The sequence below is a fragment of the Cydia fagiglandana genome, chromosome 7, assembly GCF_963556715.1.
Source record: "Cydia fagiglandana chromosome 7, ilCydFagi1.1, whole genome shotgun sequence".
NCBI classification, from domain to species: domain Eukaryota; kingdom Metazoa; phylum Arthropoda; class Insecta; order Lepidoptera; family Tortricidae; genus Cydia; species Cydia fagiglandana.
Genome location: NC_085938.1, coordinates 700,771 through 772,859, shown reverse-complemented (window position 1 = coordinate 772,859; position 72,089 = coordinate 700,771). Strand labels below are relative to the sequence as shown.

General features: G+C 36.9%; 2 long non-coding RNA genes across 2 annotated transcripts; one reads left to right on the top strand and one right to left on the bottom strand.

The window, feature by feature from the left end:
- The first annotated feature begins 39,184 nt into the window (after positions 1 to 39,184).
- Positions 39,185 to 41,385, top strand: LOC134666267 (uncharacterized). Its single transcript, XR_010098466.1, has 3 exons — positions 39,185 to 39,678; positions 40,176 to 40,304; positions 41,187 to 41,385. It is a non-coding gene; the product is annotated as an uncharacterized LOC134666267 (long non-coding RNA).
- On the bottom strand, positions 41,069 to 42,939 carry LOC134666266 (uncharacterized). The gene is made up of 3 exons (XR_010098465.1): positions 42,588 to 42,939; positions 42,258 to 42,490; positions 41,069 to 41,338 (listed from the first exon to the last, which is right to left on the bottom strand). It is a non-coding gene; the product is annotated as an uncharacterized LOC134666266 (long non-coding RNA).
- Positions 42,940 to 72,089: the final 29,150 nt, after the last annotated feature.

The window sequence follows — 72,089 nt, the reverse complement described above, 5'->3', positions numbered from 1 at the left end:
CCCCAACAGCATCCTGAGGGCGTTATTGTACTGGACTCTTAGACTATTGATGGTTTTTCGAGTGTAGTTGGTCCATAGGCTGCAGGTGTAAAAGGTCTGGCAATACGCTTTAAACAATGTGATTTTTACGTCACGTGAGCACCTAGCAAACCTACGAACCAACATATTAGCTCTCATCGCCATAGCCCTTCGTTCACGTTCGATGTCCGCGTCATCGGAGAGGCTCTCGGTAACCCAGTGACCAAGGTACATGAACTCGGTGACCTTTTTCAAGGGGACTCCAAGCAGTTTTACTGGTGGCACTGCTCTCAGTTTTCTAGTTCCAGCCTTGAAAACGAGAAGTTCACTTTTCTTAACATTGTACCTTAGCCCATGGGCCGCCGCGTACCCCTCACAGATATCCACTAACATCTGAAGAGCCCTTACCGAGGGACACAGCAGCAACTAGCCATATCGTCGGCGTAACTGATATTATTAACGAACTTTCCATCTATAGAACAGCCTACGCCGGCACTGCTGAGCTCCTCGAGAAGGTCGTTTACATATAGGTTGAAAAGTCGAGGAGAGGACAGCCCCCCCTGTCTCACCCCGCATTCCAGCCCATACTCCTCAGAAAAAGAACCAGCCCACCTAACCATATTCGTTTGATTTGTGTACCAAAAGCGAAATAATTTTATAATTTCTTTAGGTATGCTGGTTCTACTATTCATCTTTGCCCACAGTACATCATACGACACGAGGTCGAATGCCTTCGACAGGTCCAAAAAACACAATAATGTTTTCTTCTACGTATAATCTATGTAAATTGTCTATACAAGAATCTATCACTTTCTTTGCCGTGCTAATGTTTTTTTTTATAATGCTTGCAGAAACGAGCTTAGACAGACTATGATTTTTAACAGAGCTACATGAGATGAGTACTGGGCTAGATGTATATCTGCAACGTTGATGTTTGCTTGTTTTCTTCCAGTTTATAATCTATGTAAATTGTGTAAACAATAATGTCTCACTTTCTTTCCATGCTAGTGCTCTTTATGACGACTCCATGGATTCCAGCTATAGGAAGAAAATGTTAGCAGAAACGGATTTGTGTGTGGGCTTAGTAATGTTGGTTGTTGAACTACTGGGTCTTTTCTATATCGGCGTTTCAATGTTTTCTTTTAGGATTATTTATAAGCAATTGTCGAAACAAAAACCTCTCACTTTCTTTGCCATGCTTAATATTTATTAAGAGTACTTATGACAATTCGAAGGAGGGAATTCAAGGGGCTGGTGGGGGTAACGGCACCACGTTTCAGCCTGACAACATCGGGTTTCTTAAAACACATCTACAAGGATCAGAAGTCAAACTGCATTTTAATATTATTGCATACTACGGCACACTATCGAGGTAAGTAAATAATCTGATGTAGACTATGTTAAGGTAAAATTTCTATAAGGTATAATTGCACTGAGCAAAATATACTTAAATCTTACACCCACCTTATACGATATACAATACTAGCTACGTATTTTATAGCTGTTAAACTTAAACATCTATTTGACGCAGACTTATAAAAAATACTAACTATAATCATACTCCAGTTGGAATTCGCCTGACTAAACTCATCAGCGAAAATAGCAGTTCCACCAGACTCCCCAAATATCACTATTTTCAGAAACAACAGTCCAACCAAAACCTTCCAAAAACACCGTCATAATTTCGACTATGAATCGGAGGGTAACGTTTTGTGGGCAGTAAAAACAGTCCTATAATACGGTGTGCCGTGTTATTCTGTAGAGTACTGCGCAAATAGTGGAGCGAGGCTGCCTACCCACCTGGGCAAAGAGGGGGGAGTCGGAGAAGGTTTGGAGATGCCTACGTGGAGGTTCTATCAGTGAGGCTTTCATCTGACAAGAGTCGAGTAAATAAAGAATGACAGACCCCATACAACGCCGCGTGAATCGTCAATATTGTAGATGATATTCCATTGACCTGGGGCTGGGGCGGACACATTCTGCCGTATGCCAAACGACTTGTGAGCCAGGAAAGGCGGCTCGGATTTTACACAATTTAGAAGTCATAAAATCACGTGTTTAGTTATAAGTTCACATAAAAACATTAGGTGGCAGATTTTATACGTTATAGTTAAAATGGAAAAATAGTAAAAATGTACACGAGGAAGTTGTCTAGGCATCTGCCGCGAATGCACAGGATGCTGTTTCGTTTCCAGCCCTGGGCACTAGAGGCCTTTGTCACTTTTTATTTCGTATATGACATCTACTATCAGTTTAATATCAGAATTGTATGATATCTGGGTGTGATTCGGGTGGCTTCATGCGATTATAAGGCACCTTCAACCCTTTCCTACTTACGTTCCATGCTTTAGTATTCTGTCGCTCCTGCTTCTACCTCGTTTCCTCATGAGTCATGACTGAAGATCGCGACCACATGAGATCATTGTTTTGTGCACCAAGTTTCTCCATTCTGCAGGAATTTCTACCGTCCTAATAGGCGTCTGTGTAGATTCCTGGTCTTCGCTACTGTGTCTGTCACTTCATACCCGCATAATCTTTGGCAATCGCAGCCGACTATGATTCGGGCGCTTCATGCGATTACGCGGCACCTGTCGCCTTTCCCACCGCATTCATAATGCACGGCGGATTGCCGGATCGCACTAATTGTATTCACGAACACACCGGATTTATAAATATAAAGCTGAAGGATTTAAAGCTGGAAATTAATTGTTTTGCCACTTCCGAGTTTGGGGTCTGTACAGATTGTTTTAAAATAGTTGGCGCCTGGGTCAAAAATGTTCAGGAAATTGGATCGGTCTTTCCTGTGGACAATATAAACGATTTGTTCACATTTTATTTTACTAATGCATTTATTACCGGACCCTGGTGCTAGACCGGGAAAACGCTAGGTCGAAGAAGAAAGCATTTATTACCTACAGGTATACAATGAAAGCAGCTGTACGGGAGGAATGGAGGAGGAGAAAGGCGACTTGTCGTTAAGCGAGTCGCTCAAAAGTTTACATAATGGCCGCTACCACTCTGTCAACGAAGAAGAAGAATACATACAATTATCCAGTTGACTACGGAATCCTAACAAAATACCTCTGTTTGGCCTACTTAATAGCAATCATTTTTTTTTATTCCTTCCGTAGTACGCCGCAACATCAAAGGATAGCCATAGGAAGCAAACATTGTTAATAAGTACTGTATCCATTGACACGTGAAGCAACATATCAGTATGCACATGATATGCAAAGCTGCGAGGAACTGTGTCTCCCGTGATATATAGGTAGCCCCGTTCGAGTGGAACGTTTGATTGACAGATGTAATTGCATTGCGTATCCTTAAACGCACATAATGTGTATGTCGTTGGCCGATCGGAAAATTTGCTCGATAATGAAATTCCTAGGCCTATCATGAAACACCGCCATTTTATGATTTTGCATGCGAACCGCCATATCGTTAAATCCTTATCATTAGATGATTTTCTAATGATGTTTAGACATATCGAAGAAGTAGTCGTATGACTAACGACAGTTCTGTTTAAATTCGATTACATTTTTTTCGTCAATAACTTTGCTATTTCGGGTGATATGCCTGGCCATTTTTAGGCATATCATGAAAGTGATGGCGTTTCATGATATTGGTGGGAATTTCGTGATCCGGTGGATTTCATGATCGGCCTACCACATTTATAAATCGTGGCCGGGGTGTAACGGCGTTGCTGTTTTTTGTAATAGTAGTTACGTGTTAGAAAAATGTAAATTGTAAAGGATAACTATTCGGCATGCACACAAAGTATAGGTAATACCTACATATTTATTATGTTCTCACCGAATGCTACCAAATACAGGAGCCATTTTCATACAATCATGTCTGTATACCTACTAGTATAATAATATCTATAATATGTTCTTGCATGTCATGATAAATGAAATCGACCACCATGCCTGGCAATCCTTAGCTTTAGCTCTAGTCTTCAGACCGTGATGGATGGCGCAAGCGTGTTGTGGAGGGGAGAAGGCTATGCGACCAAGCCTGGTTTTGCTTTAGAATCTAAAGCATTCAACTCCTTCAGCTATCTAAAGTTTAGATAGCAGAAGGAGTCGCAGAAAGCAAACCGGGACTGGAATCTCAGGTGGCATGAGCTTTCTCTACCAAAAACGGCGGTCACCAAACCCGTTGTCTAAACAGCAGCAATGCATAAATCGTCTGCAATAGACGGAAAGGCCTGTGATGGATATCTTCTTCTAAATAAGCTGAAAAGTAAAAAGAGGTAGAGATTAATTGCGAATCAAATATTTTTAATTCGAGTTCCCATTTTGAACCGATTTTCGTAACGTCACGGCGTCTGACGATATTTAAAACATAAGGCCGTCACTTTACCCCCAGCGTGACAGGATGTTCGGTCAGTGGCCAATCGGAGGGTGATCTACCAATGGGTCATGGGGTGGACGTTGTGGGAGTTTTGATATGGTCCTTTTAGGTACGTGTAGGTACATTAAGCTGAAATGAATTTCAATCAATTTTAATAATTGCACTTGATCTTTGACGGCTGCGTAAAACTTAACTGTATTTTTTTCAAATTTAATTGACAAAATAAATATTCTATCTTATAACGAATCTCCTCCTTTTCGTTAATTTTAGTTATCAAGTCATTGAAGTTAAAATAAGACGGGGACGGAATAGTACATTTACTACAGAGGCCGGGACAAAATGGGTTGCCGGCCGAAGACATATAGACGGCCGAGCGAAGCGAGGCCGGATAGGTCTGAGCGCGGGCAACCCCATTTCCCGACGAGGTATGTATAGTGCTTTTCTCAAACATGCAATGAAATAAATAAAATAAAAAATCCACGAAACCCAAGTTTTATTTATAGAAAAAACTAAAAGTAAACTACACCCAAAATATAACCAACACGTACCTATATCATTATCACGCGTATGTTTTATGTACACGAGTCGTGTATTTTTACTACTTACCCGTATATTTTCATGTATCTTTGATTTTTTCGCCTTGTATCCGTCTGACTGTCGTTTTCGTCACATAAGTTTACATAGTCTTTCATATTGATATCATGTTTCACATACATCGTTGCTTTATGCATGGAGTAAATAAGTATAATTTCCACAGTGTTGATGAATTTGTAGTTACATTCATTTAAAATATGCCACAAAACTGTTTCTAATAAACTGTAAGCCATTTTTCTTAGTTTCTCAAATAATAAAATTGCCGTCAGCAACCATAATTATACATACTTCGTCTTTGACTTGGCGGCAGAGGCAGCAAGTTATTTAAAATCGATTCTGCTTACGCTGCCAATTCCAACACCTACGATTACAATTAATTTCATTATTTCTTCGGAACTCATATTAAAGTAAAAAAATCAACAACGCAACATAAATCCAATAAAACAGAATGAAAATTTTTCAACTTTACCTCCATAACAATTAAAAAAAAATAACTACGCGTGTTTGGGTAGACCTTTTTACCGCTAACGTTTAGATGAAATATTTTAAATGTTTTTATTTGTGTAGTTAAATTTATAATTTAAAATTATAAAATTTGGTTAATAATGTATTATTTATTAAGTTCATGTTCATTTTAAACAAATAAAACTGCAAATTATAGCAAACATTGTTTTTTGTTTTTTTTTTATAGGCGTAGTGGCAGTGTCATTACGAACCATAAAGCCAATACTGCCTCTAGTTTTTTTTTATGGATGAATGCCACGATGCTGTGTCACAAATATCTGTGAAATGAAATTAAAAAAGAGGACTTTGCCGGCCTAGGCCTGCAAGATTTGTATGAAATTCCATTAAATACCTTTTGTCCTAGCCGCACCTGAAACGTCATACTTCGCAGCCTATTATAAGGAACATAACATCAATATTTCATTGCATGTTTGAGAAAAAATATTTTCATATGTGAGAATAAAAAGGCGACCTTTCATTGCTTTCATAGTTTTAATGGTGACTGGTAGACAGGTATTCATGAACAAAACAGGCGGCAATATAAGACTACATATATTATTATACTTTTATTCTTAATTGAGAAAAATTAGTTTTGTCTTTTGTATTTTAAGTGAACTTCAACGCGGAAGTTTACAAACAACGCAAATGTATTAAGATTATTGACTTTATCTTAAATATCTCTAAATAGCTTTAATTTTAAAGCACCCAATCTACTACCTGACTAAGATTCCTTCGACTTAAATTTCTTAGGAGTAAAGAAAATATTAAGGCGTAATAAAATATAAGGTATTTTCGCGGCAAACATTAGTTTTCGCTCACCAAATCCCGCCATTATGCGGCTTTTTATTAAAAACTGTAATCATTTCGCTCGGCTGCCGTGTTCATTGTATATAGCAAATAAGCGGTATATCTGACAGTGTAATTATGTCGCTGCATGTATGTCAATTTGTGTGTGGGCCCATGCATGAAATGAACAAACATACGTACATGCGTATTCGCCGTACAAATATTATGACGGGACTCAATCGTGTTGAATTGAAGTTTATTTGCTGTTAGTTTTTTTCTTCTGAGAGTGGAATTCTTAGGCTTTGTTTCTGGTATTTAGAGAATAAACCCGGAAATATGTCTAATGTGATTATTAGATTGTATACTTATCTATTTTTTGTTGATAGGTTTTTTAATGGGTGCTTCTTGAAGTAATGTAATGCTATCAGAATTAGTGATTGTTGCAGATATTATATACCTCTGTTCTGTTGGAAATATAGAAGAATTGAAAGGTTAAATTGTCGCATTTTTCTATATATACCTACCTAAGTATTTCCAAGCAGATAATGATGAGATGAATCAACAATCAACCAAATAATGGTTTAATAATTGCAATTGGCAATATTTAATATGTATGTAGATACCTATGATATGTTTGTTATTGACTGTTTGTGATTATTTGATATTATTTTTCTTTTGGCAAGCATGATACTTATCAGGTTTTTGTCTGGCGTGAGAACCTGAAGCTAGACCGCAGATAAAACGCTTAGAATTAATCTATGCTAATACATTTTAGCAAAGTTATCTTGAAATAATAATATAACATATATCTTTGTTTCCGGGCATGCTACTATCGTGCATGCTTGGAACCGTGGCAGTCTAGGTAGGTTCGTTGAATATTTTATCAGATTTTCTGACCAGTGTAATTTATATAAGTGTCCAAGCACCTTGGTCAACTTAATAAAATGGTCACAACATTATCCCTTTCCCTTTCACACGGCCCCTCCTTGTCCGACAGCAGCGAGCGTGAAATGAAGAGATAACGCCCGTCGCGGACCGCGGACTCCAAATAACAGGGACAATAGGCCATGTAAAATAATGGCCAAGGCATATACTGCGGTGACCCATTTGAGTGGTAAGGAATTGATGACAGTATATGTGTTAAGGCTTCCGGTTGAGCTCCATCTTGGTGATGACGCCTCGTGATTTTTTTTGTGTTTTTGCTCATTAATGTTGTTTAAAGTGTATTATGATTGCTTATTATGTAGTAAACTAATGTGGAAGTGTGCAGATAATTAAGTATTAATCTCGAAACGCGTTTAATCTTTCTGTAGGCAAGAGCAGGCAGTTCACGAGGCTGTTGGTAAACTCTAGCCATCGTTTTACTAAGAGATCATCACCGTACACTGTCTTCGGTCGGACTCGGGAGTGTCTCCCTAGTCGGACAAGGCCGCCGCGCCGCGCCGCTTCGCTGTGGGAGTAGGACAAACCTATACGTATCAACGTTTTGTTTCTTCCTCACCGCGCCGCGCCTCGCCGCGTGTTCGCCGCGCGTTCGCCGCACCGCGCCGCGCCGCGCCGCTTCGCGAAGTGTGAGTAGGACACACCTATACGTATCAACGTTTTGTTTCTTCCTCGCCGCGCCGCGTCGCGCCGCCGCCGCGCCGCGCCGCCGCCGCGCGTTCGTCGCCTACGTAAGACGCTGCGTTATACTATACTAACCGCACTACACTGTATAATCGTCATATAATTTTGCTATCACTACCTTGACACTGGCTAAATTATCCCAATGGACAGGACCAAAAAAATTAACTAAATATGTGTTGAAGCAAAATACATTACCAATATAAAATTTTACAAAAATACTAATTTATCAAACCATGTTAAGTAGGTACCTATGTACCTACATATATGCTCTATTACAGTTAAATTATTTTTTTAAATTTTATCTGCATTAGACTGAAGTTTTAGAGTTCCGTACCTCAAAAGGAAAAAACGGAACCTTATACCTAGGATCACTCGTGCGTCTGTCTGTCACAGCCGATTTTCTCCGGAACTACTGGACCAATTAAGTTGAAATTTGGTACACATATGTAAGTTTGTGACCGAATACGGACACGTAACGAAAACAAATGAATTTTAAACATGGGGGCCACTTTTGGGGGGTAAATGAGAAAATTAAAAAATTAAGTTTTTCAATACATATCAAATGAAAGAGCTTATTGTAAGAATCTCAAATATATATTTTTTATAATTTTCGAATAAACAGTTTAGAAGTAATTCAAGAGAATAGGCAAAAAATTACCCTTTATCTCCGACACTACTGGGTCTAAAATTTCGAAAAAAATACATCAAATAGGTCTATACCTATAGATGACAGGAAAACCTATTAGAAATGTACAGTCAAGCGTGAGTCGGATTTAATTACTTAGTTTTTGATCCGACCCCTACGGATTTTTTAAAGAGATTTCACTCACGTTTCACATAAAAAATACATTGTTAAAAATTGTGTAATGTACGGAACCCTTGGAACGCGAGTCCGACTCGCACTTGGCCGGTTTTTTTATAAAATCTGTATTGAAATTACATTTTCGATACAGTTACAATTTACATTATTATATATTACATTACAATTACAATTTCGATACAGATTCAATATTTTCTTATAATTATTAGGTGTATAACTTAATTTTTACAGATTTTTTCTTAGAGCTTAAAACTATATTTAAAACAGAAATATTTCGCGGTCTTTTGTGATTTTGGAAGGGTCGTACACAAGAGTTTAGAACACCAAAACGACAAGTCTATACAAGTTACATAACCTCTCAGAATTGTAAAGTTTACGATGGCAACTGATAAACAGCACATTCGGCACTGCATCTTATACGAATTCCAACAAGGAAAAAATGCTTCTCAAGCACGGAAATCAATTTGTAGTGTTCTTCGTGACGACGTTGTATCTTATGAAACATGTAATTATTGGTACAAACGTTTTAGAAGTGGTAATTTCGATCTTAGTGACCAGCCGCGCCCTGGGCAGCCTCGAAAGTTTGAAGATGCGGAATTACAAGCTTTACTAGATGAGGACTCAACGCAAACGCAAAAAGAGCTTGCAGCTCAGTTAGGAGTCACCCAAACAGCTATTTCCAAGCGTTTGCACCAAATGGGAAAAATTCATAAACTTCCCACGTGTGTTGACCGAACACAACCTAGGTCAACGTATGAACACGTGTCTTTCACTGCTTGCCCGGCAACAAAAAAAGGACTTCTTGTGGAAAATTGTGACGGGTGATGAGAAGTACATTTTTTACGAGAATCCCAAACGTAAAAAGTCGTGGGTAGATCCCGGGCAACCCTCTACATCGACGCCGAAACCGAACAGAAACTTTAAGAAAGTTCTTCTGTGTATCTGGTGGGACATGAAGGGTGTGCTTTATTATGAACTTCTGGAAACTGGTCAGACGGTGACAGCGGAACGCTACAGTCGACAGTTGAACAAATTGAGTGAAGAGCTGGATCAGAAAAGGCCATTTACTGGGCAAGGAAGCCGGCAAGTCATACTGCTGCATGACAACGCTCGACCTCACGTTGCTCGCGTGACTCAAAAGACCCTCTTGGATTTGGGATGGGAAGTTCTACCTCACGCGGCATATTCGCCAGACTTGGCCCCATCTGATTTTCATTTGTTCCGGTCAATGCAGCATGGCTTAGAGGGTAAACAGTTCAAAACGCTGGATGATGTGCGTAAATTCGTCGATGATTTTATCGCCTCGAAGCCTGCAAGTTTCTTTCGCGACGGCATTCGTATGCTGCCTGATAGATGGCGCAAGGTCATAGAGCACGATGGACAATATTTTCAAGATTAAGTTCATTGTCCACTATTTTTTTATAATTAAAAAAAACTACTTAAGAATCTGTAAAAATTAAGTTATACACCTAATATTATTTAGCTACACACTTCGCATCTAAAAATTAAACTGCCTTGATTCAATAATGTTAATTGTAAATAAGCAAAGAATACTATCAGGAGTCATACTAACTTTACGAATTTTTGAGTAAAACCGTAAGTAAATTAAACCGTAAAATTAAATAAACATAAAAAAAATAATTTATGAAAATGTTTCCCTGAAGGTAGTAATAATCCGAATTGATTTATAAAAACGTTTTATTGATTTTAAAGCATACACTATTTTAAAATCAGTAAAGCACTAATAATTTGATCATTAGTTTTATTTTCTTCATTTTTATAAATAAGTAAGTATAATGAAATCTTAATAGATTCTTTACACGCGTGTACATTAATAATCACTAAAAGTGATTAACAAAACGTTCGTTACATCTTTTACTCACGTGCAGTAATTTGACAGACAATATAATAGTATGTAAACACTCAGCCGTCAAAACCGCGAACAATCTCATGTATAATTAATACAGCTCGTACTCCGTATAATATATTAATGAAGCAAGGTCGTCTGCATACATCGGCATTGGAAACGGAAATATTACCAACTTAAATATTAATATTCTCGCCAACAAACTCTATTTGCATTAAATTATTCAACTAAAACAAACACGCGACTTAGAAACGAACCATGCTTGCTTTTTAGTTCCGCTACTCCCCGATAGATGGCGCCACGGGTCTTGAAAATTCTTTGTTATTTTGGTTTCCAGAGTTAGCATTTCGTTTGGTGTTTATTTTAGTACGGTGAACGAGTGCTCTTGATTTGAATAATTATTCAGTAGTGAATGAATGAAAACTTGCTACGTTTTGCTTGTAAATAATTGCTGAGGAATGGCGGATTGTTAGTGTCTGAACGGAAACATGTAGGTACCTATTTATGGTCTCTAAAAGCTATAATGATTTTATTACGTTATAATTTATGATAATATAATATATTATAATGTAATGAAACTTATGAATATGGTTTAACCTACAGCTTCTGTCCATCAGGCTTGATTTTAAAATTTAATTATAACTATTAATTATTTATTCCCATCTATTGTATAATCAAAAAATATTATTCTCAAACATTCTAGGAACTCACTTATATAAACTTTCTTATTTAAAACTATAAACATCTTGAATATATTTGTAAAATTATCATTGTTCGAGTCAGGTACGCGTACCTATTACTGTCTCTGTTCTCTGCCTCGCTCTGGCTGGTGTGTTAGAACTCCATTACGTTGTACGCTTATCGGTAAATATACCCGTTTCATTTTTGCATAGTAAACATTGTGATAGTGGTTTTTAAACGTATCTGTTTCGTATTGTGTTTGTTTTTGGAGCTAGTGTTTTGTTTGAAATAGATAAGTGTAACGTTACGAGTATATGTATTAGCAAAATACTAACGTAAATGTAACTGCTCTTTGCTTAACTTTGAGACGAATATATTATATTTGTACTTACTACAAAATCGTGCTTGAACATACTGAAATATAAGCTATGATATTTTTTTTATGTTTTCATCATACTTACTGTGAATGTTCATATTTTATTTACTATACCTAACCTAAGTTAAGTCCTGCTGCCGTTATCAATCTTTGCTTGCATTAAACTGGAAGGTTGCTGAAACGATTTTGATCTAATTTTCACTATGGTATTTCAATTTCCTTTCAACTTACAGAAATATATACATTATATGTGTATCTTATGTTTTGAGAATTGAAATTTTACTGTAATACACTCACATTAAAAAAATATGTAGGTAGTATAAAATTAATTTCCGTGATGCCCAAATATGATAGAATTGATTGGTACGTAAAAAGAAATTTGATATGATATTCAATACGAAATAAATTGATTGACAAAGTCTTTTTTGACGCGGTAATTTCTTCGATTTCTTCAGCATTTGAACTCATTACACGTAATAATATATGATAATTTTACTAAATTACATACAAATATGACGAAAATTCTTTAAATTACGTCGTTTTTGGCGCGGTAATCTCTTCGACCATCATTCACGAGTTCACCATTTGAACTTATTACATAGGTATATAATATATGATACCTGTCCTAAATTAGATACAAATATGACGTGAATTCTTTGACAAAGTCGTGTTGAGCGCGGTAATCGCGGCGTCCTACATCGCATCGATTTCCACAGCCCTTGAAACTCGCGGCGTTTCATGAATTATTCAAAAGCTCGGGACTCGAGACTCGAACCCGCGGCACCTTCTTACTGTATGTCGCTTGGACGACGTTTTGTTTCTATTTTTAAGTATGGAAAAACATTTATGAAGAAATTGTCATACCTATAGGTAGGTAATATTTATATTTTTGAAAATGAATGTACCGGTTTTTTAGTAAAGGTTCGTATGATAGAGCTGTATTACCTTATTGAAAAAGTTGAGGCAAATATACATAATACTATACTATACCTTTTAAAATATAAAATAAAATAAAATAAAAAACTATTTTTTTATAACTCTCATCCTAGTCTCGTGTTGTTAATATGTGTGTACCTATTACGATGTATTTGATGTCGGTATGAATAACCTAACTTATTAACATGAGTATACTCAATAAGGTAGGTATTTATGTATTATAAAATTTACCTACATACTTATGTATTTAGATACCTAAATAGGTGTTTGTTACCTGAATTAATGTTGTGTAGAGTTCATTGCTACTAGTTATAGTCAATTACTTTTAGGTACTTTTATTTAACAAGTCTATTTAATTGTTCTATGGTAAATATTTTTGTTTATTATGTACTTATCTATTTCTAACCATCAATTCGTATATTACATGAGTTAACCGATTCTAAAGCAGATACTTACATTTATATGTTATCAGTTTTGCTATAGCTGTGTTAAAAAGGTGTAACGAAATCACTAAAAACATAATGTAAGTAATTAACATTAATAAACACTTATTAGAATAACAGTATTTTCGAGTTAGAATCTTATTATATCTTATTGATTTTCATTTTATTGGAATAAAATCACAATTTCATTTCCATTAAGCTTTCCATCATGATCAATGATTAGACTTTAGATACCACTGAAAATATCAAACATTCTCAATTTTCCTATATAACATACAACTCACCAAATTACATCCACATAAGGAAAACAACCGATAGATATGGAACCAGCTAGCATTCGTTCGATGACCAATCATATGGAATAGATTTACTTCCATACAGCGGCGGTGGGGGGTGGGGGGAGGTAGGCGGCGCCGCGCAAGCGCGGCGTTGCCAGGACGACGGCACGTACCGCCATCTATGTGTGGGTGTACTTACGCTCGATGAGACCCGGTGTACTCTTATCTATTTAAAAACGTCATATATCTCTTTAACCTTGTATGGCGCTTAGGATGTTTTGAAAATTATGATTTGTGCGTACGTAGTGTGTATTGCTGGTGGAAGCCGATGGATCGGTGACGCTAAAACAAATAAGCATCAACTTGTATTACAAATCAATTCGAAATTGGACTTTTTTCAGACACATTAAGATTGAAATTAGCATTTACTTGTTGGGAAGATTTAATGCGTTGCAGTTTTTGCGTTTTAGGATATACGGTACTATATAAAAGGTAGTATGTTCTAAGAATGTTGGTGAGACATAGGCCTCTACGTGTTGGAGGTGTTGTCCGTTTTGTTTTGCGTTGATAATGAGGGGATTTGTTGGATGTATTAATTCTGTAGTTAGAAAACAAAAGTTGATACGAGTAGGTTTGATAGCTAAAGCATATTTTATTGGCTATAAAATGCTTTTCAAGTATACTGATCGCTTGTATTTTTTTGTGTTATTTGGCAGTGAAATCATGTCTATTCAAAAGAAGTTTTCTAATCACTATGTTTCTCTACTGTTAAATATTTCCTTAAAACAAGAATTAAAATTTTCCGTGTATTCATTTACGTCGAAGGAACAAGAAAACTCATCCAAATGTAAAGATAATCAATGAAACAAACAAAATTATCACTAGTTTTAGCTAGACACACAATCTTCGTAGATAGACATCTTACTTAAAATACGCAGCGTTAAATTTTCTGAATTACTAAAAAATATCATAAACAATGCAAAAAAACTTCATGTCACTCTTAAAAACATTCATACGCAATCTTCACGAAATTCATCAATATATTCAAGTGACGTCACAGTACATTATTATTTCAAACGCGGCTACCGTACCGCATTCCACACACACATTCCTACAAACACACACAACTAAACATACAAGCGTATCAACGGGCATTCAAATTTCTGCTCTAGCTTTGATAGTTTAAGGTTTAAATTTCAAGCGACTCTATCCAATGTTTGAACCGCTTTTGTTTCGAATACGCTACTATAGGAATATGTGTATGTGTGTGTGCTATCTGTGTAGAATACCTTAGGGATGTGAATTTTTTTACAAGCAAGCCTTTGAACCTTTGGTTGTAAAATTCGGTCCTTTATGGGGCCTTTGTAAAGTCTCCAGAGATGCCTCTACTGTCGATCGTAACTTTCATAAAATCTTTGTTGATATGTAAGGTACATAAATACATTGGGGAAAATTTAGAGCCAGTTCAGTTCAGTTCAGTTTGGGAGGCTTTTCTTGGCGTTTTTATCATAAATATAAACCCTCGGGATAGACATAGGATACTTTATTTTTAGAAATCTACATTTTTGATTTACTTCTTGATATGAGTGGCTACAGCACCATTCTTTTATCTGTGTCATGTATCATGTATGATATTCTGGGTCTTCTTCTTCCTATTTTTCCTCAATTCTGCCCAAATAAAAGAAAAATTGTGCCAGAATAGGCTGGAATGGAAAATGCTGCAGCGACTGAGGGTCAGGCCATGTCACAGACTGTATGCAATACGGGTGGAGCCACGGACACAGCTAGTAATATTACTGCTAAGAAACATTATTGTAATGTAATATTTACACAGGAATTCTGTGGTATTTATAAAATGTTGCTATGTATTTTTTATGAGAGTACATGATGGTAACTGTAAATGTTGTATTGACTTGTGAAAGAGCCCCTGAGGCTCACTTACAGAATACGTATTTGAATTTTTAATGTTGAATTTCAGATATCTATATTTTCTGAGAACCATTTACCGGACGAGACACAAATTTCTAGAACAAAAAATGGAAAATGGTATTTAGACAGTTTCTGTTCCTATAGGTACTTATTCGAGCGCTGAAATGTTCACAGAAAAACATTTCATAGTGACATAAGTTCATATTTGTATAAAAAAAACCTGTTTGGAACAATGGTGTCAACATACAACAATGTACGTACGGCCCGATTCGAACTTTAAAATACGTCAGTTATTAGATCTAGAAACGATATGGATTAGATATGTCGGTGTCAAATTATGTGACGTTTCTTAAAACACAAACGTCAATTTTGACACTGATACATCTAATCTGTATCGTTTCTAGATCTATTCATTGGCGTATCGAAGTATAAGCATAAGTTCGAATCCGGCAGTAGCTATTCGATACCTTCCTTAGAATTATTTTAAAGGAAAATAAATAGGTAACTGATCACATAACTATTAACTATTATCACTATTATGAAACTGTTAGTTCAGTTAGTGTATAAATCATAACGATTCTGACGTCATGATGACGTCATAAAATGAATAGCAGTAGGTTCGTCAATATTACATTTGAGAAATCCATCTTTACTGTTTTTCACTATTATAATGTAACCGCGTAAGACCGCGCGTACTTGTACATTTTGTGCAAGTACAAATTAATTGGAGTTCCTACAGTACAGAAATTAAGCACACAATTCACATAAGTATGTGAACATACTTGTATGTATATTGTTACATTTTTGTCTACACGAGTGTCAATAATTTATTTAAAAATCGAATTAATTTATTAATCTGATAAAGAAACGCCTTTTTATAATTAACCTTAAACATTGCAAGGTTACCAAACTTTCTTCAAGATTTGGGTTACTTTTACCAAGTACCTACATACTAGATAGGTTTGGTATACCTAAGCATTTGAAATAGCGCTTCTACAGGACCAAAAACACGTTGACAAAGAATTTTTCGAAATATTTTTTTTACTTACACGTCTTGAATTGTCGTTTTACTAAATAGTCATTTAGTCAATATTGCTTTGTCATGTACATAATAAGTACATAATAATAAATATTCTCCTTTACCTTTGATACATAAAAACAAAAGTTTGTTAAAATGATCAACAATATGCCGCAAAAAACAGATTGTCAATGTATTTCTGGGCCACCTAGTATGGATAATTTACTAAACCTTATTATTACTTCTTTAATTTTTTTTCAAACCGTCTGTTGCTAATTAATAATTATTCTATTAATCATTATTTTTTTACTGTTTGTTTTACAATAAAGCCAATAAAGACTAATTTACTTACTTTGCTTACTTTTTTCACAGTCAGAAAAGTCGCCATCAGTGTATTATACTTCAGAAGTAAAACAACTAGAAAGAAGGTTGGCATCCTAAAGTTCTTGTAGTCTAACATGTAAAATATTCACAAGTTCCACACAGCTCGGGGCTACTCGTACAACTGACGGTTATCCTGGATAAAATGGATCCTTGAGCTCTTCTGCAAAATATCAAGATTTTTTTGCTGCAAATTATAATTGTACCAGTATTTTGAGTAGATAATTTCAAGCCTATTACATACCTAATTTTAACCAGTTTCGTTACTTTATAGTAGGTTATGTTGCATAAATTCTAAATTATCTAGTTGGTTGGTTATTAATGGTTAAAAAAAATGTTTTACAAAAGTTCATATAATTTTATATACACAGGAAAAAAATATAAAAACCACTCTATACCACCTTGAAATCGATAGCTAAATCGAAATATCTATCAAATCTTTTGCGAACACAGGGCTGGGCGCATGTAAAGGCACACGCGCGGCGCCACAATCGATTCCCCAAAAAAATCGATTAAAAAACAAAAAAATAATCGATTGAGGATCCTGCGGAAGGTCACGGCCCCATCGATCGGTGGAAAGTGAGACCGGCTGCCACTACTAACACCGTCCTGGCTATGCAGCCTGAATTAATCGCGCATATATTTGAATACATTTGGCCGCGGTTCGGAGGTTCGTCGCCCCCTTAAGTTTTAGCGATTTTGTTCGCTCGGCTGTTTGTGAGTTTGAGTCTAGGTTCGAGCTCGGTCTCGCGACGGTGTGACACCTGTCATGTGAGAACGGAAGACGAATAACCTGTGTCGACGTGCAGGTTTCCAGATTTTCCGATTGAAATGGCAAAGTCGAGAATATTTTTTGAGTTTTGGTTATTTAGCGACACTTGCACCATACCAGTGACCCGGGGTTAACCGGTTAAGCCGTTAACCTAGTGTCAAATTGTACTGGTAATCATGGTAACTCCAGATCCTGTGGGGCCCGCTTAGTATGAAAAGTACCTACCTATTTGTGAGAAACTGTCATTTTATAGGTATTTGTAGAGGGAAGTCAATAAAACAACCAGCGAATAAATTATGGCATTTATTATTACGAAATAAAATTAACTTACAGGTGGGTATTAAAATTTTCATTATAAACGAAGGACTCCATGATGTAATTACCTGTAAATAAGAAAAATAAGTATTAAATATCGTATTCGTTACATTTTTTTGGGGAGCAGGTGCGAGGGCGCTAAAATAGCTAGTTGTGGAGTCAAATGTGACGTTCCACGATAAAAGGTACCTTATGGCGGCTGGCGCTTACGTCGCATAGCGCCGTAATACATAATATTGGAGCGGCGTTAATAAAAACGTAAGCGCCAACCGCCATAAGGTACCTTTACCCATGGGACGACACAAATTGTTGTCTAGTTACATTCATAGGTATGTAGAGAGCTCAAGAGGACGGAGGTTCTTAGCCCACCGTTATAAAGTATATTATAGATTTCACAAATACAATTTAAGAACACTGTCATTAAACAAAAATATTGTCTTTTAAAAAGCATGCAAGCAGAGACAGCCTACCGCGAACATCGAAAATAGAACTTTCGTTATTTGCTTCTCTATAGCTCTTGCATATTTGAGGGATAAAGAATAGACTTTTATATCATGTCGGTGGCAAACAAGCCTACGGCAGGCCGATGGTAAGCAGTCACCGTAGCCTATGGACGGCTGCAATTCCAGAGGTGATTAGGATTACATGCGCATTGCCGACCCTAAAAGAACGAAAGACGAAGTGGTTCGTCGTAGGCTTGCAGAGCCTAGGCCCGCAGCCCGCAGTTGATAAAAGTTAAACAAGGTAAAAGTCACCCATGGGAGCGGTGCGTGTACCCCCCCGCAAGTCCCGCACCGCGCGGGCACGGTGGAAAGTACGGCGATTGTCACAAAACGCCATTACTATTCCGCGCCCGTCACGCCGCCAGATGTCTTCGTACTAGCATTAGTGGGCGTACAGTGTCTGGGACAGTTTCAAAAGAAAAAAAAGTTGGGAAAAGTTGTGGAGTATAAACAAATGATTGCGGTGATTAGGTACTAAGGAATAAGGTTTAATATTTTGTAACTATGTACTTTCAATGATAAGATAAGATAAAGATAAAGAAATAGTTTATTCAAGTAGGCATATTACAATGCGCTTATGAACGTCAAATAAACCTTTACCGGCTCCAACCGTACACCTCTGCCCCGAGAAGATTTAAATCTCCTCTCAATTGGAGGAGGGTCATCACCTATTCTGAGGATCGTCAAGAAAGTATAAAGGGCAACGCACTTGTGGCACATTTACACCATACACTACTGAAGCCGCTTACCTTCAAAAACTTTCAATTAAAAAAAAAACAATCTCAGAAAATCCTTTTCTTACATTCTACTAGATGATCACATCTAAATAAACTACCCCATATGACATGTCAGTATGTAGTAATTATGTCAAAATAATGAAATGTTTGTCAGAAACACCTAAATGGTATGGTGGTGTGCCATACCAGCTTTGGTTCTTCAACATAGGTATCCATATGTGTACGGGGGCAGCATCGTCGGCCATTTCCACGGCCTACTTACGTGCCGAGCCGATCCGCCGATATTGCCTTCAGAGGCCGTTTACCGACACTGGCTTCAAACCCGTCTCGATCTAGGTTTATTCTTCTAACAACTATTTGAGTTATATAATTATGCAGTATTGAGGTATGTACCTAACCAATATAGAAGTTCTACTTTACTACATCAGTTTAGTTTAATTCTATATCAGTCCCGTCCAGCCGGCGTATGCTGGATGCGGTCACCGATGATATACCTTCCTTTGCCTCTACTATCAGTTGGCAGAGTATTTTTCACTTACTTTCAGTGAATAAACGTGCCGTGTGTCACGTTTTACGTTTCTTTACGGTCTTATGTACCTAACTTCACTCCACTCCAAACGATGTTGTCCCTTTCTAAGTATACTATAAAACAGAGCAAGAGTTATATCGGAGTTTTATACAGCGCCTCTAGGATTCACCTATAGAACTAAATAACAAAATTGACACATTTTCTCACGTCTACGTAATTTACTATCTATGCATCTCGCTCTCGCATATTAGTGCAAGTGAGATGCACAGAAAGTAATGTTACATATACTGATGGTAGCCGTCAATATGGAGGGTAGAGGTAAGGAGAATCCTTTATGACTTTATGAGAAAACTCCTTTATGGGAGAATATTTGCAAAAAGTGGGCACGCTGTCAGCTATTATATTTTTTCTAAATCTCTCCAGAGTAGCGAAAAAAAGAAAACCCATAAACCTAGTTTTTCATTGTATCAATACCGTACTAAAAATCATGGAGAATGGAAGATACTCGTATTTACAAGTGGAAAAACGTTTTCTCTTTTTGTATGGACGATTACGTAGTATACTTCCCTCTTAAGGTTTTTGACGGACACTTTTTCATTATTAATTACATGGAGATTGTATTCCTTACCTCTACCATCCACTAAGAGCATTTAGAAGGGACATGTCATCGCTGTCATTTTCTTTACAAAACAGTCTGCCGATTTTTGCGGGGGAGGGGACGTCAAATGTATTGCTATTTCTACATCATTTGTACGTAACGTACAAATAGCCATGTCAGTCCATACAAAAGTTTGCACAATTGTGTTTTTCGGCAGAGGGGTAAGTAATAATGTCAACAAAAAAATAAAGAGTATACCTACGAGACTACTACGACTATGATATTTGATTTATTCGGTTGTCAATATAAAACAAATGTAGGTGTTCTTTCTTCCCGTATGAGACGCCATTACTATGTAGTCTTGCTTGAGATTAATAAACATTACCTATATGGTGTTCAAACAAGCTTTTCTTTCCTGCTTGGAACCCTAATCCTAAATCCTAACAGTAAGCACTCAGTGGCCACTCCAGTTATTAAATGCTCTAAGACCAATTTTGTCACTTTGTTACTGACTCAACCTTCATTCTACAATTTTTTTAAGATTTGACGTTGCCATAGTTACGAAAATAATAAACACATCAATGTTAGTAAACAATGTATAAATTAAAATATATTGTATTCAAGACAAAAATTGCAAAATATGATAATTACGTAAACATCATTAATAATCGAGTTAAAATTATGACTTTGCGTGTTAAAAAATAGGAAGCAAAGTATACGGCGCGATTATACAGGCTACTTTTGGCTACATATTTATTACCTATGATGAAAATAGTACACACATGAGAAGAAATCTTAAAATAGGTATGTATTATAATGGTCCGCTTCAGTCCGCATCATGACAGCGGCCGTCTCCTACTGCTAAGTGACATTATCTAATAGAGTGTGCGGAAAGAGAAGAGTCGTGAAATTTAGGGGAGCCCATACATTATACCTACGACTCTTCTCTTTCCGCACAGACCCTACGTATGACCTTAATAGCGATCTTAATTTTATACTACCTATATGATCTCGAGTATATTTCAGTGCTAAGCGCCCCATTTCCAATACAAAATGAACCCACGCTGCGGGTATTTGGCAATAAATGTGTTTTAAATTTTCAGATTCTGAACCACCAGCAAAAGTTTTTGAAGAAAGTTTTATATTTCCTGTTACCAAGTTGACATGAAAAACGAGTACCTACCAAACACAATAATTTGAACAACGGAAAATAAAATAATACTTACTTAGTAAAGAAAAATAAATAAACTCACAGAACATTTGTATGTTTTATTTTATTTAAGATAATAATGCTTAATAAAATACGTAGCAATTCTTGTGTAAATATTCTTACTATGTGTATGTTCTTACTATGTGTTATGTGCACCCAGCAACAAAAACAGCAACATGTCTATGTACCGCTCCTTGTATTGAGCCTTAATTCTTAATACATATGTAACTTCTACATGCATACGCATGCAAACATGATGCAATCCGGGTTTTCAGGGAAATGTTGTTTTCAATCAGCTTCTTGCCTAAAACCAAAAACTGCTCGTAAGCAATGTGATTTTCGCAAATGTAGCAGTAGAAATAGGAAAATATGATGTCAAGTATAACTCATTACCTTTGTACTAAATCAGCCTTTTATCGAACTATTAATTGATTTATCCCTTAAAGTTTTGCTTGAAGTTCACATACTGTTATAAATTTATACATATTACGTTGAAAATTGCATTAATATTCGTGAAAAATCTGCGTATTTGTTGTGTTTACAAGTTGACAGAAATGTCACGTTGGAAACGCACGTATTTTTCCATAACATCTGTCACGTTTACTCGCGTAAAGTATTTACGCAGAATAATTCTGGCTCAGTTTTCATTATATAATTAGAAAGAGAGCGTTTTAGGTGTGAAGTTAGGCAAGTATGGAAAACTCGCGTAAAAACGTTTGTAACTCATGGTACAAATTGAAATTTTTAGTTCTTTACGTGACCGGTAGAGGCACTGTACAATTACTCCATACATTTTCCTTAACTTTCTCACTATCTTCACTTCTCACTGTCATTCACGGAACTCATAGTAGAGCTACTTATATTATTATCAGACATCGTAAATATTATTTATGGTGCAGCGGAGTGGTGTTAACGGAATTGGTAAAACAATTTCAACCCAAACGATTAATTAGCGTTAATTACGTTAATATTAACCTTAATTAAAACAATATGTACCAATATGCAATTTCATGCAATGTATGTAGTAACTTACCAATTTAAATTTAAATTTTATTTTTGAATACTTTGTATTTTTGTTTGACGTGTAAATGAGATACATTTATCAATAAATCATCTGAAATCTGAAATCTAATTTACCATTTCAGTTAGAATTATCTATACCAATTCCGTTAACACCACTCCGCTGCACCAAAACTGCTATAAAATTTACGATGTCTGATTATTATATGACACAGCAGGACAAAACAAAACTAAAAACTTTAAATTCAAACCTATTACGAAAATGGAAAACAATAGTGCACAAAAAACGTGCGTTGCGTTATGTAACATGAGACAGTAGGCTTACCGCTTACTGTATGACAATATGTCACGTGTCATGTCATTGCAAAAACGTTGCCTAACACGACATGGCCACTGGAAGTGTCAACTGTCAATGTAACATGTGGGACGTACCTATTGTTCCTGTCCCACACATTTGAAATTGACACTCTAATCTATGTTTGACTCGGTGCTTTAAAATTGAGTATGAGAAATCAATTCATAAGTGTATTTTAAAGCCCATAGTCGCCCGCAAATTTAAACTTGCAGAGACAATTTGATGAGTCAGAATGAAGATTCAAAATAGGTACCTACAAGACAGGTCCATATTAAACTTATGTACGAGAACATTCTCCTTAGTAAAGGGAGAACCTACATTTTATTTTGAAATAGGAAAGGTTTCTAGTTTTTGACCCCAAACACCCAGAATTTTTGTAAAAATTTTGATCACCCGATCAGCCGAAATGTATGTGTTTGTACACACTCTATTTACAAGCATCATTTGGAGGATCTTCTCAAGCAAGACTTACCATAATTTTATCTGGAAAAATATTACAAAAAATCTAGTGTTCTCTATTCTTCGAGCACGTTCCGTCACATATCACGGATTAAGAATGCCAGCACACTCCTGACACCCTTATTGCTGCGTTCAGCGCATACGTCACCCGACCTTATTCAGGGCATGTCGCAATGGCAAGGTCGTCTGCGCAGAATACGGAGTAAGGAGTAAAGGCGTCAGGGTCTGACCACGTAAAGTTCTTGTTGTCGACCCCTGTGGTAGTTGGTCCGCGGTACCTACTGTAGTTTCAGGGTACACCAAGGTCAGGGTAACCAAGATAACAATCGTTGATACAAAACGCCACTGGAAAGTGAAATAATGTATGGAAATTATCACGTTTTTCGTAGCATCTCTGTCATCCCGATACATTTTTTTCTTTTCGTTTGGCGTTTGTCGATGTACGATTGTCATCTTGGCTAAGTTCCCCGGTCTACAGGAACACTTGTTTTAAAAAAACAGTCTCTTAGGTTCCCCTATACCTACTTACTCGTTGGTACATCAGTTTTACTGCAGTCTGGAAACAGCGTACCATTTATCCAGAGAGATGTACTATTCCTTTGCATTTTTTTTCTATTGCTCTTCTCAAATTAACGTTAATTAAATGTTAAGATTTGTGAAGATTCGGGCGCTTAAGCCTTTTCTTGGTCACATTTTAAAGAAATTATGAATATAATATGGTGATATTTGGTCGATGTCCCTATGATCCAATTACTTAACTAAAACCGACATAAAAACATCTATTGCCACTTCAACAATTATTGTTCACAAATGTTACAAATGCCTAAATAATGTTTCAACCAACTTCTAATATTTGAAAATATGGAATTTAAAAATATTTATGGAAATTTTGAAGATATGAAGATCGATCGAATGGGGCCCAAAAATATGACAGTTCCTACTGGACATCCCATATAGAGGCAATACCTACGTTTGGCGAATACGAAATTTTACAAGATTCCGAACTTCCCATATCACTTCAACCCTTCGCAGAAGCCAGCGACATCATTCTTCCGAATTTCAGTTTCACGGACAAAAAGTAGCTTTCTACAAACATCTGTGTCGCGAGACAAGCTCGAGACGGTTTGTATGAACCGTATCTTATGCATTTTACATGAGGCTAACACTGGGTTAAATCCAAAAGGTCATAAAAACTGGAACCTTGAAACAAAGTTACGTCTTTCTCGATTGAAGGGTGGACTCCTTCAGTCGCCCGCACACATGAGAAACAAAAACACCCACACAACATACGTAATTAGTTGTTTATCAACATGCGTGTGTGTGTGCGTGGTCATTGTTTGCCGTAATGAAGTCTTGGAGGTGTCAAGGACTGGGTTTGGGCGATTCATTAACATTTTTCCTGGAGTTTTTAATGGAAGTTGCGTATAATTTGGGTAACGGATACCAGCCTTGACCTCAAACGCGTTTCTGAGATGGTAAATGTACTGCCTTTGGAGACGGTTCCAGGCTACCTACAACAAATATGCATATGAATTAATATGAATTTTGATAATTATGAAGACCAAAAGTTTTTATGGTACAGTTAAAAAGATGTAAACACTTTCTGTTTAATCTACAAACTTTGAATTTCTTTCTCAGGTGTTTTCCTTCACCAAATATCAACTGGTAAATATAAAATGATGTTTCATACATAATTTTGGAGAATTTAAATTCGTTTGAGCCGGATGCGAAACCACAATATCTATGAATATACTAGTGAATATATCAATACTTTATACATACCTACATACCATGAATTGTGTGTAGGGTACCTAAAAGTCTTTGTTTCTAAAGTAAAACTGAGCTTGACTCTTTACGATATCACCATCATATTATGTCGGAGTGACGAGTGTGCTCAAAGCTCCAATACCTATAACTACTTTGTCTTCTAACAAATACATACCTAAGTAACGTTCGAGACTAGGTACATATCACGTTGACTGGAAATCTTTGCCTTTTTCACATCCAATAATTTAGGTACAGTCAAGGAATTTAAATTCCGACCCATTTCGTACTTTGTCACAGTGACAATCAATATGAAAGCCGCTAGAGACCTCATACGGTTGTCACTGTGACAAAGTACGAAATGGGTCGGAATTTAAATTCCTTGACTGTACTACGAGTAGAACTTATTTATCAGTCGACCTAAATTTTCTATCTCATTTTTCTGCTTTGCTTCTCGCTCGTTGGAGTTTCAACCTTACCTTCCTTATTTTAAGGTTTAGGGTAGGTATACTGGTATTTCAAGGGGTGGGGATGGGGGTTAATGAACGTTGAAGATGCAAGATAATAGCTCTTTGGCGATTTCTGAAGCATTTTCTTGAGAAACTGTTTTCACACAGACTCTTAAGAAGTTTGTGAACTAAGATGACCTTTGAATATTTTTCTCTCGTGATAAAAAATACATAAATCCACACAATACTTACCAATGAAAACAGGTCAAAACGCCAGACAAGTTCATAACAAATGATATTACACAACAACTTTACAACAGGTAATATTCAATGAAATTATATCGCGGTAGACCCGTTTGTGTAATTAAATAGGTAATATTCTATTTCCGACCGCAGCTGCACTACTGCTCCGACACGTCGATGTTATTGTCAATTTCCATAATAAAATGAATGACAAGACAATGAATGACAGTAACGCCGCAACAGTAGTGCAGCTGTCGTTGGAAATGGACTGTCACCTTACAACGTAATTATTTCTGGTATTCGTTCAGAATAAGACTCTTTACGACATAAGTACATATCTAACGCCTGGCCAGTGTATTAAGATATTTGTAAGCATCGTGGCCGCACCAACCATACTCTGCGTAGTGATTTTATAGGTTTTCAAACTTAATTTTATGGCTCCTCTACACGATGGACCAGCGCCGGTCACTCCAAGGGACGCATTTATGCGTTGGAGCAAGTGATATTGCTATCTCATTCTACCGCATGGCTGTGTCCCTTGGAGTGGCCGGCGCTGGCCCATCTTGTAGAGGAGCTATTACGCGATTAAGTCCTGGTCCTGTCGTTGTGAATAATAATGACTTTAATAGGTCATAGCACAACTTTTATCATGGCACCCGAGATGGCACCAATGCCAAAATATTATGAATGAATTTAAAAAAATTAGGCTGTTCCATAGAAATCAGCGGCATCACGTCAGCCGGAATGTATGAAACAGCCAAATTATTTTTCGGCATTGGTTCCGTAATAAAATTTCAGTGCATAGTAACTTGAGTGGTTTATTCTGTCGTCCATTGGGATAGTATTGCAATTAACCTGCACTTTATGAGATCCTAACACGGTTACGGGCAGGGCACTTTGCTTAGAATTGGAAGGAGCCAATTAACAAGGAAGTGTACAATAAAATGGCTCCTAAATCTAGATGGACGGTACATGTGTCTTGGCGAAAACTGCTATTGATTGCGATGGGGTTCAGGATTTGTGGACACTGTCACAACAGAAGAAAAATACAAATAGTTGGTTATACTTCTGTGTTTATTTTTTATTAGAACTCTAATAATTCGCGAATGTTAAGCTTCTTTTCATAGCTTTAATACGGAAAACTGATTAGGTAATATGTGATTGCAGATTTACATAACTACTACAAACTCGTAGTCTAAAACGAGTAGTTATCTCTCTTTTTACTAACAACACATTTTTTTCTCATAAATATAGAATCATTTATGTTGATAATATATTTGTATTACACTTAAATTAGTAAATTTAGTCAATAAAACCCAAGAATTTGTAAAATGGTGTCTACAATACGAATTGAAGTATGGATCGCATTCCTGCCTTTTGTCCGCGAATACCCGGGTTGTGTCCAGCCTTTCTCAAGGCCCTTCGGTCACTGATCAACGTACTAGATAGGGCATGAAAGACATATTGGCTCTTTCGTACTGTTTTTTGCTATAAAAAAGTATTTAATTTATCCTCATCATCGTCATCATACATAATTATGAGTATTAAATAATACTAGTGTCATGTTTTATTTAAATGTTGACTAGGCCAGCAAAATTATGGCTAAATTTTCTATGGTGAATGGTATGGTGCTGGTAAATTTCCTGTACAAAGTCTGCATGGGTACTAACATTGTCATTATGAAAATCTACATTTTATGCTATATACTCTAAACTGGAATATTAGTAGTAGTGGTAATAAAACACTTTTTATAAAAAAAACATACAACACAAAAAACACATCATTTGTACAAAGACGAACTTCTAAAATTCTAAAATTCTAGATATGACCGATAAAAATATATTACCAAATAAAACACAGTCGACAGTCATTGTTTCATTTATCCTACGTTCCTCAATTCTTGAGCCCCCTCTCGTTGTATGCGGTCGGCATACAAACGCGGTAATCAGACGCCGGGTCGCCGTGCTGGATACTGGAGCAGGAGGTCGCTGGTTCGACTACCGACATAATATCACCCTGTGATAGATACTACCGTGGGTATCTTGTGTTTTGTGGAACTATGATGTAGGTATATTTTAGAGCATTTGGATTAAACATTTTGTGTATAAGTTATTGTAATACCCATACGGATAGCAACATTTGATTCTGCATTGGTCAATACAAGTGATCCTAATTGACTTATACCAAGCTGGATAGAAGTGAGTATTTATTATTAATTTATTTAATCATATGATTGGAGATGCTTACGAATTTAACATGAATTTCAACTTTTCTAAGTGAAACTATTAATTATAAGGAGCACTCCAAAAGTTTCCAGCCGTAAGCATAGCCAAAGATGACAATCAACAATCGTAAAGTCGCAATCGAAAAGTAAAACAAATGTACCAGAACTTTAGATGGCTACCAATGCATAACCTTCATAGGTTTTGGTCTTCAAAATGGTCAAGTTTGTAAGAGGTAACCATTTAATTGGGATATACTATTCATACCTATATCTAGGTCCCTATATCCCAACCATAACTCTTTATAAAACCATATTACTAATAAATCCTCCACAAATCTTTTAAAAAACGTAAGTATGCGCAAGCGCAGACATACGCACAATACTAGCCCAGTGACGTTTCAATGGCCACTCTGTAAATTTGTATAGCGACCCGGCGCGGGCGCCGTTTTGTCAACACTGTCGCCGACTGTACTGTTTAATCAGTTCTGCATTCAACTGTACCGCCTTTGACGAGTAATTGCTGCCAATTGAAATGTTATTTGCTTTTTTGTATTGATTGGTTATTTTTAGTCTGATGGTTGAGTGGATCGTCTATTTTTTCCCTATTGGAAAGATATAGATAAATCTTAAGTGCAATGCGATATATTAACTCCCCTTATTCATAAAACTTGGGCCTCTGTTAGAGTCCGGCTAGGCTAAGTTTGCACCGATCTGAACAAATCAAAGTGAGTGAGTGAAAGAAATTTGACTTTAGTTAATTATGTCAGTTTGTCATTGCAAATGCCATGCATAATTATGTTGGTCTGACATTAAGTAAAATAGATTTGGTCTCTTGTTAACCAATTATAAAGTGACATATGAACAAATGAGTCTTAACCTTAACTGAAATGCCTTGATTTAGACCAAGATAAGTCTGGACCGATTTTGATAATACACGCAGTGCAAGTGTTATTTTACACGTCAATCTTCTATGAAATTGTGTCGTACTATACTTAAATAACACTTACACTGCGTGTGCTATTTATCAATATCGTTGCAGGTTTATCTTGATCTAACTTTATCAAACTAGACGATTTTGAATGACTGCATATTATTTATGATGATACTGAAAATCTCAGCGAATGTTTATAATTACGATGTGTCATTAAGTGTTTGTTATAGAAAATGTCTTAATACATAATTGGCACAAACTTTTTCGTTTTGATTCATTATACATTTTATGATGCACCTTTAAAATATATTCTCATGTAAATTATAACTCCATCTTGATATAATTATCCGTCTACAAAGTATTTCATAAAAGTAAAACATAATATCCCAATTGTAAGTATGTATCTACAGTCTTCATAAAATGCGACCAAGCAAATACCGCTCTCAATTAAAATAGAAAATAATATCAAGAGAATCATAACGAACCGACCATTAAAATAAGAGGCGTAATGAACGCTCAAATTAAAGAAGAAAAATCCAGCGCCGATGCATACGAAAACCAGAATAAAAAAAACCGGACTAGTGCGAGTCGGACTCGCTCACCGAGGGTTCCGTACTTTTTTAGTATTTGTTATTACTTATAGCGCCAACAAAAATATGTACATCATCTGTGAAAATTTCAACTATCTATCACGATTCATGAGATACTGGGACAGACGGACAGACAGACTGACAGACAGACAGATAGGCAGGCAGACAGACAGACAGACAGACCGACAGAAGGACAGACGGACGGACGGACGGACGGACAGTGGAGTCTTAGTAATAGGGTCCCGTTTTTGCCCTTTGGGTAGGGAATCCTAAAAAGCTTATATCTCTAAGACAATCATGAAAGTTTGCAAGAGCATAACTCTCTACGAGAGTAGTAAACATAAGACATTGTTGTTTTAAGAGGAAAAGTGTGGTAGGTACCGGCGACCAATCAAAATTCTCCGTCAATTAAGAGGAGATCGCAAAAGGAAAATTGAAGGAAACCCGAGGGGAGCTAGGGACGGGCATTTGCATATCGATAATGTAATGATGGGGATGACGTCACGTTCCACAGTTGTCGATATGAGAACCTACAAACACTTGTAGTAATGTAATTTTAATCTGGCGATTAAGTAAACGGATTTTTTTATATACTTTGCTGGGAAAATTGGATTTACTGCAAATAGAGATTGGCTAAGTTTTAAGTTACGTTGATACGTGAGATAATTTTGCTATCAGGACAAAAGCTTGGTTTTTAAGGTCATTACATATGGTCGCGATTCCTTTTTATTATTATTATGTTCGTCCTTTACATAATCTCGGGACCATGGGGTCCCGGACATTTGGAAGGCGTGCGTGGAGCCAAAGCCAACACGCAGAGGCCCCTTGTAAAAAGACAATTTACTCTAAAAGGTGATGTGACACCACCCGACGATTATCCCTGTATGCACTATAGTAATGCACCCAAGGATAAGCCCCGGTTAGTGTAGGGCTATTGCAATGACAAGAAACAAAAGAAACTGGGCTATTGTGTTGAGATGTTAGTGTACTGGTAACCGGGTCTATGGAAATACTATGGCACCTGCCCCAATCTATGTTTAAAAACACGAAAAAATGGACAGGTGGTGACTCGCCAACTCACTATATGGGTCTCCGAAAACGGCCGCTCGCACGGAGCGACAAGGGGACAGCATCACGTGAGCGGCTCAGGGCGTGGAGAGGTGTGCACCGCTTTCTACCCAGTGGCTGTAAGCAGCCACTGTGCCAACTCGCGTCTTAGGCATGTTTCACTTCCGCCCTGCGAGCATATAGCTCTGACACCCCACTCTGGTCGGCCGGTTAAGGCAAGCCAGAGGTGAGAGTCCTGCGGCCCCTGCTCAGTGTTCACTCCAGCCGGCCAATTAAGGCAAGCTGGAGAGAGGGGCCTGACCGACTCTCGGGGGTATGGGACCCAAGGGACGTCACTTCCCATTCAGCTCGCCACAAGCTGCCCTGGGGGCTTATTATTATTATTATTGGGAGCCTATAATGTCCCACTGCTGGGCAAAGGCCTCCCCCCACTTTTTCCAGTCTTCCCGATCCTGTGCAGTCTCTGGCCATTCCTTTAAAAAGGAGTCTAACTCGTCTCGCCATCGCCGACGTGGTCTGCCAAATCCTCGTTTTGATCTGGGCTGCCACTCTGTGGCGATCTTGGCCCACAGCTCACTCGGCATTCGGCAGACATGACCTGCCCAGTCCCACTTTAGCCTGGCCGCTTTCCGAGCTACGTCGACTATTTTTGTTCTGGAGCGCAGCGTGGTGTTGCGGATACGATCCATTAATTTAACACCTAATATGCTGCGCTCCATAGCTCGCTGGCAAACCCCTAGTTTGGACCTCTGACACGCCGTCAAAGACCAAGTTTGTGCACCGTAGGTGAGAATTGGAAGTATGCACATGTCCATGGGTCTCCGCTTAAGTGATAAGGGGAGATCGCCTTTCATTAGATGTTTCATGGACCAATAGCTCCTCCAGGCGTTTCCAGTCCGTCTTTCGACTTCCTTCTCTTGTCGCGCCTGGAAGGAAACTAGTTGGCCCAAGTAAATGTACTCCTGGACATATGCAACCGATTCTCTGTTTATCTCAATCCTACGTGGGGTGCTATTTGTTATTCAGTCCAACCTCGAGGCTTGCATTGCTGAGGTCTTGAAGCATTGATCGTAGCTCGGAAGCAGTCGAGGAGAATAGAACGATGTCGTCGGCAAATCGAAGATTAGTTAGTCTTCTATTTCCGACGACAAGGCCCAGGTCAAGGTCCAGAGAAGGAGTTGGGGTGATACCCCAACTCGGGACGAGCTTCCGGAAGACTTGTTCTAGTGTGCTGGTAAACAGTTTCGGCGACAACGGATCTCCTTGTTTGACTCCTTTTTGAATATTGAAGGATGGACCTGAAGACTGCAGTTTTATTGCGGCTGTACTATTTCGGTAAATGGCGGTTATAAGTTGGATGTAGCTAGGATCTATATCTTGACTGTGTAAAGCTGTGAAAATGGAATCGTGATGAAGACTATCAAACGCTTTAGAGTAATCGACGAATGCGATGTAGACTGGAATATTGTACTCTTGACATTTTTCAATTATCTGATTAAGGGCTTGTAGGTGGTCGGTGGTGGAGAGGCCTGGGCGGAACCCAGCCTGTTCGGGCGGTTGGTGACGGTCAAGTGTTCCCGAGATCCGATTTTCTATTAATTTGAGAAATATCTTGTATAGATGGGAGACAAGGCTGATAGGACGGTAATTTCCTATGTCAGACTTGTCTCCCTTTTTATATAGCAGAATTATGTTGGAATGGCACATTTTTTGTGGGAAGGTTTGAGTGGCTATTATAGTGTTAAAAAGTTTGCTGATATACGGGATCAAAGTCTGTTCTCCTACTTTAAGTGCTTCAGTAGTGATCCCATCCTCGCCAGGGCTTTTACCGTACTTCATTTTTCGAAGAGCCATATATACTTCGTGTTCTGTAATTGGCGGGATAGTCTTGAAGCTTTCTTCTAGATCGGGCGAAGGTTGGTGGTGATTGAGTACGAAAAGTTAATTTCTGATTATGTATCAGTTAAATACATCTTTGTAAAATGTATTTTACTTTACCTGTGTGAAGTATTTATTACGTATACGTACCTAATTTAGAAAAAAAACCTGTCTCGAGCTAAAATTTAAGTATTTTAGATCTTCGAGAAAGGGTCTTATTGCTAACTTACCACTTTTATACGCTAAATGTATGCAGCTTAGAATTTTTCAATGATTTTTATCCTCATCGGATCACAATTAGATGTTATCAACTTTCAGTATCTTTCAACGCGCTGACCACTTTTTCATTTAAAAGCACCTACATCGACAACCAATCCCTAGCGCTAGATATGATTCTATGGAAATACAGTTTGTCCCCCCGCATTGTAGCGCGTAAATGGATTTTATCACTATATAAATATCCCCCTACTTTACGTGCCGAGGCCGAGGGGGGCCGAACCCGTTATACGATGCCCGTTTGACGTAGCTTCGCTTTTAATACGTTTGATAAAAGGTATCTGGGTAGTTTTACGAAGTGACTAAAAACCCTTTTTCAAGGAATTCGACACTTTTTACTCCTACAAAAATGGTGATGGATAAAGGATAAGATAGATTAAAGTCAGAGTTGGTGAAACGGAAGAGGCCCTAAATAAGAACCTTTTCTAAGCTAAAAGGTAACTTTTATCTCTTGTTTTATTAAGACAAGATTAACCCCCTTATTCATAAACATTTACTAAAGTTGCCAAGCCGATAATAATCGTTTGTCCCTTTCCATCATACTAATACGTCGGAAAGGGACAAACGATTATTATCGGCTTGTCAACTTTAGTAAACGTTTATGAATAAGGGGGTAAACATATAATGATTAGGTATGTAAAAACTTCTGCAAGAGAAGAATCTAAGAAATTTTCTGCTATCTACCAAAAGGTTGTCTAGAGGAGATTGCTTTTCAGAAAATAGATCGCTTTTTGTATATTAACCTAGTCATATTTTTCGCCTTGTAGACTTATAAACATATTTCATTTACATAAGTATATTTCTATTTCCTGTATTTACTTCCTTAGCAACTTTTGACTTCACTAGTTAATACCCAGTAAAAGACCCAGTAAATATTTCATTCCCAAGGAATTAAGATTTCACGATATGGGCAATAACCGATGAATAACCGACCAAAGGGTCCCTCGGTGAAATTACGCGACAAATGTCTCGCGGCTCATTTCAGTTGACCCTTCCGGCCGTAATCATGTCTTTACGGGGTCGGGATGCATTTTACAAGTGTTGACGTCCATTGAACTTTGAATACTTGTAAAATACATTTAAAGAAACAGATTGGAGGTTTAAGTAAAGTTGAAGAAGACAGCAAAATGAAGTTGGGAGGAATAATTCAGCCAAATTTTCTTATGGGAAACATGCCACGCGTAGTTATACCTATTATATAACAAGTAAAACATACAAGTTTATTCAAAGTCAAAAGTAAATTCCTTTTTCGATAAATAAGTCCTTGGTGCGAGGTGGTATTACAAATATAAATGCTCGTCCTAAATATATCCAAACTAGCAAACCTAACTTCCCCAAAAGAAAGCCTTAAACAAAAACACTAAATTCATACCCAAAATGGGTCCTAACTAATGCTGTCAAACTCTTTCAATTCGAGGCATGCTTATTGTGTGTAGGCAATTCTAGAAAATACAAAATACCAATTCTTTATTATTATTATAGCCCCACTGTTGGGCAAATGCCCTCTTATTCTTCCACATATCCCTATCCTCGAAGGTCTCCCACCAGTTCTTACTTCCCCATAAAAGAAAGCGTTAAACAAAAACACTAAGGTCGTAGCCGAAGTTGCGGCTCCTAAAGGTGTCAAGGACCTTGCGAGGCGGTAGACAGCGCAGCGAATTTGAATAAAGCGTGGCTCATTTACATAGCTACAGCTGACTTCTTTACGACGCTGCATTGATAGGTCAGCTGCAGAAAACAAGGGGTTATGGGGCTTCTGAAAGTAGACACAGAAATTACTGCTTAGAAATAATGACTTCTTGAGTAGGTACTTCTGTATCTGCTCAAGATTCGCTCGTCTTAGAACTAAATAGATGCGTAAGTGGGGAAAAATGTATAGATAATGTAAGGATTTAGACCTGTATAGTTGTTGACGATATTCATAAGCCATTTGTTTACGGTGGTAAGTCATAAATCTACAAACTTAGTATTTTAGTTTAAGTCTTGCTATTTTGCGGCAGTGACGCCTTCTCTTTTAGGTCGTTTTCCAGACCTTTATTTAGTACCAATCTAATATATTCCAAAGATGGTCTCAGAAAATACCCACTTTAGCACTTTGGTGACTTTTTTCATACATTTCAAATAAAGCCGTGGTAAAAAGCATACATATTTTTTAACAATGAAGGAATCTATCAAGTATCTTTGAATACAATCTAAAGTGTCATAGTCAGTACAATTAATTTAAAATCCTATAAAAGATTATGTGACATCTCGGATAAATTTTCAGTTAGCTTTCATTGTTGTTCAGAAGAAGGCTTAAAATAGTCGACTATGAAGTGCCTACAAACATAATAAAATAAGTATCTACACTAAAGGCTGGCCTAAAAGTTTTTTTATTAAAATTGTATGCCAATTTCTGGAAGGAATGAATAATAAAATGTTGTTGCGTGTGACCTAACCTTACAAATATAGACTGCATCGCTGCAGTACTAACAAACTCGTACTGAAACGGAATATCGATTACTTTCGCTACTATAATGTAATCCCCCGCCCACAATTCCTTTTTTTAGCACAGGATAATAATATAGTCGTCTTTGTCTCTCCCACGCGTTCCATGTACGGCGGGGGCCCTCGGGCCGCCCTCGGTCCTCTCTGTCCCTCTCGCCCGCCGTATGTAAATGATCGTCTCCGTTCATCTGTGTGCGTGCACACGGATACCATACATACAAACTCATTTGAGGTTTACTGCCCTGACAGGTTTTGTCCTATTTTAAATACGAATCTACAATTTGATTCCCTGTCAGCGCGAATTTCGGGAGAGTTCTGTCAAAATTTAAAGTTTTTCTATGCTGGATATATATTGGGAACGTCATGCAACGATACGAAAGATAACAATGGGGGGCAGTTTGAGCGAAAACGATTTTCCGAAGGCTTTCAGTCTTCAACGCATTTTAAATCCTAACCTCTCTTTCTTAAAGTTTACTTTCCTTTATTCACAAATTTCCGTGACTCGTCTGTGACGTCACGTATACGTCGAAAATGACACTTTTACGAGCAATAATTTACATTATTTCGGTGTTAAGCCTCGCGTGCCGAGTCTGCGCGATTGATTTTGTTCCCTACTCTCTCAAATCGAATCACTTGTACTGTGTAATGGTCGTTTTGCGTGTTTTTGTGTTTTCGTGTTTATTTTGACCATTCAGTGATGTATCGTATAAGGCTGTCACGCTTGCTAAAACTGTTTGTTTGGGAATAGTCGGGGCATGAACATGGTAATATGCTAATATGTAATCAATGATATGTAAATGTCTAGTTTCATGTAATCATACTTTGTTGCTATGATTACATTGTTGTGAATCGATTTGTTTTTTTGTTTGTTTTAAACTTGTATGTAAAACTAGAATAAAGGCTTCTGATGCAATAATGGGCATGCATTATGTATGCAGATTAATAAGTATGACTTTTATGGATTTTACAAATTATGTCAGATATTTTTGCACGCTTTGTTGTATTGCAGGCGGTCTAGCCTAGATGACAATCGTTAATAGAAAACGCCGAACGAAACTCAAATAAGGTCAATATGGCTGATTCCGTCATAGGGGCTTATCCGTCCCCGAGCGTATATTATCGATGAATTATCAATGTTGTTTGTTGTTCGAGAAAAACGCTAGTGGACGGAATAACCTCTATGATGGAATTAGCCACAGTGACCTCAATGTATGAAAAGAAAAAACCGCTGCCACCCTGCACTTAGACATTTCGATTAGCATAATTTAGTGATTGGCAGGAAGTACCATCAGGCATTAAGTCCGCCTTTCACAAGTTTAGTTATACCTTCGTCAAAGCATAGCTCTCTGTTTAGTTTTTTGTCGCTACAACAAAAGTTGGTCGTTGAATATTTATTTATTTAAATTTATGCTTTAGGGACGGCAATGAACTTGCTAGGCATTAACTGACCTAGCCCAAACCTGCTGTTTTGACTGAACTTGTAGCTTGGTGGCTTAGTGGTTGTTGCCTCGACTCGTTAGACGGCGGTCCCGGGTTCGAGTCTGGTTTTAGATATAACTACTTATATTCTTGCCCAAATCTACTGTTTTGACTAAACTTGTAGTTTAGTGGATTTTGCCTTCTTAGACTTTAGTTCCAGGTTCGAGCCTGAGCGGCTACCGCGAAAACCGAAATTCGCAAATTGCGGGGATCTTTCTCTTTTACTCCCACGAAGGCGTAATTAGAGTGACAAGAAAAATCCCCGCAATTTGCGAACTTCGATTTTCGCGGTTATAGCCCTGGTTCGAGCACTAAAGTTTCTGCTGGATTCTGGTACTTAAGTCTACGCCTTTAAAGTAGCAATTTGCTTCTGGGTAAAATTTCCTATTCCCAAATTTTTGTTCTGTCTGCAACTTTACGTATTTTTCTGGAGCTGTAAGTACTTACATTCTTATTATCTAAGGCTAGGCGCGCACGAGCAACTTTTGTCTCCGCAACTTTTTTTGTCTGTCGCACTTTTATACCACCCTAGACTTGATGTAAGAGATAAACGGCGCGATTCGAAAAGTGAATTAGAGATTAACTAGATACGATATAGTAAAGATATGTGACGTCCCACGGATAAAGGTACCTTATGGCGGTTGGCGCTTACGATTATTAACGTCACTCCAATATTATTGCGGCGCTATGCGACGTAAGCGCCAGCCGCCATAAGGTACCTTTTGTCGTGGAACGTCACATAACTTTACTAATTCATATCTAGTGAATTTCTAATTAATTTCCCGAATCGCGGCGCCAGCCGCCATAAGGTACCTTTTGCCGTAGAACGTCACATATCTTTACTATTTCATATCTAGTTCATCTCTTATTCATTTCCCGAATCGAGCCGATAATAGTTGCGGGGACAAAATTTGCTTGTGCGCGCCGAGCCTAAGCTAACTAGGTATGCAATGCATCGACTTTGACAGAATAGTGTACATATTCAATACTCTTTTCTGTTAAACTTGGTACAGTACAGAGAGTCCATATCAATGGACTCTCTAACGCTACGTCTTACGTAGGCGAACAACGCGCGAACGCGGCGCGGCGCGGCGCGGCGAAATCAATCCTTTGATGCCCATAGAAGTGTCCTACGTAAGCGATCTCGTTGCGAACGCGGTGCGGCGCGATTTGCACGCGAATGTCAAGCGGCGCGGCGCGGCGCGGCGCGGCGGCGGCCGCTTTCGCCGCGCCGCGCCGCGCCGCGTTCGCGCGTTGTTCGCCTACGTAAGACGTAGCGTTAGATGGACGGACTCTGTATTTTGATTTGTGCCTAAGGCTTCGTCCATACCTGTTCCTAAAGCCGCGTCCACACTGCGATAAGCCACGTGCCCAATTAAGATCTTCATTAGGCGCCTTCCGCGAACGTGCGCACGCGTCGATCCACACGTTTGGCGCTACTTAGTTACACAAGGTCGTATCTGCTTTAGATACAGGGAGGACAATGCAAAACAGGCTGTTTTTACAAGCTTTTATTTAACTTGCCCTGTTAGTATGTATGTTAGTTTGTTTGTTTGTTAGGTCAAATCTAGAAAGCTGTTTTGATCCACTTCCCGATTTATGATTGAGCTAAAATTTTGCATCCATAATTACGAGTATGTAATATGACAATGCAATACTGTGATGACCCGGAGCTGATCTGATGATGGAGACAGGAGGTGGCCATAGGGATTCTATGTGAAAACAACGGAAACTAATTGTGCTTGAGGTTGTTAAATTTGCCTCAATGAGTATAATTAGCCTAAAAGCTTGTTGTCTTTTGTTCTTAAAAATACAGATGGCACCAGCGTTACTACTGCAGTATTGCGGCCTTTGCGGCGCTATATGGTTCCAGATTGCATTGCTGCTGCACGTATCAAAACTTCCGGGTATCAATATTTACATCAATACATGTCCTGTTGCTTCTTCTGATTTTTACTAAATCATAGTCATAGTCATAGTCATAGTCATAGTATTTATTTGCTAGAATTATGGTACATTGTAGACGGTGGACATTGATTTGGTAGTTCAACATAATTCACCACTATATAGGCATGCAAAACTTTACACTATACATACATCTAGAAAATTTTAATTCACTGTCACGTTATGTTAACTGAAGACATATTCTAAAAGGTAATTAAGATATCGATTATCATAAAAGTTCATTAGAATAAAAATCAAAACCTTTTGCTGGGTACGTCGACGCGAGTTCGTGAAGTCATAAAGCACAGACAGACGGATTGAATTTAATTTAATTAACAAAAGCCAATAACTTGGGAAGTTCTGAACGTGTCAGCTAAGACAATCGCGTAGTTCGTGTACTCATACCGCTGAGTAGAGAGGACAGTCGAGCACGGTGCAGGAAAAGGAAATTATTTATTTACTTTAAAATCATTTATTTACAAACAAGATATATATACATATACAGTGGTATTACTAAAAGAAATTAATAACTAGCTTAAATCTAAAATAGGCCCATGAGGCATTGTACCAAGGATGCTGGCGGCATTTCCTCGCTGTATCACAATGCTGACAACGTTGGGCGAGGTAGCTGCCAGCTCTTTATTAAGTAGATTTTGTCAGGTCGATATGTAAAAATACTAAAAATATTTTGTTTGTTTAGTAAGTATATGTAAATATATCTTTCGACACTAACAGCCGTATTCATAAACAGTTAGAGCATTGATCATCAGTTGCTGATAACCGGATGTCACAAAACGTGATTCATAAACACTTTTTAGCGCTAAACAGTTGATCATCTCTTTATTAAATCCTCGGAAAGTTACGGAGCCGAGGACCCTTCTTTATCTGTTTATTATCTGCTATTTTACAAGATGGCGGTCACGAAACAGCTGATTTTGGCAAGAGTGACAAGAGCAAGAGCAAATAGTACGTTTTGGTTAAAATCCCAAATGTGAATGGAAAACAACTTTAATATGTGCAATTACGTATTACATACCTGGATATAGTGCGAAAATGGCGCGAAACCTAAATATCCCGCTTTTTATAAGTTGTTTATGTGATTTTGTGTATGGTGATTTTCGTTTAACCAAAATATCGAAGAAGGCAACAGAATTCTATGATCGCGTAGTCGGAAAAATGCATCATAAACGGAGCGAGTTCCTCCCTCACAGCTATTAGGCGTTTGGAGAAATAGGTAAACCGCCAGATTCACTTAAATCTATGCGGGCCAGCTTCATTGCTCGCCATACAATCGCATTTTCGAAACCAAGTTTGGCTTGGCAAGTAATATTAGAGCGTTCCATGTTCCTAATTAAAAATATTTGGAGGAGTCGCCATCGTCGGACACGGCGAGGACTTACTTATATTTGTGCGTAAACCCTTTAGTTATTCATTATTACCACTTGCCAGAAACGTTGTTTTTAATTTAAGATCAGGGTGTTCGCATTTCGCAAACTTAAATTTAATTGCATTTCTTGCGCACATTATACCTACCTATATAATATTATAGACCCTGTAAGAGTACATCAATCTCGTTCATAGTTTGCAATTGAATAACTAACCATTATACCTAATGAGATTATAATATTTACCATAAGTTAACTTGTTTTATAGACATATTTAACCGACTGTGTTTAATAAAAAATATCACAGGTAAGTAGGCACTACTTAAAAGTATCAACTTATTTACAGGTAAAAGAAGTGTGCACTCTTGTCAGTCTGGTAAAGTGATGAAAAATCTGAAAAAGTCACGGGTATATGCAGTCATTGCATAGGCAGTTTGCTCAATATTGGCTTTGAGCATAACAATTTGGCCTCCAGGTAAAAATATTGCAAGCTGAACTTTATAGAATGAAAGTTTCATTTATGTCAACTAATTATTCAGTATAGTCATCCAGGTTGGATTCTATACCTACCTGTTCTTGACGCTAAGGTTTCCAGTGCTCCCAAAAATGCACTGTCGGCTATTTGTAACTCCGCTAGTTGCCTGTAGGCTGCAGTGCTTAATATCAGATGGGCAGCACTAAACTTGTCCTTGTCATTGTCTGGTATTCAAAAATACCTTTTAATTTTATTCTACATAAGAACCATTAATTACCAATATTATTTTTGAACTTCTTTGAACTAGGTACATAGCATGAACTTACCTATGAATATCTACTTTACTTTATATAAATTGTACACTTTCATCAGAACAATATTGCAAACACATGAATATCATAAATATGTGCAAAATAGGGTCCTACTTTCCTTTTTAGAACTCTCAAAATGATTTGCTATTATGGTATTTATATGAAAATTTATTTTCTAATAATAATCTGGTGCTTTATTTTATACATGGTATGGTGTGACATAATTTATTTTAAGTACAGGAAACATCCCTATTAGACTGCTAGATACATTTAAGATTTTATTGCATTGTAATTAGAAAAATGGAATTTTGAGTATTTCAATATGGGTACAGTCGCCTGCAATAATATGTTACTCTTCGAAGGCTGCAAAAATGTGCAATGCTCTTATGGGCCTTTGTTGTGTAACATATTATTGCAGGTGACTGTACATCATTAATAAAAATTGTACAAACCTTAACAAGTCAAAAAATATATTTAATTAGTAAAATAAAACACCAATTAAATTAGAACAATTTTATTACTTCAACCTAAATCAAGCTAGGTTTTCATTTTGATGTTTTTTTTCTTTTAGGTTTCTTGCTGATTTCCTGCTGGGACTTGCAGTGTACGGAGTCAGTTACACTTCTCTGACCAATATTCACAGCTGTTCACAGGCCACAGCTTTTCTTCCAAAGCCTGGAGTTATTCAACAATAACAGTGGCTAATGATGGTACTTTCAGGATCTGAAAAGATGCAATAATTTGAATAAAAGTATTTTTGTATTCAACAATTTTCTTTAATTTTTAGCTTATGATATAATGGATGTACTTAAGTTAGGGTCACATGATTCAATATAGTTATGGTAACTAAGTATCATTTTAAGCTATAGACAGAGATCAATATGACTTCATTTATTATTCATTACCTATTAGGTACTATAATATGATATCATTGTACATTGACCTTGCAAACTCTCTGGAATAGATGTCCAAACTGTCTGATGAGATATAGATTAGCCAACTTAATTATAACCAACTGTACGCAGAAAACATCTTATTTTTAATCAGCAGGTACACAGTATCTATACACACACCTGTACACTGGTATTTAAATACTGCCTAATTTGTGAACCATCCTTCCTCGTAGTAAGTAGGTTGGCTAGGTGATCGAGTATAATAACCATTGCATTGTTCCATGCATAAAATAAATACCATTACAAAATTATTACTAATGACACGATGACAAGAAGTAAACTCGCGACACAACGGCTTGTTACAATAAAACATCACTTGTACATATAATTATCATTTGGTTCCATTGTATGGTTAAGAAATATAATACCTATAATAGGTAGGTACCTATGCATAATTTTAAACAAATACACCAAGCTCCACAAAGCACGGATAAATTTACCAAATTTATAAGTGTTATAACCTTTAAATAATGTCAAAGCCGTCAATGCAAGTGTCAATCTTAACATGTTCAGATACTACATTTTATGTTACGTACCTATGTCTATAATATATTATAAATAGATGGTCATGCCCAAAATTTGAACTGTACCTAGAGTTATCATCAAAATCGCTGCAGACTTTTCTTTGTCTAACTCTAAACACTGCAGGTATGTAAGGTAAACAAGAAAGTATAGGACATTGTTCATACCTGATTTAGTGAGTCTGAATGGACTTCGTTTTGTTGACCCGTTGTGAATTTCTGCCGCAACCAGAATAAATTAGTGTGAACTCATGAACCATTATTCAATGGTTCTTCTTGCGGAGGCGAGTGGGGTCTGGTACGGTATCTGGCTTCGACTTCTTCTCTTCGCTAATTATGCACTTCTCGGTTAGTTTGAAAGAACCCCACTTCTTTCGACTCCATTCCACATAATATTGAAACTAAAAGCAATAAGATATAGGTATATCAACATTGCAGTGAACTCATATTATTACTTGTTGCTGTATAAGATACTTGTCTGTAAACGTAGTTACTCACCAAGTTTTATAAAATTTCCGGCCATGCAGCAATCTTTAATTATTTTTGTGGCACAGAAGCTATTTTAATAAGAGATAATTCCGAAAATTAGTCAAAATAGTAAATCAACTTCTTCATGATATTACGATTGGCCGCTAGTGCTGCTGTCAAACTTTTTTTTTTATTTAATGTTCAGCCATATTTTAGTCTATGATGCGCCAAGATGCCAACATAACGCGTCTAATCTGCTTATTAGTTAAGAAGCCCCTAATAAACGTTTATAAATCATGGTTCTTATCAACGGCTTATTAAGCCTAAACAGCGGATTAGCTAATAAGCTGATCATTCCTCATTTAAGGATTTTTTATGAATACGGCTGTAAGAGTATGATTGTAGCTGAAAATAAAAAAAAGAACAAAAAAGCGTGGCAAGTAAAACTACGTCAACATGTAATGTTTTATTATTGTAGTAGGTAGTTGAGCATATTACTACAATTTACAAAGTTATGCTCAATATAGAAAGAGTACCCATAGATAGAGTTAACTTGAATATTAATATCATATTTCTATTTCAGTCTCGTTTGTATGTTTAATTGTTTATCATTAATATTTAGCCAAAATATTTACACTCTGTATTGTTTTTGACATGTTTTTGTATTAAATAGTGAAAATAAATTTACACTCTAAATATTACCTGTCACGTATGTTGTCATGTTAATTCTATTCATTTAATATTATTAAAACAACGATCGCTACGGATTGTAAATAATCATCACCACTGTTCAGAGACAGTTTATATTTTTACCTTATTCCAATGACGTAAAGTAAAAATCAGTGTGCAGTACCTATTTAATTTCCTTACCTACTTATTATCTATATAATGTATTCCCAGAACCGTCCTTGCAGTAAAAACATTGATTTACGTTTCGCTCATGAGCCTCGGCAAACAGCAGCGCGCGCGACTGTACAAACATGGCCGATTTATCATATCCTGCACAGGTTGTGCGACGATTGTAATGTAAAACCCGACGCTGAAACTAGCTTCAAATATCTACCTCACTCTATATATTTATCTATGGCGGTATACAGGGTATTTCATGAGACGTGAGCAAGCCCAACCTTACATACACACTAGGTGTTAATGGATGGCATCGTTCACAATCGTATTTAAGTAAAACAACCACCGTTTTTTTTTAAATTTTAGTCACCTCTTTACCGTTATGATTTTATGATAGTACTCTGATTATGAAGAAAATAAAATGTCCACTTGATTGATATACGATTTTTCTAAATAACCATACCTACTCTGATGACATTTTATTTTGACACTTGGCAAGGGTAAACTAAAAAGTGACATTCCATTTCCAACTGCAGCTGCAATACTGTTCATTTTACTATGGAAACACGTCGCTGTCATTGTCAATTTCCATAGTAAAATGAACAGTATTGCAGCTGCAGTTGGAAATGGAATGTCACTCAAAGAGTAGCGGTATGTAACAAGTAAATAATTTAAAACGTTTTCATTTTCAAAAATTCAAAAATAATGAACGTCAATTTAACCCATACTGGTACGAAACAGTTGCTATCAGTTTAGGTACTGAATTCACAAGGTACTTCGCACGTCTCCTGAATCACCCTGTACGGTATATCTACCGGTATACCGGTGTGGGGTGCTTCTAATTTGAGAGTCTAGGTTTAAACTACAGGGTGCCTTCGTATAGTTAGCCGTGCATTGGAGTCGATTATGGTGGAGATGCTGGGATGATTTCGATAGTAGGGAAGAGGAATTAGAAAACATAAATTGGAAGAAGTGTGATTAACCAGGTTTCTATTTTTATATTACTATGTTTTTTTCATAGTATGTAAAAAGTATCCCGAAAAACTCATTGGTACGACGTGGGGTCTGAAACCGCTACCTCCAGATTGAAAGTCGCACGCTCTTACCTTAGGTATTACACTGTTGTACAGGTAAAAACGATTATACCTAATCAAGATATTCGCGAATATTATAAAACATAAACAGCAGTGTTAGGTACATTACTAAACAGTAAACACGCAATCTTAATATTAGAACTTGCAAGCAATGAAGACATCGGACGCGGATCAACCTAACAATAATTTACTTGCTCATTTCGTATTCGCGCTCCATGTGCAGACATACGGACAGACAGTTGATGTCTAAGATCAATCCCCAGACTACCAACATATCCCACTATAGCACCAAAGACCCTTTATTTATTTTACGTACGTCTCAATAAATTCAGCTCAGCGATTGTCCGACGGATCCCGGAGACATTGTCTGGACCTTTTTGCACTCCGGTTGTGAGACAAGCGAAATTAGAACGAACTGGGCCCATTCCCGAGAAACTTTTTACCACCTCTTTTAATTGAAACCTTTTATAGAATTCAAGGATTTTTAAATTCTGTTTAATTGACATTGCTATCGGTGTTGTCTCATTTAAGGGTGAACCGGCGTTGTAATCGGGATTCCTAAGATTAAGGGAACATGATCACTAAAAGCAAGTCCTTGTCGCGCAGGCGCGGTGTGATTAACGCCTGCGCATGTTCGCCTTAATTAGCCTAAAGACACAATCCTTAAAAGGAGCCTTAGTGTTTGTTGGTGAAGGTAAAGATCTTGCAAAATGGAATATGACAAATTAATACTTCGCATCCGCTGTTTCAATCAAGCCATTTTAATTGGTATATGTAATTATGTGATGATATCGCTTACATTAAAAAATTCAACATGTACACAATACCAGGGAGTCTTGGACTGTACTACTCCATTCCTTGCGCATCCGAAGGCAATGCGAGCAAAAACGAAGGAGCGTTGCAATGCGGGCAACGGTAGCGAGCGAAATAATAAGATCGCCAGCAAAATAAAGAAATGGGCTCGAAACAAAAGGAAGGGTTTTGAAATAAGGCGAAAAGGTACGCGAGTGACGCGGTGTGGGCCGCGCGGCTGTGCGAATGTTGGATGGGGGATTTATGGCGGCTACGATAAGATGTATTCGAATAGTCTTCATTATTCCATTGTTCGTGGGAAATATGGGTATTTTTACGCATGATACAGGTAACCATTTTTTTAACACATACATGATACCTACAGATGTTCAAGTTGCTAAAAGTTGTCAAAAAGTTGGAATATTTCTAGGAAATATCTAGGTAAACTTTCACTACGGAAGTGGAAAATGTCGATGCCCGTACAAAAATATAAGAAGGTTCCAAAATGTTCATATGTGGAAATTTCTGCAATTTTGAAAATATCTGTACCTACTGAGACCTAGTAAAATGTTAAGAAGTGTTAGTATATACATATTTTGTATATAATTTTGGCAATGAGAAGATTTCATACATAAGAATACAGACAGGACTTAACTTCAGAATTAATAAAGTACAATGATCTAAATATATGCCGAAAATTCCAGAGCCGTTTAACTTTGTATGGAAAAGTGAAAAAGACCATTGACGGTTTTCTCTTCTCTTGAATTATTACTTATTACTTATTACTTTAGATTATCTATTTTAAATTACCTACGAAAAGTTTTTATACAAGTTGATATCTTGTGCCTTCTCCATATGTGTTCCGAGCTCGCAGCCGCTAAGGATGTTAGTGAAAAAAGCCTCGCAATCGAACTGGTCGAGATACATCATTGTTGTCCCGATACCTGCCACCGACTCCTCAAGCTCCTACGACCAACGTCACCCTTAACTCCACGTCGTAAGGTCCAAGATTGATTGACAAGCTGAGTGAAAAGTCGTGCTGAGACTTGAGGAAAAATAATGGTGAACGACTGTTAATAGGTTTGACTTTGTTTGGCTTAAAAAAAGGTTGACTCATTAGAATGGGTTTAAGTTTAAATTGGATGGATTCGTTCGATTTCAGCTGGCTTCGAAGGTTTTCGCTGACGTATAGACATAGCCAGAATAATCTTTGACCAAGTAGTGTCATTCATGGATTAAACAAAGCTCTTCAAGGTTATGTATGACATATCGTAATGGCCTCCTAGCCTAGTCAGTGGTAACTGCCTGCGATACTGGAGGTCCCGGATTCGAATCCTGGTAAGGGCATTTATTTGTGATCATTTAAATATTTGGAATTTGTTCTTGAGTGATGAATGTTTTCTATGCATATACCTACCAACTTATGTCGCTGATGGACCAAAATATGCATTGAAAATTTTAATGTGCTTACCATCATTTTAAACTTGGTTACCAAAAAAATAGAAGTTGACGCACTTGAACATATTATTTTACTTATTTCCTTACTTCAGTAACGAAGCCTGCAGTGTAAGAAAACCTCACTCCACACAATTCCACAGAGACGCAATAAGTGGGACTGGCTAATAAATTAAATAGAAAAGTGCAATCAGAGAGTCCCCGAGCAATCGGCTCCGGATTGGGGCACTAATCGACCGTTAGCCTTATTTGATGACCAATGAGGTCAAATGGTTGCCCCATGAAACTTGGGGAATAGGGGCAAGATGCTGCTTGACTGTGTAAAACTGCATAGTTTCGGGTCATTATGAATTGTGTCGCATGCCGTTGGGACTGCAAAGTGTTCCTAGTTTTGGATAATATTATATTATTATAATTGTAGATTTTAGCTTTGTGTCCAAAATCGTTTTCGATATCGACCGTTTAGTTAGTGTTATTTGATGACCAATGAGATCAAACTGGGCCAAACTCGGGAATTAGATGTTGCTTGAGTTTGTGACTGCGTTTAGATACAAGGTATACGGTCTTATGAATAGGGTTTCATAATACCATTTGAATTGTCAAATTCTTCTTAGAATTTGATTTTTGTTTTCCTGGAAGAAATAACTGGTCGACATAGCTTTGTTTCCAAGGTAATTTTATTTATGTTTTGTTACTTGCATTAGTATTGCTATATTATTGCGGCAGATCAGCCTACCTACCTGATCAGATAAGTAGGTATATAAATATTTCAAATTAATGAAATATTTTTATTTTTGCCTTAGCCTGTCCAAAGATACATTGATAGAGTAAGATGCGTAAAATCTAAGACAATCTCGTGCTTCAAATTTGACAGGTAAACGAGATGGCGCTGTACAGATTCATACATTTTGCGGTAACTCTGATTGTCAAAAGTTGACGTTTGACAATACAGTGACCGCAAAACATATGGCGCGGTACAGCGCCATCTGTTTTGGATGTCAAACTAAGGGGAACGTTTTTTTCTTAGACTTTACCTCTCTATTAAATTCAATTCTCTTTGCCTGTCATATGCAGATCAAATAGCTTATTTCTCATATCTTTTTACAAACTACTGTAGAAATCTGTAATTTATTTAATTGATGTTTTTAATAGGACTTTTACCTACGTTTAAGTACGTAATTTACCTCTGTGTCACGTTATGTTTTTTGAAATTTTAGTATCATTTGATTACATATCTTATACAAATAATTTATGGTTTCTGTAATGCCATTAACTAGCACATGCTGCCAAATTAAACAGACCCCTGAAATCAACTAAATTCACTCAACATTCCGGCACCTTAAATTAAATGCCCGCTTATATCCAATTCCCTCTACATTCCAAATCCCGAAAATAGGCCAAGCAATAACCTCAAACACTAAAACGGGGGTCTAATTTACATTCGCAAAGGGCAGACCTCAAATACATTGATCTCGAATACCAAGACATGGTACATACCTACTGGAGCAAATTGGCACTCAGCGAAGTGTTAAGGGTCTAACACGCCTTTGCCGAAAGGTCATTTGACAATTAAGAGTCCCAGGAGCAATCAAATGCTACGGTCTGTGATTGGTCGATGTTTGGACGGCGGATCAAAGGAGCGGGGTGTCACTTGTGAAGTGGAAAGTGGAATATTTTAGGGGGCACGTTTGATGCTATGTTTTCAAAGGTTTTAGGGGATTTATTGGATGGATTTGTTATGTACAAAGAGGGTCACTATTGAGGCCATATTTAAGTTATTTGCCGGGAATTGAGTGAGCGGCGAGAAAATATAATATTCGTCAACAAAAACACTTTATCGAAACATCCTTTATGCTTCGAGTATACATCCTGCAGCTGAGCTAATGAACACAAATATTTGTTCTATTCTCCCTATACTAGCCCAAAGTATCTGTAACAGTCACTTCTTCCAGAAGAAATTGTTTTGTTTTCAAAAAAATTAAAAGACTCTTATAGGTCAAGGTATAGATCAAGGTATTAAATGTCGACACAGACACAGTGCTAAAAGCATGGGCTATAAGATCGTGTGTACATTTATTGGCACTTTGTCTCTCTCGATATTTACTTTGACTGTACTGCATTATAAGTACAATATGTCATTTATACGATTGCTGTCACCTAGTATGATATATAAGTTGCAAGAATGCATACCCACTTATGAATGGATTTCATTCACTGGGTTCATTTTGGGTGAGTGAATTCACACACTCGGTGTACATTACAGTTAAAACAGTTAAAACACTTATGTTAGCAAAACTGCTAGAACTTCCCAAAGAATAAAAGCTCCCTCAATTCACACTCTTTTGTTTCTCCGTATTCAACAAATCCTTTTACACAGCGACCAGCGAACCCTATCGTGATCTTTCCCATTTCCTCACAAGAAGGCACTTTTAGTTTACTCTCGTCATTCGCCGGAGATTGGCGAGTTTACGTCCGAGGGTGGCAAACAACCCTTTAAAATAGTGCCCGGGTGGGGGTCGGCTAAATATCTTTTAGTATCTGCAAAACGTCTAATTTAGTAGCGAGGCTTTGATGTTGTTTCAGGAGTTCAGTGGAGTCGATGTTCTTACTACATATTTTGGTGATTTATTTTCATACAGGATTTTAGTAGGTAGTAGAGTTGATTGTATGATGAGCAAAAGCCTCAGTAAGTTGTCGTTACCTAATGGTGGCCTGAGGTCTTCAGGTACTGGTACATTGTCGGTCTAATTTTTGAGCCTTTGTCTAGCATTATTTAAGGTATTCATTATCATCAGCATCTCAGCCGAAAAACGTCCACTGCTGGACAAAGCCCTCCCCCAAGGATCTCCACAACGAACGGTTTTAAAAATTAGTCAATCATTATTACTTGAGTGAATTATATAAGACTAGAAACTAAAAGCTACTGGTAAACTTCTATTTAAATATAGTTCTTTTATCTTACAATACATCCATTAGGTTTTTATGTAGGTAATGAATGACTTTTGAAATTTACACAACAAAATACGTAACGTACGTACTTTTAGCAACAAGTGGTATCATAGGTACTTTTAATAAAAATCGTAACAGAATTACGAGTGAATTCGGCTCCGCAGCTCCTCTGTTCTCTGGGTCTCGGGGGGCGTCCTCTCATTTACTTATCCGTCGCTATCTGATCATCGCAGGTTTCAATACTGTATGTACATGTACGCACACGTGTGTACGTAAGTACTGCTTGTTTACTAACGGTATTGGTGCGTATGCTGCGTTAGTAGTCATCCCAAGTCTAATCCCAACTATTCCTAATTTTTCTTTTGGGATGGAATGTCAGATATCATTTTCAAACTAGTACCTTACCTATACCTGCTGTTGCTCCCTTTATTTACATTGTAAATCTGTTATTGAATTATTCTTTTGTGATGAAATAAAGTGTATTTACTTACTTATTTACTTACCTTAATAATTTTAATAAAATTCTTCTCATGCGTACTCAAAATCAAATCTGTAATACTTACAAGAAGGTTTAGCATCATCATATCATTCATATCAACATAAGTCGTCGTCGGTCGTAAAGCGTGATTAAGACACGTGCTAAGAGGTTACATGGTTAGCTGAGGATGCTGAGATATTCCGCTTAAGATGTGGCACAAGATAGAAGAGTTTGGTTTCAGTGAGCGCATTTACAAAACCCTTGTTTTTATATGGCTCTTACTATTTAGGAAAATCGAATTAAGTATAAGGACTAAAACATACAGCTTATTTAGAAAGGTGAAAGTGGTTGACAGAGTTGTCGTGGGCTTTTTTTCTATTTAAATTTATCTATCACATTGACTTTGAATTTTATAATATTGTAGACTTATTTAGACTTTTAGACCATTTTATTAGCTTACTACTAATAAGAATTTCCTTGAGTTATATCAACGTAGTCGAAAATATTTTTTTTATTAAGCAGATAATTATGATTGGTTGAATTTATGCGACAACTAAGTAAACATTAATATGGAAATGTAAGAGGAAAGAGAAATCAAGGAATAGAAAGAAGAACTATGTGAGAGACGACACTTAAGAACGAGGAGGATGAAGTTAGTAAATGGATGACAAGGGACGGGAGTTATCATCATCATATCAGCTTTTATCGCCCACTCATAAGTATAAGTTTCACTTCGAGTACGCCATTTGTCCCTGTTCTGAGCTTATCTTATCCAGAAGTGACCCTCAATCTTCCGAATGACATCCAAAGCGAACGGACGCCGGAACCCAAAAGCGGCCACCAGAAAGGTCGAGATAGGGATGTATAGAGAGGAAAATATATTGACTTCGTTGGTGGCAGGCTGTGGTCGATGATACCTCATACAAACCTCTTTCCTCTTATGCCTTTAGCTCTCTTCTTGGCATCTCTCGCGGGCGATTCTTCGACACGCGTGGATTTCGCTCTAATTGTTCAGAATCCAGACGCTGCTGACAATTAACTGTCCATTTGGCACGGGAACGACGTTAAGAGATACCTTAATAAATAAATCAAGGAGAATAAAACTTAGTTAATTTTTTGAAAGATTAGAAAAAACTCCGCATACCTACTTCGTACACTTTATGTGGTAAAATGTTGAAGAAAAGACTGTAATACGCAATAGTGCTCAGTAGGTTTACATGTTTAAGCATGAAGAGGTAACAGACACACGCAAAGATGGATACATGCACAGACAGAGGTTGTTTTCGGCACCATTCGATAGAAAATTACTTTTGATTCTACGGTTACTTCCCAAATTACCCACTCAACTTGTGTATAATACGTGTATTTTTATGGAAATTCATATTTCATTCTCGTTGTTGGAAGGACGCCAACTAACTATTGTTATGATTAATGATAATACATGGACCTTTATTCTTAATGTTACACACGTGTAAGTATCAATAAATGTTACGTGTAATGTTTGTTGTGTATTATAAATGTTTTAGGAAATAATGAAGTTATGGCTTTGACCCAACTGGGTATCTACTTCTTACTAGAACTATACTATAGGATAACTTAAGAAATGGCCATTACTATCTCCATAGTTATGGCAAAACTTTAGGTTTATGCCTAAATTTATCAAAATAAGAACTTGTGTACACAGTAGTGAACAGATGTGGAATGCTTTCTTGATTTTTCCAAATGTCAAATAGTTTCAAATTAGTTGAATAGTTCAAAATGTCACACAAACTAACGTAACGTTTTCCATGTCCTCATCGATACTATATACCGAAAGTACCTACTCACTGCAAAATGGATTCCCAAGTTGTCCGAAATAAGTAAGTTTTTCAAAATCACTCCGAAAATGTGTTTCGAGAGTTACGCCTATTTTCTGATAGCACTTGTCGGCTAAACCACCCCTTCCGTAGTTTTGGGCTGTATTATACTTGTGGGCCTCGCCAATTTTCATAACTTACGGAGGCAAAAACATTAGAACTCATAGGTAACACAAAGACATTCTAAAATTTTCAAAATAACGTAATCTTTCTTACTCATAATCTCCATCATAACCTCAAAACGCACCCCAATGTACAACCTCCGAGACAGCACAAATCCTCACAATGGTACAAAATGAAAGCAAAACTTGCCTAATTAATTCCCTACCTTCAACGCTTTGTAATAAATCGTTTTATCCGAGTATAAATTTTATCCCTCGCTCGAACTTTATCCTCTCTCCTTATCACTCTTGCCAATTTCCGTCATATCAAATTTTGCGTCCTTGTCTGTGAGTCACAAATGATTTTCAGTTTTCCGCACTAAATTTATAACCGTCGTAAACGCCAGCGCGCTCTCAATCTAAAACCAACTCTGTTCTTAAACTATAAGGCTTATTTTCAAATGGAAAAGTGTTTGATAGTCGTTAGGTAAAGTTTGTTGAAATAATTTCACTTATATATCGGTGCATAGAATGGACGGAGAGGAGATAAGGCGCCGTAATTCTTAATCGGGGGGACGGTTACGTTTTCGAGAAGGTTTTTGGAAATTAATAAGGATTTGAGACGAATGACGGATGTCGGCGTTATACTGATTTAAACTTTTACGATTTTCACACATTATTTTTCACATGATCATACAGATATACATAGTTGTGTTTGCTCAGAGCAAAAAAAGGTCAACCATGGCGTTGCATGAAAAAGAGATTTCCTTTAGTCCTTAGGACCCAAGGATGGATTTAAGAAGTGGAGATTTTTGATGCAGGTGGGGGGTTTAAGCGTCTGCGACGTTTGAGGTTAATAATTTTTTAAGTTTAGGTTCTAAGTTCAGTATCATTTTCAACTAAATCAAAGATGTAGACATAGATTTCATAGAAATCGGTTCAGCGTTTATTGATTTCCCATACAATCCTACACCTTACCTTTCATTTTTAAGGTATGTTAATTGATATTGAATAGAGATAATATGTAAGATTATTGAAATGTGGCAGATATTTTTTTTACGCTTTCAATCCTTATACTTTTGATGATGATTTCCCTACTCATATTATAAATGCGAAAGCAAGTACTGTCTGTCTGTTTGTTACCTCTTCACATTTAAACCGGTGAATCGATCTAGATGAAATAGGTATGGCATGGAGATAATTTAAGTCATAGAATACTTACACATATGTAGGAGTGTTTTTCATTAGGAGGCGAAATCATAATTATTCGCCGACGAAGTTGTGAGCAGAAGATAGTATAGATATTTTAAGAAAACAATTTTTATACTGATACTAAATTATTGTATTGTTTCCTATTTCCTAACTACACTATTATCTTCTTCGCTAGATCAGGTCATTAACCTCCAAGATATCGCATTGCGGCGACATCCGCTTCCGTCGGCGGCGCCGCGGTCCACTTCCGGTGTCCTGGCCCAGTGACGTCACTTCCGGCTCGCGTGTGACGCACTTCCGGCGGTGTACCTGCAATTTCAGGTCATTGTTTAACCCTTTACCGCATGGATTTTTTATTCTCCCCGAATTAAATATATGTAATAAAACACTGTAAATGTAACATAAAAAAAATTGTGAAAAAAATCTATATTCGACCCAACTAAAAATAATACCAAATAACAATTTATTCCAAATTTGGTACTTGATGTATTAGAGGCTAACCGGAGCCCGATTATAAAACTGGTCAAATTTGGAACTGTATGCAATATATGTATGGAAATGTAAGTTAAAAAAAAACCCTTACATCTTCAACAACTATTTATTATTTTTATACTTATTTTTGGTTAGGTTTAGGTCATGGTAGCCATTTACCACCATACGGAACGTATGCTTCTTTGTCATTGACGTAGTAAAATAATTTGATCGTTATTGGTTATCTGTAGCTACCACCTGTCACCGGTTCTCTACAGATTTTTAACAATGCGGCTAACGTACCTATCTTTATACAAATAAAATAATGAAGTAGCAAGCTATTTCTTTATTTTGTTTTTATTGGCAAGCCTGAGTGCATAAGGTTCCATATTTGTCTAACTGACAAAAAAATCACTAACGCATAATGTTCCATATTAGTCCAATCCTTCTAGCTTGTAACGCATACTGTTCCATTTCAGGAACAAACTTTCACGACATCATACATAGTAATTTGAATATAAATGCTTACATGTTTTACCGTATAATCTCGCGGCATTTATTTTTCTAATACTCGACGCTGGAAATTTATTTATTGCACTTAAAATAACAACGAAAATCTAATTACAAAGTAGTCAATCACACTTGCATGTAAAATTGCCGGACGTCGGTGGAAATGATAATGTCATATGGACCACAAACTAGTTAGAAGCTGTATCGAGTACAGAAAACGTTTAGTAGTATTCATAGTTTCTACCTCTTACAAGTTCAGTAACATAGATGACGCTTATATCAATCCACGAGGATAATATCATTCCGTTCCAAATTTGGACCCATATGCGGTAAAGGGTTAACATATTGTTTATAAATTTTATAAGTAAATCTAAAAATAAGACATGTATTAAGATTTTTGATAAGTTTACTATCCCAGTGTTTGACATCTTGATTCCAGGTGTCAACTTGTGGGATAATGTCCACATTGACTTACTCATATATATGTATAAAAATATAGGTACAGATGTAGTGCATAATTAATTGCCAACGTATTTTCACCGAAGCTTACGAACGTGTCTTGCTATTTCAGCCAGTCTCGGTACAAAAAGTACTGAGGTTGACTGAAGTAGCATGACAAATACGAATGTTTCCGAGAAAATACGATGGAAAACAATTATGCACTACGTCTGTTTACCAATGATTTGATTCTAATTTAATAATTTGTTATCGTTTTGAAATGGTTTTGATACGATCTTGACTATCCACTTACAGGTGTATTCTTTTAATAACAGGTTATGAATTAGATCTGGATTAGTTGTGGGTCTGATCTGATCTGTCAGTAATTCATAATCTGTTATTAAAATCAGAATAAGCCTGTTATTTAGATTATACGAGTAGAAGCAGATTAACATGAGAACTTATAACAAGTACAACAAAAATGCAAAACAAAGCTGTATTGTGTAAATTAACAGCGAATCCTGAAGTTTCAAGGAGAATGAAACTTTGAACATTGACTCTTGACCTACTAAGGTAACAACATTTAATTTTCTTTTGTTTTTTTAATTCTGTCAAACAACTTTGTCAGTAGAAAAGTCGCAAACTTAAAATTTTGACGATAAAATTTAAATGATGACCCCTCGCGCTTACATTTTTTTTATTTGCCGCTTATTTCTACCGACGAAAATGGCTTGGCAGACTATACCGACTTCTCTCTGTGGTCGCTTCCTCATGACTGAGGATCGTGATCATCAGTGGATGTGGATGCTCAACACCTAGTTTTTGTGATCTGCCTCCAACGGCCTGCACCGCCCTGCAGCAGAGCAGCCTGCGGCCTGCGATGCTGCGGCAGGCACCGGCCTGTTCATCGGGTCTCTGACGACCGAGCTAAAGTTGGTTGAGAATGGGGCCCCTTTTAATTGATCGCTCCATCTAGTTGGAGATACCTACTTATCCAAGTATAATATTTGCTTTCTTACCAGATGTAAATTCCGTCTGTTTTCGCCCAAAATACCACTAGATGGAGGTTCAAATTTTCCCATTGTGTTTCCCTTCAGTGAACCTTTAATAAAATAAAGGGAGGTTCTGTGTTTGTGGAGGCGAGGGTGCACTACATTGTTGCTCGGATAGAAAAACGTGGTTGGTGTTTGTGTATTTTAGATATATGCATTCATGTAAGGTTTCAGTCACGAAACAACTTTTTTAAGTGTGAAATGCAGGTTTGGGCTTAAAATAAATATCATGACTCCTGAGAGAATGTACGTAATTAATTAATTATCATCATCATCATCATTTCAGCCTATATACGTCCCACTGCTGAGCACAGGCAATTAATTAATATATTTTTAAAATTAAAACGAATTACCGCATCACTACGTGCTCATTTTTGTGCTGATTTCTGGGTGCACTGACTTGACTCCTGAGAGTCCTGAGCAGAGTGAGTGATTCCTGAGTAAAATTACTAAATCTATTGAGAAGAAGAGAATGAGACCTGTAAGGGCTTTAGGGTGATTTCATTAAAGTTTTATTAGGGAGGACAAATACATATAATACAAAAAAAATGCTGTTGATTTCTGTGCCAAAATAATACCCTCGTAATTAAAATATTTCAGTGAAATGAAAGGTACTTAGCAAAATTAACCGCGGCACTCTAAAACCCTAAAGCCGTGTTTATTCCCAAATTGCAAATTCAAAATTTCAATACACCTTGATTCGAAAACACGAATAAAATTATACGCGGAGATTTCAAAACCCAGGTCACTCCACGCTGTAGTGGAGAAAGTGGGGTGCATCCGATGAATATGTATGAGGGAGGGCCGCGTGTAAATGGAAATTTCAAATAAAAATACCTCAAATATTAACATGAACCCGATTGGTGTTTTTCCGCGTTTTTTGCGAGCCGACCGGGACATGTGTGATAACATGGTGGCAATAAAAACCGGGTTTTTTGACGCAGATTCGCTTTTTTGAGTTATGACGGGAGTTGTTTAAACGTTTTTTGGTTGGGGGGTGATTTTTCTAATTTTGGGGAATCTGGACTGGCATTCGGACCTTTGAAATGCGATAACCAATAAGGTAATTAATTTTTTTATCAATATCAAAAGATATGATTCTAATGTTCGGGTACCGCTTTTGGGGAACAAGGCCTTACGGTTAAGGCATATTTACGAAAGTTTTGCTCATATAATAATTAAAGGCGCGTTTTGTCTTCTCGCACGAATTATAGGAAGCATTTTTTAAAGCAAAAAATGCTGACCACTATTTAGGCCATATATTTAAACGGAATAGAAAGATACAGTATGGTGATGTTCTAAAAAACATCGTCCTACAGAGCAGACACCATCATGTTATTAAAAATAGGAACAGTCTGGCCTATTTTAAACTAGCTCTGCATAACTTCAGCTACCAAATTGTCGGTTTTCGTACGCTATCGGACTCGAAACCACAGTCGAAACCGGCATATTTACTATTGGAATAAAACTACGACTCCAGATAGTGGACTAGAACAACCGAAATTTAGTAGTTCCATCGACTTTTAGCAAGAGTTTCGGTGCACAAACTTTAGTCTAACATCATCTGGGTCTCGTTAATGTGTATTAATCTTAATATTTGACAACCATGATTCTTCATAATTATATTTTCAGTGGTTCCGAGACATTCAAGTGCGCTTTAGGCCTTTTCGAACGTATATTTTGAAGTTTAAATGATCTCTTTTTACTATCATTAGCGCGTACATTTCGCTAGTGATTGACAATGACAATAGATTAGAATACATGTATTAGCGCGAGCACGACGCGTGGGCTAATGATAACAAAAGCCAACCTCTAAATTATAAAAAGACACTGTTCGTTAGAAAAAAAATAGACATAGATTTTGGGGAAAAGTCCTTGTAGAAAATGTAATAGCTAAACATTTGTTTATTTGTTTAATAGGATCACCAACAGAAGATACAATTTACATACTAAATATAAGTAACATACTAAGAGGCCACATTTATTATTTAAGTACTATAATAAATAACACTAAAATAAATGAGCTTGTTTAGTACATAAATACTTTACGGGCACCATTGCCTATTACAAGAAAGTAAATAAATCACATAAAATACATTCCATTCCATTAAAATCAGCCGAAACATGCGTCAGCACGCACGTGAGGTTTTCATAAAACTATAATATAACACCGGTTTAATTAGGCTATTCAAAAATGTACCCCGACTCTTTTGCACCCAGTATAAGTTGATTCCAGTATGAATATTAAATACACTAATGAGAAATTATTCAATGTAAGGTGACTCCTTTTTATACAATGTACAGTCAAATAAATAATAAATTACATGAATTTCCGTCGGTACAGTCATCAGCAATAGTATCTTACACAACTAGGGCCGCAAAAATATATGACGCGCTCTTATTGCGCTCCAAATAAGAACGTGTCACATATTTTTGCGGCCCTAGTTGTGTAAGATACTATTGCTGATGACTGTACTATTTCGTACCTTGTCTCTGTGACAATCAATATGAAAGTCGCTGGGGACCTTGTACTACTGTCGCTGTGACCAGGTAGAAAATATTAGTCAAATTAAATTTCTTGACCGTACGTTAAAATTAAAAAAATCCCATTTGAACGTTTACGAAACGTCATAACGGTTAAGGCGAGGTACCACATCTGTTCGTTGGTTGGAGACTAAAAGTGACAGTCCATTTCCAACGACAGCTGCATTACTGTTCAGTTTACTATGGAAATTGACAATAACAGCGACGCGTTCAGTACTAGGAGTGCAGCTGCGGTTAGAAATGGAATGTTACCATAAGGGGCAAAGAAGGCAAGCGTTGTGAATGCCAAACAAAAATGTAGTAGCTATGTGTCGAATGCCAAATAATTATCCGGCAGAAAGACTACTTTATAATAAAGATTGGTAAACTCCATACAATCATCAGTAACGGCATGTTGGTCGGCATATTTTGTGAGTTGATCAAGATTTTGTAGTTACTATCTGCAATACTAACTAAGGTCATAATATCATTTCTCCCAATCTTGCCTGTAACAAGAAGTGAATTTGTAAGCATATTTCACGATATTATATCTGAGACGTCGCATAATGGCATCTACAATATATTTACGAGATCACCCACTGATTTTCATCATTGATCAGCGCAATCTTATGGAGAGTAGCGACTCTATGTGCAGTAATTGTTAAACCATTTAAAGTTAAACCTAAATTCATCGAATTTAACCCTTAAATTGGCATTGTGCATCACAGTGTACGTTAGTTAGTAAAAATTCCTGTCATAAATATATCTAATTTCCTAAGCTTTTATTTTCAGAAACTACTTAATAATGATGTTACGAATAGTACTAAAATATGTGATATGGCAAAAATTTGAAATTAACGTCGCTATTCAAAAATCTGTTCGAAGCGGCTACGCTCGCCAGTACCTCTAATAAGTTTTATTAAATTTTAACAACTTTTCTGTATGCAATTTATGATTTATACGTTTTGTGTTGCATAATAAAATGGTAAAGTATATGAATAATTGGTAAATTTGTGAGCATAAGGCATAATAATAAAGATAATCACTGGTAAATTGGAATGTACACCACGGTTACCGTTGACAAGTTTGTCAATATTCAACTACGGTAACCACCGTGTACGTTGCCAACCTATCTGTACTTAACTTTTGTTTTGAATCTAATGATTTTGCGTGTCCTTGTTTGTTTAAAATATTTTTAAACAGTATGCTTTCCTTTCTTTGTCTGTAGTATTTAACGCTATGTATATTGCATAAGATTTTGGCTTTAATTCCCGTAAAAAATGTATGTTTTGATTATGAATCCGATTTCGATGAGGAACCCACGCGCATTCACACAATTCTATTCTGACAATAGCTCTGATCCACCTTCTTTAAATTCTTCTTTGGACAGCTTGTCGGACGAGGATGAGGTCGATAAATACTTATAATCAAGCACGATTTAATTCTGAAAGCCCGTTGATTCTCTTTCGAGCATATTAGAGTTCTACACTCTCCATCTACTGTTATTTATGATGCTTTGCCTACACTACACTTGAACACTCATCGCCATTAACTATTAGGGTAACAAGAGCTTCATATAAACACGTGAAAATGCCAGCCATACCAGCCTGAAAAAAAAAACAGAATTAGATACAGCTTTAGGTTACTTTTAGAACTTCCGGTTTGAACTATTCGAAGGAAATTGTAAAGCGACGAAGATTGGTAACCGATGAAATGAAAGTTGAGAAACTGTGCCACAAGAAAAAAAATACAAAAGGCTCTGAAATAGCGTCCTACAGAGTTACAGACAGTCTTTGGTTTAACAACATGGGGCATTTTCCTGTGAGTGGACCGAAAAATGTACGCTACACATATTGTAAGGAGGGAAAGACGAAATTTGATTGTGTCAAATTCAATGTGCTCCTTTGTTTCATCATCGGAGAAACAAAAAAACCAAAGTGCTTTTGACAGTTCCACACTAAATTATGTTTTTTCATAATATTATACGTTAATTTTTATATAATATTTTACTGGCTTCTTGGCAGCGGTAACCAGCGTGTACATACAATATTGTTACTTTTCTTGTTTTAAAATTGGCAACGTGCATGGTGATGTACATAGATTTTCTGAAAAACCGATAATACTGGATTTTTTTAAACATTTTTCTGTAGACCCCCAGACGGTATTAAATAAAGGTATGCTACTATATTACTTGTTTTTAAAAAAATTTACTCTTGCCAATTTAAGGGTTAAGCTAATAATTCAATGTTAATCCGAAATTATTCAATAATTTAATTCATACTTTAACCTTTTACCTAAATAGTTCAATAGCGAATAAAACCTGAACGGTCGTAACAGTCTATATTTTTACTGGTCCCCGGCCAACCGTACAAGCTGTGACGAGATTTAATCGGTGAATATATTTACAAGTTATTACCGCTAGTGGTGAGGTCTCAATTATAGTTATAATTGCTGCTGACTGTACTAATTACGATAAAGGTGTAGGATTTTTGGAGGGATATTAGCATTTTGTGTGGCATTTTCTTATAATGTTATTATGTGCTGAACTTTTTACGCTACATTTTTTTACACCGTCCCATTTTGTTCAGGGGCCTTACAATGATGTCTTTATTGCGATTCTGTTTAACTGAATCGCCAAAGGCCTCAGATGTTTGTTGGCGGCATTTACTCTCTAGGGCAAAGTTGGACGGTTTTTAAAATGCATTTAGTTACACGATGTCCAAATGAGAATACGGTAGATTAAAGGATTTAAAAACCATATTGCAAGTAATGTCACGATCTATCAAGTAACAATGTGGAATATTCTTTATTTACACTAAAATACGTGTCCAAACTTAAAATCTGAAACAAAAACGCTACATTAGGTTTAGTACATTTTGTAAACTAAATTACTATTCTGAATTATGTATCCAAAAGGTAACATAAAATATTTGTCATATCTTAATTGTTCTACATACAGGGACTTATTTTATTGTCAAGCTATTAGAGAATGGTAGATACTTTCGACGCGTAGTCTGATGATACGTTATTTTTGATGCTAACCTACCCAGAGAAAAGTATATACCCCTCCTTTCAAGTTAGGTTAGTTTCTTGCGCCTTTACACTTTATTTATCGCAGAGTCTCTCCCCATTGTCAGGCGTAAAATACGCCATAAACGCCAAGATAAAGTGGCGTGTACGTCTCAATACGGCGTAAAGTTCTTCACGGGATGATGGATCGCAACCCTTTCGAGATATCGCGATCTTTGTCCCTTCTCTATTGAAAAAGATAATGCTAGGGATTTGATGGTTTTGGATACAAGGTTCCCAGCTAATATTATAAAGATACAGTTCGGATTCAGACTGCACCAGCTTTGTTGCTACAGCACTGCGACGCGACATTGCCGTTGATATCGATTTGGACGGGATCCTATCTCATCGCATAATAATTGATTGTCATAATGTAATGTTACGCATAAATCTCTTTTCGCATATTTTTTCTCCAGCTGAAACAGAAAGTATTTTCGAAAATATTTTGCATAGGTTGTGTAGAATAGGGTAGGTTAGATTAGGTTTGTGTTATAATTTTTCAGAAATATTAATATTTCCAGCACAATAACAGATATGAACGCAAGATGGCGCAAGTGTGAGCAAGCATCCGTTCCGTAGCGGTGCGCGGCAACTACTACTGCTAGACACCAAAATTGGTGTGGGCCGCGTGTAGTTGTACTTGAGCGGAGTCGAAATCGCGGAGTTTACATTAGGAGCTAAGCCTGCTAATGTCCAAATCGGGTCCATATTGGGTCGCATAATAATTGATTGTCCTAATGTAATGTTACGCATAAAACTCATTTCGCATAATTGTTATTGTGCTGGAAATATTAACATTACTGAAAAATTATAACACTAACCTAACCTACCCTATTCTACACAACATAATATGCAAAATATTTTCGAAAATACTTTCTGTTTCAGCTGGAGAAAAAATATGCGAAAAGAGATTTATGCGTAACATTACATTATGACAATCGATTATTATGCGATAAGATAGGATCTCGCATCAGATATATCGGAGCGGTCAACTTTTTCTATAAAATTTGGCTGTTTCATACATTTTGGCTGGTCCATTTTCTATGGGAGGATTTTTTTCGCCAAAACCTCCTAAGCAATGGGGATTGCCTTATTATTTGGCCACCCTGTATATGACATTACGAGTATGTCATAAATCGCTAGCGTCAAAGGCCAGATAAAGAAGCCGGAGGGCCCTCGAGAGTCAATATCGGGCAGGGCTCTTACGGCTCTTACTGCCCTCTTGTAAAAAACTGACGTTGCCAGACGGACGGCTAATAAATGAGAGGAAATCATGTGCTAGTGTCTACAGATATGCAACTTACGGAGAGTTTCTAAAAAGTTGGAAAACTCTCGCGAATTATAGGAAAATATCACAGGAAACTTTCATAATAGAAATGGAAAATTTTGATTGCCTCCGAAATTTTTCTATAATTTCTTATAATTTCGATAATTTTTCGACGGCACATCACTACTGTCACAAAATCAGTACCTAGAGTCAAACCAAGCTAAGTTGCCAGCAATTTTGATAGCCCAGACAGTGCAAGTGTTAAGTAAAAGTCATAGTGTCATAGAAGTTTGACGTTTAAAATAACACATGCAGCGTCTGGGCTATCAAAATCGCTGCCAACTTAGCTTGGTCTGACTCTAACTATAGCGGTGTTTAGAATAGATTTGTTCAAAATTAACGCAGTAATTGAAAGGCCGACCAGAAAGCAGGAGGTGTATTCTGATTGTAATAACAAGTTATAAATTTGATCTAGATTTGTTATGGATACGATCGGTTAGTGTCAAAAGTGTCGTTTCCGGTTGGTCATGGACATACCTTACATAAATTTAATCATTTATTCTCCTGAAAATCACCATGGACGCTATAGTCAGCTGCATACTGCAAAAACATCTAAACCCCCTTCTAAAGTAGGTACTTCGGTACTTTATTAGTTGATACGGAATATAATGAAATTTATCAATTTACAAGAACAGTTTTTACAGTACAAGGCAAATTTGCATCGAGTGTGAAAATCTAAATGAGAACCATTAACACGTACGCGCATACTTTTTACCGATCACTGATCCAGTCAAAACTTTGAAAAGACTCAATCAAAATCCCTTTCAACACACCGCATCTCATTATAGTTTAATTTAAACCACTAAATTATCCCTTTCTGTAATGACAAATAATTCTACTTCCTTGTTAGCGACTGACTAGGGGACACCGCTTTTTATTACGACACGGTTCCATTACCTTCACACCCACAAACAAATTTAAACTCTAACGTGTGTTATTGTGGTTTAAAATTGAAGGGTGTTAATGTGTAGAAGGTCTGTTGTAAAGTGAGAAGTGTTGCGGTGAGCCAAAATGGATGTTTTCGGTGAAGGCGTCAGCCTGCATGATGGGATTGAGTTTGGAAGTATGAACTAATCCCCCGTCGGTGATAACTCAATAACGTTGGATAATTACGCCTTTGATGCTGCCCCGGCCCTCTGAAATCCTAATTACAGATAAAAAGATAAGTTCGCAGATGGTGAGATAAAAAGATAAGTTTGCAGATGGGTGTGCTTTTTGACGAGTTTGATGGACACGCTGTGACCGCTTGATGTACTGACGAAGAATTTAAAAAAGGCGTTGCTTTTAAAAGACTTTTCTTTACATGCACCTATTGGATAGCTAGGATTTGTTCAGAAATTTATGTAGGTATACTTACACAGTTTAAAATGCTTTACAGTAACTACAAAAGCGGGATCTTTTTGAAAACCGCTAATAACTAACTAAACCGAAGTAACTAGAAGCACTTTGTACTGCTGCAACAGTTAGCAAGATGCCTTGTTACCAAAAGTATGAAGTTAAAGGCTTCTTTTAAAAATGTAGATAAAAAAAAGTATGAAGTGCTTCTAGTTTAATAGATTAGATAGTACCTCAATGCGCCTTAAACTATGTACATACCTAAATATATTATGTGTAAATTTCGTAGTAAGATATCTATAAGAAAAAAAATTGAAAAATGTGTGCCTCTTGTAACTATTAGTCAAAGTAGGTCAATGGTCATAACTATACGAATGTATTATTCAGCCGTCTCTTTATGAAAATTTATGAGAAAACTATCCACATACATATAACCTATCCCTGACAAGTTGCAGAGGCTAGGCTAATTTTTTCTAAGGTTTTCTAATTCTAAGAATTTACGAGATTTATGTCGCAATCTTTATCACTGCGCGAAAAAGACACGGTCACATCTAAACCAAACAAACCAAGGAAACGGCCACAGAAACCACAGTAGGTCACCCATAAAAAATAACCTAACTAATTGTTCATACTGAAATAGCAAATAAAATCCTAGACTTCCCACACGCGAGCTAGTCACGCTAGCCCATTCTATTTCAATTAATATGCAAAATTTTATCGCCAACTAAAAATCTAAATATTAAAATGTATGTCTGTCCCAAGGGGGTAGGTACAAATTGCGAAATTAAAAGTCCCTTGATAGTATCTTCGTTAGGGGTAGGTTAGGGTAGGTAGGGGAGGTGTCGGCGCGTACACCTACCCCTGGCGTGCGTGTTTTTGAGTTTAAATTAAGCGTGCATAAGTGAGAGCGTGGAACGTCACTAACGATGACGGCATGGTATTTCATCCTCCTTTTGTATAGCTAAGTCTATAGCTAGCTACAGAAATACCTGTCCCCCACTAATGTTTACAACTTCAGTAGTTAGGTAGATAAGGTCAATGCCGCCAAATTCGTCTGCGGTAAATTCCGTAGGTACACCACTGCATTTTTCTTTATTTTTCAACCATCTAGGAAATCAAGTTCATCTGCAAAATCATGTCAAGGTGTCAAAGTTAGTTGTTATTTTATTGTTTAAAAAGTTGAGTCTGTGATCAGTAAATAAATATAATAGTGAACTGGAGCTCGATTCTGATTTAACGATTTGTCATGGTTTTGAACTAGTTTTAACACGACGTTGAAGATCGCTCACGTTGATTGGTACTTACATGAGAAATGAAGTGAAACTCGTGTGTTATATGCGCGCCCATCACTAAAGACCAAAGGTAGTATGGAGGATTATTTTCATAGTAAATTTTGTAGTTACAGTAAATTTACTGCCAACTATCGACACACGATTAAAACTGAAATTAAAAATGTATACCTACGAACATCAAAAAATGATTATAAATATGGATAAGTGTTTTTTTATTTTGTTATTATATGATATGTGTTAAATTTTTAAATATCAAACGGTGTCGTCAACGCCATCTAGCAGAGTATAGGCCAAAGATGTGACGCCATCTATTCGGAAACGACTTTTCCTTAGACTTTACCTACCTTATACGGAGTTACATATATCGTTGCTAAGACAATCGTCAAGGTCGTATCAAAACCACTTCTAAACACTAACAAATTGTTGAAACCGTATCGATTTTTATTCTATACTACATTTGCAGGTGCCTAAAGTGCGGGTCGATGCTCAGCACCTGTCATACTCCGCTAATACGGCGGTAAGCCATTAATCCTTCACCTAAAGTCCCAGCGTGACAGTTTCTCGGCTAAACTTCCTAAGGTTTCATATATGTAAGTATATATGTGGTTTCACAGGTTGAGGTAATCTAAATGTGTAAAATAGTCTTTCACAATGGAAGAATTAAAATTTTGTAGATTTCCACAAAAAATACATATGTTTATGAAATACTACCTCTCTAATAAGTATGTAGTAGTAGTAGTAGTAGTAATCACTTTATTGTACACAACACAGGTTATGTTAGGGTAGGTATGTGTCTGCCAAACCAATATTCAAATTATTCAGAATACTAATTATCCGTTTATAATTATTTATTGTGATAAGTAATGAAAAAAATTGGTATTCTCTTATTGTTAGGGAGGTATCGTCAAGGTATCGTTTATAATTCACTTTTTATCAGACCGATTTCATAAGCAAATATTTATTGAAAAATATTGAGTACCTATACAAAAAATATATTATTTAGAAAGCAGGCGCACAATAGCACTTTTTTGTATTTTCCAAGAGTAGAACACTAAATCAAATTATCATCATCATCTCAGCCATAAGACGTCCACTGCTGAACATAGGCCTCCCCCTTTTTTGGGGGGTGAATGCCATAATCGCCACGCTTGGCAGGCGGGTTGGCGATCGCAGTCGAGTACACCGAATTTGAGGGACGCTGCTGCCCGTCCACCGTTGGTCTTGGACGTGGTTTAAGGACATACCCGGGTCCTGGACGCAGTTTAAGGACATACCCGGGTCCAAATCAAATCAAATTATAAATATTTGGAAATCAATTTGAAATATTTCCTAAGTAACCCTCATCCTACCGCTTCACATTTCCGAAAAGTTACTACAGTATGGTGCCATAAAACACTTTGTTTACTTCTATTGCACGCATATCTTTATACCGCTTAAGGCGGCCTGATGCGGAACGCACACCGCTCCAGTGTAAGCGAGACATCGCTCTGTATGTGCATAGCACTGTCTCGCTCTCACACCGGAGCGGCGCGCGAATCATTGTATACCCGCGTAAATCCTCGCGCGGGCATAAGCAGGGTTACCGGGCTTTTAATCCGGGGCCCCAGGGGCATGATCGGACGATACTGCAGTTGGAGGGTTAGTGTGAAATATAATACTAAAATGTTCAATTTATTTAGGAATAAGAAAGTGGATCGCTTTCTGTGTTACTAGCATCCATGTTAGTCATGACGGAAAAAATCTAAATTGTTGATTTTAGTAGGTATAGTGCGACATAAAAGAGTGTAATAAAATAAAATGGAATTAAAAATGGCCATACTAAACTGTTGCCACGTTTAAGCATTTTACGTCAAAAATGTGACAGTTACGTAGAACGTGGCGCCCTCATCTATTTTCTACTATTTTATGTCGCACTGTACATCGGGTAAGCTTCGATAGCTCAGTCGGTAGAGCGAGCGGTGTGGTAGTGTCGCTGAGCCGCGAGAGTTCAAATCTTGCTCTGTGGACTATTCCGTCTTCTTTTTATTTATGCAAACGTCATTAGTTTAGTTTAAGATATAATAGTGAATTCTATTGTTATACTCTTTGGAACTTTGTCCACGGAACCCTAAAACGCGGTAAACTAATTCCCTAACCCCCCGACCGCCGGCACACGGTTACAGCTTTATTTAGCGTTTATTTTTAACCGCCTTTGCCATGCAAAACGGTTGATTCGACACATGTTTCGGTTATCGGTTTAGCAAAAACTCTAGTGTTTTGGTAATAGGGACCTAAGTGTGCTGAAAATGTTGTTCAAATAAACTACTATTAACAACCTAGGTTACATAGAAATTCATGTTATTAATGTTGTAAGTTTTTTTTATTATACGACACATATTTTTTCTCCTTACCATTCTGTTACCAGTGCCGTTCGCGAGAACGTTCTCCGTTTACTATGGGAAATATTCTCGAGCGAGAACGTTGTCCATACAAAACGGAGTCCAGACTCGAACCGGTGTCTTCAGCTGAATGGCTTTGTCACCTTTACTTTAGTAAATATGCCCTTGTTTAGATATACGAGTTTGTGTGTAATTCCATTCATGCTTCATTTGTTCCTTCTTAAATGCCTCGATCTGTACCTCAATTGCGATAACACAGCAGTCACACCACCAAAAGGGTGAACACAGACGAACAAAACTCCATAATCACAACCAAAACCCAGTCGTTATTCATAAGCGCAGACAAGAACGTAATTAACAGCCGGATTGGCTCAGACCCGGGCAAATTTCAAATTGAGTCTATACCTACAGACTACCCTACCGGGTAGGGTAAACACGAATGATTCGTTGGGAGTCAGTCAACCGTCGCTGTGAGGGTCGGTATGTACCTGCTATGTGCTCTGATAGTAAATATTTGCATACATATAGGAGGGGATTTAAAAACCTGTGGACACTTGAAAGTTGAAAACCCTTTGGGGGTAGGTATTAGATAATATGTTTTTTTGATGAATAGAATCGTATTGACTTTTTATGAAGCCGATTTTAATACTCAAAAGAATAAATATTTAACAAATAATTACAACGAATAACAGCAAATTTATGATAATGAGTTTATCATCTTGATACCTTTAGGTCTTAAAAGTGCACCAAGTTACACGTAATATCCTGCATTTTTGCTGCTATTTATTAGGTATCACTCGTTAACACTATTTTAGTTAAAATTAAATATATTTTCATTTGTCGCTTTGACATTTGTATATTTTTGGAAGATAAACCGAACCCATTTTTATCAAAAAAAAAACCTTTTAAATTCCAAAAATAAACAAGCGATCTTTTAAATAATATAGTCAACAAAGGTATTTTAAGTCTTATGCCTGCTGTAAGTCTCCTATAAAAATAGACGGTATTACAAACTTGTAGGCACACAGTTATTTTATACCTACTCGTACTTATAACAAAGTCATACAAGATTAATGGATGAAAATAATCCCTTTCAAAATCGGTCAGTGCGAGTGACAAACTTCGCACTTACATCCCCACTGAAATCTGAGCCGCCAAGTCTCTTGGTAATTAAGTTACGATTCCTCCTTGATGCACTTTTAAACGTGGCCGACGGCTTTTTAATGGGTATTTTATGGTGACAGATCGCTTATTAAGTTTTTATGGCACGCAGTGACAGATGGGATGTAGTTTGACACCAGATTTGAGGGATTGCAAATGGCGGGGAGTTGCGGCGACAAAGGACAGTTTTATTTATTATAAGTTATAACGGCCAATTTATAGAACGCTGTTGTAGGTTTTGAATCCATTTTAAGCACAATAGGTTTAGACAATAAGTAAAAATCGTTTGCTACACAACCCATACGCATAAGACTCAGAATAATTCCGAAAAAACCACGTTGTTGATAAGGATAAAACAAAACAAGTGCCGTATAAGTAAAATTTCCCATTCCCCGCTTTTATTGCTAGAAGTGTTTAACAAGCAGGCAATGGAGGCAATGTTTGCATACTGTATTTCTCAAAAATAGGAAGACCATTCAAAAGTGATCAGGATCTAGGAATACAAAAGAACGGATGTTTTTCACCACAAACTACTTCATAGGTAAATCGCACAACATTGTAAAAGTAACTTAAAAAGGTTTGTTCTACTTTATTGTGGCTATGTTCTAGCAGCATTTATAAAAGATCTAAAATACCTACTTATATTGTTATAAGCCCAACAATTACATCAGTTAACGTCTGTCCGGTATATGATACGCCTAAAATTGGAGAGGCCCATTTCTCACAAACGTTTTTCGACTAAAAACATTAAATGTCATTATATAACTATGCGTAGCTATGACAACCCACCATCATTAGTCTAAATAATACCATAAGAAATGGGCCTCAGTAATCAACATTGCCATAACGATACGGATATTAACGTCACACAATTAATATCACCTATCGCCCCACGGACATTGCGAGAATTAAAACTGACGATCGCACGCTCATAATTAAAAAGATAAGGCTAAGGCATAACCCTCTGAAAGGGTCGGTTAAAGCACCCAGGAGGGCCCCGAATCGGTTGCCTGATTAAGTAAACTAAGATAACATTGGAAAAGTCAACAGGGGCTCAAAACGAAATAAGTTGATTTGGACGTATTCTCCTGGGCTCGGGTTATCTCTGATAGTTACGTTTGCGATGATTGGATTGGTTCTTGAGAGAAGTATTTGCTCTAAGATATTGGGAAGGATTATTAGTTGGAGTGCGCGGATTTGCATAGTGCTGTCACGTTCGGTAGTGTTGTATGAGATCGGTTAGAGATTTAGATAAGGCAGGAACGATGCAACTTCGTGTCAATTTGGCTACATGGGGTTTGAGTTTTGTCACGAAAGGTAAGTGTTTAATTTATCTAAACTATTATTGCATCTAATCTAATTCATTTACTGTTTGAATATGTAGGTAAACCTTAAGAATTTAAGGTTTTATTCATTTGATATGGTATATTTTGCTTGAAAAAACCACACTATAATAATATTTTGTATACCTAAATTCTACAACATAGATTAGGTAATTTACTTAGTTACCTACATACTGTTCTACAGCTCCACAAAAGTTATGCTGTACCAGCCTTTGGTTGACGATGCTTGTTGATTTAGATTAAAACGTCATATTTCACAGCACAATGATAACGTATCTATGTAGGCGATAACGGTTTTAGTTAAATCAAACTAGGTATGTAAAATAGGTACGTACTCAATTTCGTAAAAGCGGCATTCAAAACTGATTTTTTTACAGAATTTATTAAGTAGGTAATTAAAAAAATAACCTGAACTTAAGTAACAAAAAACAAATGTTTTTCAATATCCTAAGACTGATTTTGTTGTTACAAACCGACCTGTTGGCCGGTGTAATACAGTTCGCAAGTCCCAAATTTGTGTAAGTTAGTAACCAAATGTTTTGTTACTGTGATGCAATAATTTCTTTCAGTGTAGTAAAATGCTCAGTAGGAAAAAGTCTTGTTAAAACGGGAAATATCTTCCCCCGACATTGGAAAGTGCTGCAATCATTAGTATTCCGCGCGCGGCCCAGTATTGATTGCCGGCCCCGGCGCCAAAACAATTCCCAAAGTAATGATTTTTCTCCCTGGATGATAATTAAAAATTGGAAACGTTGCTTTGGCAATGCTGTGAATGTTTTAGTTGTGTATTAGAAAATCATAAAAACAAATTAATGTAAGTAGAGTTAATTAAGTACATCACTCTAGACCTATATAAAGATTTTCCTAGTACGAACGTCACGTTGTTAGTGCTTGACAAAACAAAAACATTAATCATTTTCCATATTTCCGCTATGCACCAAAAATCTCGATTACAGTCACCTGCAAAATTTGTTACACAACGAAAGCCGCAAAGATATCTGACACGATCTTATTTGTAAAGCCATAAGAGCGTGTCACATATTTTTGCGGCCTTCGAAAAGTAACATTGTTGCAGGTGAATGTACCTAATGAAAGTCTTTGAGTGTACTGTTATGTTTTAATTTAGTTAGTTATTACTTATTATAGTCCGTTTTTTTTAAGCCTTAGAAAGAACTTCGCAGAGTAAGCTTGTGGTTACAAATCCGGCACTTTTAGCGGTAATGATTTGAACTAAATTATATGTATTGACCATGCTACATTAGATAATTCAATAATTATTAACAATTAAAGAGCCTGATAAAAACTGCACGCTTGCTTCTGTGGAGTTCTTTCTAATACTAAAAAAACAAATTAAGTATAGTTAAGTGTTGTTATTTAAGAAAAATTGAATGAAAAATAATATGACTGATGAACACACACTTAATGTTAGCTACTATTTGTATTTATCATACAAAACGTAGATTTTTTTTACAAAATGCCATTGTAACTACAATAACATAACTCAAATAGTTTCACTTACAAGCTTCAAACAAATCCAACTCAGTTCAATATCACAACGCTATCTTAAACTACCCGACTAATTATACAGTCAAGTCTCGGCCAAAATAAGCCAACTGCAGCGAAGGGTTACTTGCGAATATTAGGCACTTGGATTGGACTTTTGGGGGGTTAAAGTAGGTGACTAGATATGGTATGATAGTAAGAAATGGGCAAGATGTTGTAATCATTAGTTGTAAAGTGTAGTTGAATGGTAGGGTTAAGTAATAACTGCTACTAGTATTGAACTTTTGGGGGGTTAAAGCTGGACGTGATACGATGTGTGTAATGGCTTTCGGTCAAAGATGTAATCA